Source organism: Nicotiana sylvestris, chromosome 6 (assembly GCF_000393655.2).
Source record: "Nicotiana sylvestris chromosome 6, ASM39365v2, whole genome shotgun sequence".
NCBI lineage: Eukaryota > Viridiplantae > Streptophyta > Magnoliopsida > Solanales > Solanaceae > Nicotiana > Nicotiana sylvestris.
In genome coordinates this window covers 15,311,620-15,383,708 of record NC_091062.1, presented here as the reverse complement: position 1 = coordinate 15,383,708, position 72,089 = coordinate 15,311,620, and the positions used below count along the sequence as shown (strand labels likewise).

General features: G+C 40.0%; 1 pseudogene; it reads right to left on the bottom strand.

Annotated features, from left to right (window-relative positions):
* Positions 1-42,169: 42,169 nt before the first annotated feature.
* LOC104222691 (uncharacterized) lies at positions 42,170-48,645 on the bottom strand (annotated as a pseudogene).
* Positions 48,646-72,089: the final 23,444 nt, after the last annotated feature.

Genomic DNA, 72,089 nt, shown 5'->3' with positions numbered 1-72,089 from the left:
CGGGTTGGTCATTGGCTTTTGTGGCACGCGTCCGATAACCACTGGCTCATTCAGCCGAGGTGGTTGAATCGTCCCCCGGACCACATAGGCCCCTTTTGGCACATACATAGGTTTTGTCTTTTTGATCCCGAAGTTCTGCGTCTTCTTGGCTTGACCTCGCGGTATGTAAAGAACTCCACCCTTTGCCGGTACTACTTTCTTCTCCACCTTCTTTTCGGGCTTGCTTTCTGCAGCCTTGGCCTCCTCCCCCCTTTCTGATTTCTGGTCTGTTTCAGGCCTCCTCGCTGTGTCGACAATGGCAATTATGGCTTTCAAGGCAGGGTCGAACTCTTTGTCTTCACAAATCATGCCGATCAGCGGCCCATTATTGTGAGCGGGCAATGGATTGTTAGTTACATTTGGGATCTCTTCGTCCCTTAGCACTATCTTCCCCTGCTCTATCAAATTTTCGACCACTCTTTTCAATGACCAGCAGTCGTTTGTATCATGCCCCTCGGCCCCTGAATGATAGGCGCATCTGACTCCGGCTTTGTAAGAAGGAGATGTCGGGTTTTGCCTTGTTTGAGGGATGGGTTGTAGGAAACCCAACTGAACCAACTTTGGGAACAAAGTCGAGTATGGCTCACCGATGGGCGTGAAAGTCCGCCGTCGAGGCGGCTCTTGGGGGCGGTAGTTATTTTGCGGGGGTTGTGGGTTATAGTGGTTGCGGTAAGGAGGCTGATTTCTGGGAGGTGGAGCTGGGCCTCGGTTGGCTTGTTGTGGTGAATGGTTATAAGGTTGGGCATTCATGACCATATAAGGTTGATGAGCATATGCCACATTTGAGTGGGGGTAGTAGTGTTGTGGGGCCCTTTCCGAAAAATGGGGCCTGGGATGACGATACTCCCTTGCTTCAGAGGCTGCCATAGCCGTTTCTTCCTTCTTCTTCCCCCTTGTCGTCCCTCCAGACCCGCTTTGGACGGCCTGGGAGGTTGCCCTTAGGGCTGCTTGACTCAGAATCCGACCCGTTTTCAGCCCATTCTCTACCATCTCTCCTATCTTGATTGCTTCCGCGAATGGCTTACCCATGGCCGACATCATGTTTTGGAAATAGTCAGACTCTTGAGCCTGGAGAAAGGTAGTGACCATTTCCACTTCATCCATGGGAGGCTTCACTCTCGACGCCTGTTCACGCCACTTAATAGCATACTCTCTAAAACTTTCCGAAGGCTTCTTCTTCAAATTCGACAGAGAGTTTCGGTCTGGCGCAATGTCGATGTTATACTGGAATTGCTTTACAAAATCTCTGGCGAGATCATCCCATATATGCCATCGGGACATTTCCTGATCCATATACCACTCCGAAGCTATCCCTACTAAGCTTTCCCCAAAATACGCCATTAGCAGTTCTTCCTTTCCGCCGGCTCCCCGCAATTGGTTGCAGTATTTTTTAAGATGTGCAATGGGGTCACCGTGCCCATCGTATTTCTCGAATTTGGGGGTCTTGAAACCCGTCGGCAGGTGCACGTGAGGGAACATGCACAGGTCGGCGTAAGAGACGCTCTTTTGTCCGCTCAACCCTTGCATATTCTTCAAACTTTGTTCAAGGCTTCTCATTCTCTTAGCAATCTCATTTTGTTCTGCAATCCTGGGGTTCTGATCCTGTCCCGGTGCGAGTTCGCACTGAGGCGGTAGAGGATTATTGTTGGTAGCGAACCTGGTTGGTTCCATTGAGAACGATGGTGCTTGGAATGTAAAAGAGGATGAGTCAAAGCTTGGCTTGTATGTGGCAGGCTGTGCCGTAGCTGGGCAAGGCGATGCAGTAAAGATGTTCATGCTTGCATCAGTGGCCGACATTCGGGGATGAGGCTCAGAAGGTGATCCTGCGGAGAAAACGGAGTTGGCTGGGTACCCGAATGGGGTAGCAGGGTAATTTATGGGGACATTAGAAGTCCCACCTGACCTGGAGAATAATTCAGGGAATCCGGGGACGACACTTGGCGGCTCTTTCCCATTGTTCCAATCATCCAGCATTTCCAACATGCGGAGCCGCAGGATTCTATTTTCTTCTGCAGTTGCGGATTCAGGCGTGAGGACGGCTGAGATTGAGCTCTCCTCAGAGACGGGGACTGTTTGCAATGGAATTTCCGAAGACATTTCCACACTTCCTTTTGACCTGGTGAAGTAGGTGTGAGTACTGTTTCTGGTCCTAAAAATAGGTAATTGAACACCTCTCCTTGACCTCGTGAAGTATGAGTGCGAGGCCAGACTTTCACCAAACCAACCGTCTTTTCAAAAACCCTGGATATTGCTCAATGACAAACGCACGGTTAATTTGCAGCAAATAACAGATAGTTAGTCTCACATAGGGCATGATGCACCGATACAATTAAGTGAATTACTATATGTCTGCTACGAGAGCATGCGTCATTCCGGTATTTTTCCTTTTATTTTCCCCCCCTTTTTTCTTCTTTTATTTATTTTTCTTTTATATTTTTTTTTTGTAGCAAAAATAAAATGCGATCGGATCCGATGAGGATTGCCTACGTATCACGATACTCACGTGAATCAGATCATTACGTAGTTCGAAAACACAAATGAGCATGAAAGAAGCCAATTCTTTATTATTGAAGCAGTCTATTACAAACTACATTTTGCAAAAGGAAAAGCAAACTTTGAAAATAAACCTAGACTCAAAAATAAACTAAAAATCACCCTGATGAAAAAAAAACAGGCAGAAGATGCTAAGATACAGATTTGACCTATGAATGCATTATGGTTTTAAAAATTGGTTTCCGCGGGGCGTCGTTCGGCCTCGCCGCGGTCCTAGGCGTGAGATCCCTCTCAAGTTGCTCTAGCTCGTGCATAGTCTGCTTGACATAAACCATTACTGCCGAGAGGAAGGTAACACTAGACATGTTCTCACATCGTAGACATCGTCTGGTGATGGCGTGGGCAACGGCTTTGATCCTATCTCTGGTTTGCTTCTTCTCTACAAGCAGGTGCTTTATCTGATCGCTGCATATCTTGAAGACTTGAACATCTTGCACGTGTTGATGCTTCAATCGCCGTACTTCCAATTTCATATGGGCTATTGTGTCATACCAGTATCTGCTTTCCATTTGGAAATCCTTGGCCTGACTAGCTGCTTTGATTTCAAGTGCTGCCATCTCTCTCTTTATTTTAGCAATAGTCTTCTCGTGGTCGCCTTCCAATTGATTCAGGTGCCTGCGATGCTTATCCGTTCTTGTATCCCACTGTGCTTTGAGCTCTGCTATGATGTTTTCAGATTTCTCCAAACCATCTCGCCATTCCCTGATTTCACCTTTTAGCCCTTTTATCAGCTGCTCGTCCGATCGACGCCTTGGTTGTCTATCTGCATCCAACCTTATCTGTTTGATCTGGGCTCTGAGCATTTCATTTTCTTGAATCAACCTGTTCCGTTCTCCCAGATCGGTAGCAACTTGCACGTTGTGTTCATATTTCAATTTTTCCACTTGTTGCTTTAACCCGCTGATTTCGGTGCAATAGCCTCTTTCTTTTGCTAACCAATCCCACTGCTTTTGTGATGATTCGGTAAAATTCCGGATGTGGGGTCTCTTAGCTGGCCTTTCGTGCTCGAGTTCCCTTCTGTACCATGCAAGGTAACCTGGCGCCGTTTCTCCTTTGGCTTGATCCCGCACGCAAGTATCTGATTTCAAATATTGACCCTCATTCCAGATTTGGCGAATCTTTGCTTCTGGGAACTGTCCGTTAGGACTTATCTCGATTGCTTGAGTGCTTAGATCTTCCTCATGAGGTACTGTCTGGCATTTTCCGAACTGTCTTAAAACTCGGCCGGGTGCGTAAGGTTGAATGCTCTTAAGCCCCATTAGCAAGAAATGAGTTTTAGTCGCTGACATATATAAGACCTCATCAACGGGCAACCATCCCAACTTCCATTGTATTTGGCTGGCAGTAAGAGCTTGAAAGAACGAGGTCCAAGCCAGGACTCCTTCGGGCAAACTGATCTCTTTGGCTCTTGCGTAAGATTCTTCTATGCGGGTCTTATCCGGGGAACCACGGCTCAAAATCTCGGAATGATGGCAAAGGTGCTCGGTCATCCATATCTGCAGGAGCAAGTTACAACCTTCGAAGAAATTTCCCCCAGCTTTACAAGCTGTGAGAGCTCGAAAGATGTCGGATACCACCATAGGCGCGAGAGTACTGTCACTTTGCGTGAGTAAAGTGCTGACGACCCCCGATATCTTCAAATCAATGTTTCCATCTTTCCTGGGAAATACCAGAAGTCCCAGAAACGTTATCATGAACGCCACCCGTCTGTGCTCGTCCCACTTCTGACGAACTCCTTTGCTGCACAGTTTGTTGATTGGATTATTGAATCCCCCCTCGTGACCGTATCTATCATATATGAAGCATGGAGTACAGAATCCGGCTGCTAGATCCGGGTTGTGGACTGTTCTAGGTATTTTCAATGAATCCAGGAACCGATGTACTGTGACGACTCTTGGGGCGACCAAGTATTTTTCCCTCAGCGGAAGTTCAGTATTCCCGATGTATCCGGCCATTTCTTCTAAAGTTGGGGTGAGCTCAAAATCAGAGAAATGGAAAACATTGTGCGCCGGGTCCCAATAGGTAACCAAAGCTCTTATGATATCTCCCCGAGGCTGGATTTCCAACAGACCCACAAGACCTTTCAGATTTTTCTTAACCTCATTTTGCCCTTCAACACCTAGATCATTCCACCATAGCCGTAACTTGATAGGGATTTTGGTCATTATTGAAAAATGTTCATTTTGCATCGTGCTCATCCTGCACATTTATTAAGGTGATTTTAACAAAAATGACTGACTCAAAATATTTTACAGAGGGGACCAAGCTTTGAACACGGCCTTTAAGCACTTCGGGGAAGAAGATTTTAAGGCTGTGTGGGTCTAAAAATGCTAATGAAAACCCAAAAGTGGCTATTTATGCAAAGTCAACCTTCCGGCGTCCCTTTCGAGAACATTCGGCTATTCATGTCACCTGACTTATTTATGACTCTTTAAAAAAAAATTTGAAACATATTTTTTTTGATTTTGGCTATTTTAGCAAAATGGGGGTTGAACCCGACGAGGGTTGCCTACGTATCTCACACCCGGTGAGAATCAAACCGGCGTAGTTCGGGGATACCGCGAATAGAGAAAAATTAAATAAACCTAAAAATCAGAAATAAGTATTTTTTTTTATTATTCTTGAAAAAAGATAAAGACTAAAGAAAAAATAAAAAATTTTTTTTCAATATTTGGACTATCAGTCTGAATTTATAAAAAGGGTATTACAAGAGAAAATTTTTTTGAATTATGAGTTTTCATTTTTTTTTACTTTTAAAAATAAATACCATTTCTTTTTTTTTTTATTTTGAAAGCGAAAGAATTTTTTTTTTTATTTTATATATACCCCCTTTTTTTAATAATTCAAACTAAGAAGACAAATTTTGTTTTTATTCCTTCTTTTTCTTTTTTTTTTAGAACAATTCCGGTGAGGTTTTGACAATACTTGAACATTGGTTTTATTTTTCCAAAATAAGTAATTATCCTTCCACGTTGCTATTTTCCTCTTTTTTTTTTTAGAAACCGGTCAGCATGCGGAACCGAAGCAAATAAATGCACAAAACAAATAGGATGCAGCAGGGTGGTCTTTTCAATTCAGGTTGCCTGTCCTAGACGGACCCAACCCCTGTGTTGAGCCCCCTAAGTCAAGTGCATCATGATGCAAATAAACGTTCCTACTAGGGATCCGGCATGAAGTTTCGTTATACTAGGTTTAAACCTTGGTATTTGTTCTAGACTGTGTACCCGAGCGGACCAACTCGAGTCGAGGAGGGGCTACGTACCGGGGACCCGCGAGATCGTCCGGCTTTGTAACTTGTCCGTCCTCTTTCTTATTTTAGGTATTGACATTAACAGAATAGGGAGTCTCGACCAGCGAGCTTCTCCCCGGAGGTAAGAAGAGAAGGGTTTCGGCACAGTTTATATACAGTTCAGATAATATCAAAGCGGTAAAAGACAGCATTTAGCACATTATGCAAAAACATGTAATAAAGATCAGATAATAAAGCCAAATATAACAATTATTCTAAGCTCGAATTCTTGAACCCTGAACCAGTGGTTCTGAGTCTACAAATCCCCAGCAGAGTCGCCAGAGCTGTCACACCTCCTTTTTGCGCGCCCGCCCCGAAGGGTTAAATGCGCGAGGGGAGTTTTTCCAATTTAAGTGACAATATTCGAAATGGGATTATTTATTTAATTCAGAGTCGCCACTTGGGAAAGGTTTGGCTTTTGGTGTCCCAAGTCACCGGTTTATCTTGAATCCCAAATCGAGGAAATTTTCGACTTTTCCAAATGAAGTCTGCGAACCAGAAATTCTAAGTAAGGAATTCTGTTGACCCGAGGGAAGGTGTTAGGCACCCTCGAATCCCGTGGTTCTAGCACGGTCGCTTAAATTGTTATAATGGCTAAATATCTGATTTAAATACATGTTGTGACTTATGTGCTTTTATTAAGTTTAAACCGCTTTTATTATTATCATTTATTTTTATAGAATTGCAACGTCGTGAAAATGCATCTCGAACCACGTCACAATCAATGCACCCGTGGTCGTCGACACATTTTGACTCCGTTGAGATTTGGATTTGGGTCACATCAATGTGCACCCGAGTTTTAAGAATGTAATTTAATTAAGCCGTGCCTAAAGGGTCTAACGCGTTATTATTTTGTAGAAGGCCATGAAATTCACTAAACGGCCTATCCTGAATTCTAAATAATTATTATGGGTATTTATTGAGGGCCCCGCAATCTTGCATTTTTATTTGGCGAGGCTCATCTTTATTTTAGGAAGGATATCCTAAAGTGGCTACATTTCTAATGCATTTGTCTCTAAAAAAGAAAGGATTACGTGCTAATTACATGCTTGACCAGCTTCGGATCCTTACTTGATTATCTGATTTTTATGAGGCGTGAATCGTTTAGTGCCTTATTTCATAGATGAGCATGTTGCTAAATTGTCAAGGGAAAATTAACATACAAGATTAATAAAACTGTTAAAAGCTTATGATAAATGTTCTTCAGATCTAAGTTTGAAACTTGCTTATTTAAACCAAATCAGTGGAACTAACTTATCAGAAACTACTACTAGATAGAGTTCGAATGGGATCCTGTGAACTATCTACAAAGATTCAATAAATCTAAGCATCAGATTTGGCAAGCTTAAAGCAATCTTTTCTATACACGCGGAATGTTAGTTTAAAATTACCTAATTATCTATGTGTTAAAGAACATTCATGCAGTCCTCATTAGACAACCCCTTAAACACATGAAATCACGATTTAGGACGAACTAAGCTACGGTTAAGTACAAGGCTATCTAACGTGTTTCTTTATTGAATTACAAACTAAACAAATTACACAGATCTTAATAACATTTGTAAAACTGTAACTGCAGCAAACGAATGATTAAACTCCTGCATATCTTTGATTTCATGCTTTCATTGTTACATCAGATGCGAAATCTTAGTATGTACCTGGATGTCGGATACAACAGCAGAAGCAAGGGGTCAGCAGGACAATAGAAGCAACACCAAACAACAGCCGTAACAGCAGGTACGAAATCCCAATGCAAGATGCAGTTATAGCCAATGGGAAAAGGTAACAAAATGAGAGCAACAAGCAGGGGAATGGGCTCAGAACTCAAATAGTCTAACTCCAAAAGAAAACAAACCAAATAGGAACCAAACAGCAGAAACCTGACTGATACTTGAGAGGAAATCAACACTTATTTGAAACAAGTCAAACAAACTGGGAATCGAACAATTAGTAGGAAGAAAAGACAGTTTATGCTTTCTGTATAGCCACCCTCTATCTCCTTTCTTTCTAAAATCCAAAATCAATGTTCAGTTTTGAACTTATGCTTGAATTATCAAAAGAAACCTTTTCCAGTTCCCTCTATCTCCTTTCCTAACATCAGGTGGTATTCTTTTCCTCTCCTCTTTGTATGTGTATCTCTCTGTGTGTGTGTTTCTGATGTCTCTCTGTGTATTCTCTCCTTTTGTGTTCCTCTCCCTATCTTTGTGTGTGTAATATCAGATGGATCCCCTTCCCCAATGTTTCTATCTCCCCCTTTTATAAGTCCCTATCCTACTCTTTTTTAAACAGCCTGTTTTCAGAAATCCAGTACCCTTCCCATGTGCCTTCTATTTTCAATTCCAAACTTTAGCTAATTAAATATTAAACCCCATCAACATTCCCTGGCAGATTCCACTTTTAAAAGGTTTAAACACTTCTTTAAACTAAAGCCAAGTATGGGCAGTAGGATATGTTGACAGCATATGCTGTCAAAACATTTTAAAATCAAACAAGGACCTTTATGCAGGCCACAGGTTGTGCACAAAGCACATGAGGAGCACCAATGCACATGAGGTGCACCAATGCAAATGTTGTGCAAGAGTGCACGTGCCCTCCAATTCAGCATTTTAACCAAACATCCCTTTTACATTACTGATCTAAATCAACAGCTATAAGTAAACAAAATTGTTTCTCAATTGATTCAAAAAAAAAAAAAAAAATGTTCGACAGGAACAAATCGCTTTGCTATGCTCAGATAGTTGAAACTAATTGACGACTCATGTCGACTCGACTATATTAGCATTAACGTACACAATCGTAGCCGAAAATCAAACATTCAGAAGTATGGGACACATGACTCGACTTATACTGATTAAAATAGAATGGTGCATTCGAGGAATCAGTTAGTTAGTACAAATTGGAATACAACCAATACGCATGCCGTATCAGAATAGGAGGAGAAGGATTCAGACAAACACAGATGTTCAAACAGAGTGGACGAACAAAAGTTGATAAAAATTCAAAACACAAATTGACACAAAACATGAACAGACATCTAATCCCTCACATGGACCAAACAAATAAGGGAAGAAGGCAGACTCACCTCAAATCTTGAAAAATCGGAAACCTTGAACCGGACTTGGACAGACTTTCTTAAGGCTGAACGGACTTTAATCGAAGTGTTTCTCAGATGAGAAACACTTCGATTAAGGTCCCTTGGACCTTAATTTCTTTGGCTCGAACGGGTATGAACTAGTGACGAGGAACTACAAAGTTCCAAAACTCACAGATCCGGGATTCATGTTTCCCTGGTTAGATTCGGACCAAACCAAGTATGGTTTGGTCACGAGGGGGGTCTGGGGAGTGTCTGGTGTGAAGCTGGGGTTGGTTGGTGTAAGCCGAGTTTTAACTCGAATCTTCAAATGAAGATTCGAGGACCTAGGGGATGATTCGAACTACATGGTTAGCAGATCCATGTTCAGGATGGCAAGGGGGTTCTAGGGTGTTAAGGGGAAGGTCACCGGCGTTCAGGCCGCCGGGTTTCTGGTGAAAGTGTGCAGGGGCGGCTAGGGTTTGAAGGGGATGGGTTTGGGTGAAGACGACGAAGCCGGGGTATTGGATAGGGGGGGTAGGGTAAGGATTTGGGCTTATATAGTTGGTGGGTGGGTCGATCTCAACCGTTAGATCAATCTGAATCTACGGTTTGGATCTGATGGTCTTAAGTGAAACGGTGTCGTTTCAAATGTTGAGGGTTTGGGTTTGGTCCGGGTGTAAACGGGTCGGGTTTGTTGATGGGTTATGGGAATTGATCTTGGCCGTCGATCACTCTGAGATCAACGGCCCAGATCAGGCACGACTCAAACGACGTCGTTTGGACGTCCTGGGCATCAGGTGACCTGGGCTGGGCAGGCCTGGGTCTTGGGCTGTTTGTTTGGGCCAATTTTGTTAAAATTGGCCCAAGTCCGGAAGGGGTCTTTTCTTTATATTTTTTTTTTATTATTTTTTTTTTCTTCTTTTCTTATTTATTTTAAAACAAAGCTAAGCCAAAAAATCAAATTAAAATTAAATACACACTCAAATACAATTATTTGCACACATACTAAAATATTTCAAAACCGGTAAAGTCAAACCAAATAAAATCACGGACGAAAATGCCTATTCACGATTTTCTATTTAACGACCGAATTACGGTTTGAATTACGCAGGACACATATATATTTTTTGAATTTTATTTTAATAAAGTAAATAAATAAGAATGGGCCAAAATCACAAATAAATCCACAAGGTGCCGCACAGAAATCCGAAATTGTACAGCGGGGCCAATTATATATTTTTTTTATTTCTTTTTGGAGCGATTGTCGTGTGAAGCAAAAATCACGTGCTCACAAATATAACATACTAGTTTCGCAAATAAAATACAAAACGATATGAAAACACATTCAATAGCTAGTGATATACATTATTATACAAGTTTGGACATAAAATAAATCGAAATACCTCGATGTAATGAGTGTTTTGTGTGAAAATTTGAAGATGAATGAGTTAAACCACAACAATACAATGCTCTACTACGATGTGGGACCTACATTCTTAACCTTTTGTGTGGCGGGAGGGGACCACAATTTTTTTTTTATAATAACGGGCAGTGGGGGGGGACCAGAAAGGGTTTTAAAAAAATGAGGGAAAGGGTGGTCGGGGAAGAAGACGAAGGGCAATATTTAAATTGGGGTATACCGTATGAAAAGAAAAAGCTATATATAGCGTATAATAACAAGACGCTATATGTGGCAGTCAAATCGTCAGACCATATAGCGTATGAATAAAAGACGTTATACCTTAACGGCAGACGTTACCGTTAATGTATAGCGTCTTGTTTTTGCACGCTATATATAGAAATGTATTTTTTTAAAACACCTGTTAAGGTAATTTGAGTCCAAAAAAATAATATTTAGGTTCCGGACTCCTCGATTGTCCAACACAAGAATTAACTGGATTAGGTATGTGTACACAAAAAGTTCACAATATCAGTGAAATTCTAAGAATCACCCTATCAGTCGATGATCTCCAAAGGATTTACCAACCTTGAAAATATTCCCTCATAATTAAGCTCATGGGGAAAAGTATACTCCATCAATATCTCAAAATAAAAATATATCAATTGTGGAAGCCTACTGAAAACTTCAATCTCATTGACCTTGGAGCAGACTATTTTATTGTGAAATTTAATAAAGAGGAGAATATGTCAAGAGCATTGAATAATGGTCCTTGGTTCATTTATGGCTTCTTTCTATCTGTACAAAAATGGGAACCTCAGTTTGTAGCCAGTGAAGCCAAACAATTAATATCAGCAGTATGGATACGTCTACCTCAACTTCCAACAGAATTTTACGACTCCACTATACTACAAAGAAATTGTAACAAAATTGGAAAACTACTTAGAATTGATGCATGTACATCATCAACTCTAAGAGGACGTTATGCAAGATTGTGTGTGAAAGTTCCTATGGACACGCCAGTTAAACCTTTTGTTTATATTGGCAACTACACACAACAAATTCAATACGAAGGGAAAAATTTCTTATGCAAAAATTGTGGTAGATTAGGCAATAGCCAAATCAAGTGCCAATTTGTTAATTTGCAGTCTACATATTCCAATAAGCAACAGGAAGGCTGATCACGCCCAACTATGTCTTATAAAAAGGACACACGAACGTTGTAAATATAATCTGAGTATTTCGCCCATAGTCGAACCCACAAGGAATTAACCTATCAATTACTCTCGTTAGACTTACGAAATTCTACGTAATCAACTTCCCAAACGTTTTGAATAACAATTGAGGATATTTCTACTAACTAAGACTGACTGTAAATAAGCAAATAAAGACTAACTATCATTAAGTTGTAAACAATTAAGAGAAAGATCTAAGATTATGATTTCCCCTGTTGATGGAATCCCTTCCGGTTATATTTCACATAAATTCGCCTATTCGTCTCTATCAATCATGAGCACTCTTATTACCGTAAATCTCTCCCGAGTAATCATGATAATTTACTAGACGCACTCTCCCGAGTTACGCTAGCTGGCTTTGTTTATTATAGCTCACTTTAGATTGCACCCAAGGCTTCTTTATCCCTAAGCCCGCCTTTAAACCCTCGGTTATTGATCCCTCATATACTTTGGGAGTGGTGTTGTCCAACAATTACCTAAATATGCACTCTCCCCCGAGTTATGCACACTAAATAGGCACAGCTAATTGAGGATCCTATCAATTAACTACAACAAGAACGTCGTTGAACAAATAGAGATTAAACTGGGCAAACTATATTAACATAACAAGAAGTTCATCCTTCAATAGGTTTCATCAAAACTCTAGACTAAGGAATTAGCTATTCATAACAAAATAAGATAAAACTACTAAATTGTTCATAATGTGTAATTGCAATAATAAATAGAAGATAGAAAAACTCTAATGTTTGGTTAATCTTCTCACACTTGTTCTTGCCTCCAAAGTAGTCTAAAAACAAGCTTGATACTTTCTTGGGCGAGCTTCTCGAGTTTATAAGGGTTTGGAATAAGTTTTTTCAGAGTTACACTTTGGTCCCAAAAGTTCTGGGCAACTGCACAATTCACCGCGGCCGCTGCAGAACACGGCACGACCGCGGTGAGAGACAAACATTCTGCCTCGCATCTTTGGGTTGCCGCGGTCCACCACGGTCGCGGTGGATTCCAACCCAGTCCACTTTTTTCTTCTTTCTGCACGGGTGCTTCTTGATTGGACGTTTTCTTCACATTATTGACTCCAAAATACTCCACAGTTCTTCCTAACTTGGATTAGTCTCTACGAAGCAAAAGAACACCAATTAGAGTATTTTGTTATCATTTAGCCTATAAAACAACAATAAAGTGTGGTATAATTAGGGTGTAAATATCATTTATGTAGCCTATTATCATCACCACACACTTAAATCATTGCTAGCCCTCGAGCAATCCACCACACTCTACCAGAATTCCTTCCCTAAGCTTTTCCCTTAACGTATCACACCAAGAACAATTCACCAAAGTTGCACCTACTAGTGAACGACCTTTGCTTCAAAAGCCGAATCTCACGTGCCGTGCAATATTCGTACTTACTCAAACCACTCTATACAGAAGTCAAGATTTGCCTCTCCTTCGTGAATCACATGGCCCACATCACACAAGAGAGTAGTTCCACAATTAATATTATTAAAAACAATTAGGAACTCAGATGGACAAAATTCGCTCACTCTCAAAAAGAACATTCACATGCCACAGAGATGCACCCTAGGCTTTCCCGCAGTGTACTACTCTACTAATCGAGCCTATTCAGTCTAAGATCAATTAGGACTTCACTTGGTTGTAATGTAGGCTAAGGGATGGGTAAGATATATTTGGGTATAGTGACTAACCTCCCTAAGCACTTTTAATACAATCACATTAACTTTCAAGATCACACTTATGTCATCCAGATGTTCCACCACATTTTTATTTATAACATCTCATTCCTTTAGGTGCATTTGCATCAAGACACCACTTTATCAACTACTACATTTATTCATTCTCATTTTTTTTCCTTTCTTTTAAGTGGTGCTTCTTTTTTTACTTTTCCAAAAAAAACTGCACTTTTCCTCTATTTCATTGGTTCCACTCAAAAACCAAACCACCACCCCACACTTTTAACTTTTGCATAATTCAATACCATTCAAGTGCTCATGGGAGGTATAGGGGTTCAAACAGATAGGCCATTCAAATAATTAGGTATGGTTCGCAATGTGGTTGCCAAAAAATAGACTTATAGACTCAACGGGGTTAACTACGATGTATTACATTTATGTGGGTTTACTTTATATATCTGGCTTAACAAAGAAATGCCTATATCACTTCTAAGACTGAATGAAGCTACTATTTTGCTTTGCAGACACACGGGGCAAGTTCTAGGCATCAAATGTAAAGCATAGAATACAGTACAACTCACACACACATGGCACATGACTCACTCCAGATTGGTTCATCAAGACACTCTCTTTTGAGTGTTCAAGTCAGTTACAAACATACAAATTTGGCACTTTAGCAAGAGTCAAACCCTAAGACTAAGCGTTACACTCTAGTGTCGACTATGTTCAGGTGTCTTAACACCAAAGGTTTCACTTTCTATTTCAGCTCATAGCCCATAAATACTAACTAAAAACTAAAAACAAAATAAACAAAAACTACCTACAACCGATTCAAGCTAAACCCTTGGAAAAGAACCATGGCCCAAAGAAAAACCAAGGGGGAGTTACTACACTACCTAAAATAAAAAAATAAAAAAATCTTTTTGGTCTTTTCTCTAGACTTACTTCCCTCAAGAAATTATCTAAAGGATCCGTCATCAGGAAGAGTCCTTATATTCCCTTTTTTCCGACTAATGTCCCTCAAGAGACCTGTCAAAGGTGTTCGTCTTTAATCCAAGTCAAAGTTAACTAACATGACCCTACAATACCAAACAATCAAAAAGAAAACTACAATACAAAGTTATACAATCTTTTTACAACAACAGTCATCCCCCACCCCACACTTAAAAGTTTGGCATGTCCCCATGTCAACAAATATAAAGCATAGTAAGGTAAGGGGACTTCCTTGAAGATCAATCCTGATTAGAGACGGTGTCAGGATCGAGATGACATGCTCATCCTAGCGCTCGAAACCATCCCATAATTTTCTTCTCCGACTTGGCCTATTGAGTGGTCAGAGTGTCAACTCTGGTGCCCAGGTCATCGATAGAAGTGCGGAGACCAGCTATTTCTTGTTCCAGGGTTATTATGCGGGTACTTCGGCGGGGCTGTGATGGGCCTGCCTCATCAGTTCTCAGAGGTGGTGGGACCGCAGCAACCACAACCTCCTCATCAGCTTCATCATCATCCTCAACCATTACCGCTGGCTCTCTCCCAATTCCGATCTTGCTCGTCTAGAACAGGGCTTTCAATGGCAATTTCCCATCAACTCTAAGGTTTTCAGGGACTCTAGCAACACGGCACAACTTGGTGACCAGAGAAGGGAAGTAAAAAACTTTGAGTATCTCAGGTGAGCGAATGAACATCTCATCATGGAGGAGCCGGGAAACATCAAAATCCTGGTGGGTCATAAGATTGTAGATAGTCGCTGCTCGTGGCCCATTAACATCAATCGTGTTGCTGGAGGGCAGCAAGAGGCTATTGATAATTGTGAGCCAACACTTTGCCTCCCAATTATGAGACTGTGAGTTCAATGTTATCAGAAGCTTTATCCATATAAAATCCCTGTCAGGCACACATATGACATCAAGAATTTGTGCCCTATTGACCCTCGGGCGATGATAAGCAATATAAGCATCCATCTCCCCCGTGAATACTGGTAGCCGGTACACCCGGCAAATGGCCTCGAGGGATGCATTTACCTGGGTATTGCGTACTGTGACAACCCCATTCTCATGTTCCGGGCAGTTGGCATAAAATTCCCTCACCATCTGTACATTTGCCTCCTCCGGTTCCTCAAAGAAGATGTCCAACTGACACCTCATCAACCCAGCAAAGATATTTGGGCATTCCACTTGCAAAGCTGCCCGGTCAATATGCACCTCCGGTAACAACTTCTTTGATGCCTTGGCATTATACCTGTCCTTAGCCGATTTGGAGACAAACCTAGTGCGTTCAAACTGTTCCGCACTAGGTTGACCCCGAGCTCGCGAAGAACTGGCGAGACCACTAGAATAGGACCCTGTTGTGCGTCTCTTCCTAGGTGATTGCATTGTACCTTTCAAACACAGAATCTCCTATCAGTGAGGGTTTGAGTTGTGTGAACCTTGGGTGGTTACTCAGAATTCACCACTACCGTGGTCTCATTAGCCCTTAGAACTCCATTAGGGTAATTCCACAAACACCTTGTGAGCAAAGCACTATCCTAATACATTTAGCTCATGGATACATCAATTCATCCCCCAAATCAACAATTTGGACTACACCATTTCACCCCAGAACAATTAGTCTAACACCCACAAGCATACACTTCTATAGAACATTGTGCACACACCAATCTACAACATTGTGCACATCACCCATGAACAAGTACGAAAAAAAACAAAAATCAAAAGAAAAAGAAACAAAAATCTACTAGAAATACTACACAATTACCACATGGAACTAACATAAAAAAAAACTCAAAACAAAAATACAATAGAAGAGATGGAGAAGCATGGCATACCTGGGATGAGTATAGAGTGAGAGGAATAGAGGTTGGGGGAGATGGATTGGTTGTGAGAGAAGTGAAGAAGAAGAAGAGAGGAGAGGATATGGTGATTTAGGGTTTAGAGAGAGAGAGAGATGGGGAAAGTGAGGGGATGGGCGGGTGGTTTATTTGATATTATTAAGGGAGGGGTTAAATAATTAGAAAATAAAAGAAGAAGAATAAGAAAAAGTATTGAAATTACTTACCTGGGCGTCGAAATAGTGTTCTACCGTGGTTGACCGCGGTCTTGTCGCGGCCGCGGTATGTTAGATAAATCGAGGCAGAATGTTCTCGTCTCACCGTGGTCCTACCATAGTCCCATCGCAGTCGCGATGATCGAGCAAATTCAAGGCAGACTACTCGTCATTGACCACGGTCGATCCACGGTCGCGGTGCGAGGATATATATATATATATAGGAAGTTATAGAAGAAAACAAAAAAAACCACATTCGTGAGTTGCCTCCCACGCAGCGCCTGATTTAACGTTGCGGCACGACGTAGATAAGCGTATTTACGGTTCGCTCGACCTCTGAGGTTCCGTCAGGTGGATCTCTGTCACTTCTTTTGGTTCATTCATGCCTACATATAGCTTCAATCTCTGCCCATTTACTCTAAAAGTGTGAGAGTCTTTCTCTAAGGTAATCTCTATAGCCCTTGAAGGGAATACTTCGACCACTCGAAATGGACCAGACCATCATGACTTGAGCTTACCCGGGAATAGCCTTAATCTTGAGTTATAGAGCAATACCTTGTCCCAGGGGTTGAAATGTCGCCCAACAATGTTCTGGTCGTGCAACCTCTTCATTCTTTCCTTGTACAACCTTGTGCTCTCAAAAGCCAGATATCGGAACTCGTCAAGTTCATGCAATTCTGTGATTCTCGTTGTGCCCGCAGCCTCAATATCTAGGTTTAGCTGTTTCAGTGCCCACCAAGCTTTATGTTCAAGTTCCACTGGCAAGTGGCAGGCCTTCCTGAACACCAACTTATATGGTGACATACCAATTGGTGTTTTAAAAGCAGTTTTATACACCCAGAGTGCATCATCTAGCTTTTTCGCCCAATCAGTTCTTGTGGCGTTTACCGTCTTGGTCAATACACTCTTTATCTCTCATTAGACACTTCCACATGTCCATTGGTCTGCGGATGATATGGTGTTGCCACCTTAAGGCGGACATCATACTTCGCTAGCAACTTCTCGAAGGCTTGATTATAGAAGTGGGTGCCTCTGTCACTGATAATCGCTCTTGGGGTCCCAAAATGGGTGAATATGTTCTTCTTCAAAAACCTCACCACCACTCTTGCATCATTAGTGGGCAAGACTGCAACTTCTACCCATTTGGACACGTAATCTACAGCAACAAGTATGTACTTATTGCCAAAAGAGCTGACGAAGGGTCCCATGAAGTCAATCCCCCAGACGTCAAACACTTCCACCTCTTAAATCGGGTTCATGGGCATCTCATGGAAACGGAAAATGTTCCCGGTCTGACATTAATTGCAACCCTTCACCCATTGATGTGCATATTTAAACATTGTTGTCCAAAAGAAACCAGCCTCTAGCACTTTCGCGGTTGTCCTGACTCCTCCAAAATGCCCTCCATACGCCGATGCGTGACATGCCTACAAAACAGAAGATTGTTCTATCTCGAGGACACACCTCCGGATCATATTGTCAACACATATTCGAAACAGGTAAGGTTCATCCTAATAATGCATGCGGCAGTCACGATAAAACTTTTTCTTTTGTACAGAGGAAAGGTCATAGGGAACTATACCGCTAGCCAGGTAATTTGGAAAGTCTGCATACCATGGCACTTCTTCAAGACTTGTAGCGAGAAGTTGCTCGTCTAGAAATGTTTCCAGAATATCCTCAACCTCAACTGAGTTTTAAGCTCCCTCAAGTCGTGATAGATGGTCAGCGACTTGGTTTTTTATGCCCTTACGGTCAAGAATTTCGAGGTCGAACTCTTGCAGTAATAGCACCCAACAAATCAGGCGCAGTTTAGACTCCTTCCTCTCAATCAAGTACTTGAGAGCTGCATGATAAGTGTATACAACTACCTTAGAGCCAATTAGGTATGATCTGAATTTGTCGAAAGCAAACACTATAGCCAACATCTCCTTCTCAGTCATAGTATAGTTTAGCTGGCTCCACTCAGCTTTCTACTGGCATAGTAGATTGGATGCATTAGCTTGCCTTTCTGCTGTCCCAACACTTCCCCCACTGCGTAGTCACTGGCGTCACACATGAGTTGGAATGGTTGCTCCCGGTCGCGGGCAACAATGATGGGTGCTGTGACCAGCCTCTTTTTCAACTCCTCGAATGCTACCCTGTAATCATTAGAAAACATGAAGGGGTGATCTTTTTCTAACAACTTACAGAGAGGGTTGGCAATTTTTAAAAGTCTCTTATGAATCTCCGGTAAAAATCGGCATGCCCGAGGATGCTCCTAATTGCCTTGACTGAAGTTGGATGTGGCAGCTTTGCTATCATGTCAACTTTAGCACAATCCACCTCGATTCCTTTACTTGATACTTGGTGCCCCAAGGCTATTCCCTCTTGTACCATGAAATGGCACTTCTCCCAATTAAGAACCAGGTTAGTCTCAATATACCATTTCATCACACGGGTCAGATTTATAAGGCACTCATTGAATGAGTTCCCCACCACTGAAAAATCATCCATGAATACCTCCATTATGTCCTCTACCATTACAGTGAATATGGCCATCATGCACCTTTGGAATGTGGCGGGTGCATTGCATAGGCCAAACGACATCCTCCAAAAAGCATAAATGCCATATAGGCAAGTGAAGGAGGTCTTTTCTATGTCCTCTGGTCCAATGGAGATTTGATTGTACCCTAAGTACCCATCCAGAAAACAGAAGTGAGACCTCCCTGCCAATCTGTCTAGCATCTGATCAATGAAGGGAAGTGGGAAGTGGTCTTTCCGGGTGGCCAGATTTAACTTTCTGTAGTCCATGCAAATTCTCCAGCCCGTGATGGTTCTCGTAGAGATTAGTTCATTGTTATCATTTTTGACCACCGTCATGCTACCCTTCTTAGGCACATATTGAACCAGGCTAACCCAGCTGTTGTTAGAGATTGGGAAAATGATTCTCGCATCCAACCACTTTATCACTTCTTTCTTCACCACTTCTTTCATGTTGGGGTTCAGCCTTCTTTGGTGTTCCCTGGAAGGTTTGTGTCCCTCTTCCAGCAGAAATTTATGCATACAATAGGCTGGGCTGATCCCCTTATTCTCTGCCATGGTCTACCCAATGGCAGTCTTACACTCCTTGAGTACCTTTAAAAGTTGTTATGCATGCACATCTAACAAACAAGATGAGATAATAACAAGTAATGTGGAGTTAGGTCCGAGGAACTCATACCTGAGATGAGCGGGCAGTGGCTTCAATTCCAGCTTTGGTGGTTCTTCAATGGATGGCTTGGCTGGAGGAGTTTCTCTGTTTTCTAAGTGCAGGGGCTCAAATTCAAGAGTTTTATCCCAGAAACCTCTGCCCTCTAAAGCCAATACACATTTCACCAGTTCTTCCTCGTTCACCTCATCTAAATTTACCAGACATGCAGCACGAGGGTCCTCAATAGTCAGTATCTCATCATCAGCTTCTACTATTATATCCACGACATCAGTAAGAGAACAATTGCCGAATTCACTTGGTCGCCTTATAGATTTCTGCACATTGACTGTTATCTCTTCATCGTTCAACCTCATCTTGAGCTCCCCAGTCACACAATCAATGAGAGCTCTCCCAGTGCCCAAGAACGGCCTTCCCAAAATTATGGGAATCTCTTCATCCACCTTGAAGTCTAGAATTACAAAATCTGCAAGGAACACAAATTTCCCTACCTGAATCAACACATCATTCAGGATACCAGAGGGACTTTTCACGGTCATGTCAGCCAACTACAACAACATTGAAGTGGGTCTAGCTCTTCCAATCCCCAACCTCTTGTAGATCACTAGGGGCATAAGATTTATGCTAGCCCCCAAATCACAAAGTGCTTTGGCAAAAGCAAAGTTACCAATAGTATAGGGAATTATGAAACTCCCTGGGTCAGACAGCTTTTCCGCAATTGGTCTAGTTACCACCGCACTGCAAGTCTGAGTAAGAGTCATCGTGGCCAAGTCTTGGAAATCAAACTTTCGGGACATCAAGTCCTTCATCGTTTTTGTATAACCAGACATCCCCTTCAAAGCATCAATCAATGGAATATTTACCTAGATTTGTTTCAGCATCTCCAAGAATTTCTTGTATTGTTCCTCTTTTTGGTACTTGGCCAGCCTCTGTGGGAATGGTGCGGGGGGTCTTTTCTTCGCAATGATTTGGGTATTTTCTTTGTCAGCTACCACCTCAACTACCGGTTCCTGGGCTATCTTAGCTTCTCTCTAACCTCAATCTATGTGTTATGTTCTTCCTGGGCAGGCTGTACTGTCACCTCGGTTAGTTTCGTTGACTCATCTAGTTCAATAGGCACTGGTATAAGTGTCTCAGCCTGTCTGATTTCTCGAGCCCTCTCTTGCTCAAAGTCTAAGTCTCTGCCATTACGTAGACTTACTGCCATCAGCTGCTTCGGTCCTTGCTCTTTTGGATTTATTTGAGTGTCTGCAGGTAATGTCCCATGAGGATGATTATTTAAAGACATCGAAATTTGGCCCATTTGCACTTCAATATTCTTAATAGCTAAGTCATGTGCATCTACTCTTTCACTAATTTTTGCATTTGACCCAATAACCTACTGCATCATTGCCTCGAGTCTAGCAAACCCATCTTCCTGCCGTCCTCCATGCTGCTGCCGAGGAAGATGATATCCCTGCTACTGATTTTAATTATTGTATCCATGTGGCCTTTGATAAGGCGCCATATTGTTGTGAGGTCTCATACCTCCCATGTTTCCATTGTTGAGCTGTGGTTGGACTGGCCTATATGGCTGATTTTGTTGGCCCCAATTTTGACCACCTTGTCTCTGGCCTCCATAATTAGACACATAATTCATGTCCGAAGGGTAGTGATGATGATCACTTTATGCATTCCACTAGTTACCAATTAGCTAACTAATGCAAGATGTGCATAAGCCCCCATTGGTAGTATCTACAATGTGTACCTGCTACTTCTGCCCTAACTCTTCCACTTTTTTGGTGAGTATACTCATTTGTGTCATTAACGTGGCCATGTTTTTAGTAAGAGTGTTGGATGGATCTACGGGCACTGAGTGAACTACTGGAATGATAGGTGCATTCCTAGTTGTCTACCTCGAATTATGTGCCATCTTGTCAAGCAGACTCTGGCCTTCTCTCCATGTTTTGCTCAAGAATGCTCCACCAGCTGAAGCATCAACATTACCTTTCATGCTATCTGACAATCCCATGTAAAACTGCTGCCCCAACATCAGATTTGGAATAACGTGGTGCGGACATATAACCAGCATCCCTTTGAATCGTTCCCATATTTCATGTAGTGTCTCCATTGGTCTCTATTTGAAACTCAAAATTTCATCAATTTGTTGAGCAGTCTTGTTGGGTGGGTGGAACTTGTTCATAAATTGCTTGACTAAATCCTCCCAAGTTTTTATGGAATTAATGGGGAGTGAGTTTAGCTAGGTTTGGGCAGCTCATGTCACTGAGAATGGAAACAATAACAACTTGATTGCTTCCTGAGTTACGTTGGGCTGCCTTTGAGTTTTGCAGATTGACAGGAAATTCTTCAAGTGTTGTTGAGGATCTTCGACTTGTGACCCCGAAAATAGTCCCTTGTTTTGCAACAAGTGCAGCATGTTGTTCGTGATTTGAAACGATTCAGCCTGCATCTACGGGACTAAAATTGTTGTGGCCAAGTTCTCTGCTGTGGGTTATGCCCAGTCATATAGCATAGCCTCTGGCACAAGAGGTGCCACTAGCGCTACCGGCACAGCTGGGTCTACTATGTGATCCCCCATGTCTGGTTCGAATTGTTCAGTTGTTTGTTTTTCCAGTTGGCCCAATTCAAGGCCTTGAAAACTTTTTCGGGATCTGATAATGCTTCAAATACTTCACCAGTTCTCGATGAGTTTTTAGGCATGCACCTGTACAACCAAGTCAACAAACGTTAAAATTTCAATGTATAGATTTGGTATAGACCAAACTGACTATACTAAGAAATTTTGTACTTCTTTTAATTGTAATTGATAACACCGTTAAGTCCCGGGCAACATCGCCAAAATTTGATCACGCCCAACTATGCCTTATAAAAAGGACACGCAGATGTTGCAAATATAATCTGAATATTTCGCCCAAAGTCGAACCCATAAGGAATTAACCTATCAATTACTCTCGTTAGACTTACGGAATTCTACGTAATCAACTTTTCAAACATTTTGAATAACAATTGAGGATGTTTCTACTAACTAAGATTGACTGTAAATAAGCAAATAAAGACTAACTATGATTAAGTTATGAACAATTAAGAGAAAGATCTAAGGTTATGATTTCCCCTATTGATGGAATCCCTTCCGGTTATGTTTCACATAAATCTGCCTATTCGTCTCTATCAATCATGAGCCTTCTTATTACCGTAAATCTCTCCCGAGTAATCACGACAATTTACTAGACACACTCTCCCGAGTTATGCTAGTTGGCTTTGTTTATTACAGCTCACTTTAGATTGCACCCAAGGCTTCGTTATCCCTAAGCCCGCCTTTAAACCCTCGGTTATTGATCCCTCATATACTTTGGGAGTGGTGTTGTCCAACAATTACCTAAATATGCAGTCTCTCCCAAGTTATGCACACTAAAAAGGTACAACTAATTGAGGATCCTATCAATTAACTACAACAAGAACGTAGTTGAATAAATAGAGAGTAAACTGGGCAAACTATATTAACATAACAAGAAGTTCATCCTTCAATAGGTTCCATCAAAACTCTGGACTAAGGAATTAGCTACTCATAACAAAACAAGGTAAAACTACTAAATTGTTCATAATGTGTAATTGCAATAATAAAGAAAAGATAGAAAAATTCTAATGTTTGGTTGCTCTTCTCACACTTGTTCTTGCCTCCAAAGTAGTCTAAAAACAAGCTTGATACTTTCTTGGGCGAGCTTTTTGAGTTTATAAGGGTTTGGAATAAGTTTTCCCCGAGTTACACTTTGGTCCCAAAAGTTCTGGGCAACTACATAGTTCACCGCGGCCACGGCGCGACCGCGGTGAGATACAAATATTCTGCCTCACGTCTTTAGCTTGCCACGGTCCAACCGCGGTCCACCGCAGTGGACTCCTACCCAGTCTACTTTTTTCTTCTTTCCACTTGGGTGCTTCTTGATTGGACATTTTCTTCACATTATTGACTCCAAAACACTCCATAGTTCTTCCTAACTTGGATTAGTCTCTGCAAAGCAAAAGAACACCAATTAGAGCATTTTGTTATCATTTAGCCTATAAAACAACAATAAAGCATGGTATAATTAGGGTGTAAATATCGTCTTTGTAGCCTATTATCAAAGGCCAAGCTGCAACTACACGGCATATTAATCAAGGTGATTGGATAACAGTTTCATTCTCCAAGAACAAGTCTACCAGTACACGAACAAATTCACCACCAAAGCTAGTAACTTTAGGTGTAAAGGCAAATTTTTTTGATGCTGACACATGTAAGTTTCTTAATACGCAAAAGCTTAGATATATGAAAAAAGAGTCTTTAATTACATCACATCCTGACAATAAAGTCAGGCAATCTACTGGAAATGGTATTAATTCCTCTCCCAAACATGTGATTCAATCAATTTGATCTTCTAGAAACTATGCCCATGGTTTGTGAAAACAACATCACACAAAACCCGACCACAAAATATTCCAACCAATGCATGCAAATGGGTAACAACACCTCTAACTCTTTCTCCCTACACGTGGAAGAGGAAGGGGGAACTTTGGTAACTCCACCCTAATCATAAGAACTAAATTCCACTAAAGACAAAAATAGCAATTATCCGATTAACTTTAACAACTTCGAATTAGTTAACTCTTTCACACAAACTAGCCCTAGGCAGTGCACCTTCCCCCCTGACCCTAATACATCCAAAATATACTTGGTATTGCATGCAAAAGAAGACTTCCAAATGGTAGAAAGTTTAGAACACTTGTCATCAAACAAATCCACCCAAATTTTTATTAAAACTCATACGACATTCCAAACATCATCCAGGCAGAAGGTAGCTATAATAGGGATTATTAACCCTATTAAGACACTTCCTCCTAATACTACTACTAAAGAAAATAGTATTATAAAAAAGCTCACTAAAGAAGAAAATGCCAAGGCTTCCATTCACTGCAAGGAGGAGCTTCATGTTAGTCCATGTTCCTCACCAACAAAGGATCACAAACATGGATAACTTGCCACCACTGCCACCCCACTTCCCCAACTAACCTCTATTCTTCACGTCCCCCTCCCCCTCCCCATAACCACAAAACTACCAACCAAACTCTTGGCTAGAAGAGGTCTTACTGGGCCTTGCCATAACCTTCAATATACAAATCAATGGGCATGAAATGATGATAATAATCCAAAAAACATGATATCTAGCCAGATAATCTCGAAAGGGATGCACATAGTCATGAGCAACTACACAAACCAAGTTTGGATCAACAACATTCTCCATCCTCTAACGCCCAACATGAATCGCTCTTTAATTCTTGTCATGCAAGAATAGTGGAACTTACCACAAACTCCAAATCAGTTCATAAACCTTCTAATGAATCTCCCATTCTTCCCATTGGAGGAGAACATGAACCTCAATCCCATCTTCATGCCTTGGAACCACCATGCAGCTCAAGAACAAGTCAACCAACCAAGCCAAAATCTAGTCAACTTGGAACCCAATATCCAAGCCAATGTTCAAGAACAAAATTTGAACCCAGATCAACATCCAGTAGGGGAGAAGAAGAACCCCTTCAACAAGGTATGGAGCCGAGTGTGGAATTTTCAATCCTAAATGAAGTAAAAATGCTACTCTTCCCATATCTGTGGAGCAAGTAGTACATCTTTATCTTCCCCAAAACAATATACAAATGCTCAATGCACATTCATAACCACAAGATCCAATTGTGGAAAAGCAAGTAGTGATACTTATGCTATCAAGGAGGATGAGACACAACACTATGGACATGGAAGTCAATGTCAACCAACAACAAACAACACAAATGAATAGAGCTACTTCAATCATCTTTTGGAATGTTAGAGGAGCAAACAATGATGACTTTCGTAGGAATTTTAGGGAACTAATTGACACACATAAGCAATGCATGGTGGCACTTATAGAAACCAGAATGATGGTGCATGGTCCACTACTCAATGAGTTCAATTTTTCTGAACTTATAGAAGTGCCAGCGGACGGAAAATCTGGAGGCATGGTCATCCTATATAACCATACTATTATCATTGTCCAACATTTCACTAGGAGAGGTCAAGAAATCCATGCCCTTATTAAGGTACGTCCTTTTAAATCCCAATATCTATTTACGACAATTCATGCTGGCACAAAATGTTACAATAGAGACCTTATGTGAGAAACCTTAAATTCTTATCTAGCACCTACAATGGACCTTGGTTGATAGGAGGGGATTTTAATGACATTATATGTAGTAATGAAAATCTTGGAGGAAGGCCTATGAAATTGTCTAGGTCATCAAAATTATGCAATAATATCAATGATTGTAATCTAATTGACCTTATTTTTAAAGGTTGTAAATTTACGTGGTCTAATCATAAGAAAAAGAAATAATTAATAATGGAGAGACTAGACCGTATTTTAGCCAACGAGGAATGGCTAAAAATCTTTCCCAATGCCACAATCACCCATTTACCAAAACTATACTCGGATCATAATCTGATTTTAGTAAAGCTAAACAATTGTCCTAATTACTCCCATAAGCCTTTTAGGGTAGAAAATATTTGGTACACCCACCCCGATTTTATTAATATAGTAGCTTTGAACTGGATTAATAAGGAATTATTAGAAGCAAAAAAATCCTTCACAGAGAATATTAAAGTTTGGGGTAAAAATACTTTTGGAAGTATTTCTAGAAATAAGCAAAAGTTACTGGCTAGATTAAAAGGGATTCAAAATTCTCCACACTATAGCCAAAGTTCTTTGTTTACCGTGAAAATAGTAATAACAATTAAATTTGATTATGGGACTCTAAAAATACGTGATCTATTTGTATGCTAGTTGTTAAGCAGTTGATGCTATATGCGAGACTTAGAAACGAGAGAAGAATTAGGAACAAGATGATAACCAAACCGATAAGTTAACAATCAGGGCCTCGAGCTTGTCGATTCGGGGGCCTCGAGGTTGATTTCGGGGCTCGGTTGGGAGCTATCGTAGGCAATCGAAGTATGACTTACAGTTACGAATAAATCAACGAAGGCTCTTTATGGCCAATGATAAGCAATAAATGAAGATCAATGATAAAGACAATAAATGGAAGCAATAATATCAAGAGAATATGTTAGAGAGCAAATAGAATATTCTTGTATATTTCATGTGGATCAACTAAAGTAACAGGCCCCTACAAAATGGCAAGAGCTCTCTTTTTATAGAAAAAGGGGAATCCCAACATAGTACAAGCACATTTATTACAAAGAAATGAGGATAGGACAGCTAGCTGATGTCATGATGCGGGCTCAGACTAGCCTGACAAACTTTATCGGCTCTGGTTGTACCCCTTGGGAACTTCCCTCTTTTTCAATATAGTCGTTGGTCTGCATTGCCCCGAGGCCGAGCCTCGACAGCCCTCGAAGGCGAAACTCGACCCCAGCCTCGTGCGTTGGGAAGTATGATCGCGGGGCATCATAATGATGAGGAAATGGGATCCTCCAATTTCACCGTGCACATTCTTTCTTTCAAAAGTAAGAAGAATCTCTCATCAAGGACAACAACAATATCTTAAAACTAGAAGAAGACTATTGGAAGATTAGGTCCTGGATAAATTGCTATATAAGGGTGATGCCAATACAAGATTTTTTTCATATATCAGGTTCCAATAGGAAAAGACAAAACCATATTAGTTTTTTTAAAGATAATGAAGATAAATGGATTAATAATCAACAAGATATATTACAACACACCTTTGGCTATTTTATCTCTATATTCACTACTAACCATGAAGTTACAAATTGGTCAAATGTAATACAAAGCTCCTTTAGCTTTGATAATATTAACCTTTTGGATTTAGATAAACAATTACTTGATAGTGAAATAAATTCAGTTGTACAATCCTTTAAACCCTTCAAATCACCTAGGCCTGATGGATTGCACCCTTTTTTCTATCAAAAATATTGAAATATTATAAGGAATTCTGTAAGGAAATTCTGCCATAAACGTTTTGAGGAAAATACAATTCCTCCATAAATCAATTCTACTTATCTTTGCTTAATTCCTAAATTTTTCAATGCCAATAACCTCAACAAGTTTTGATATATAAGCTTATGCAATACCATTTATACAATAATAACTAAGATAATAGCTAATAGACTCAAACCCTTCCTCGACAAGCTTATAAATCCCACTCAATCTAGTTTTATAAAAAACAGAAGGGCTAGTGATAATACCATCATTATCCAAGAACTTATCCACCAGTTCAAAAAGTACAAAGGAAAGTCTGATAATATGTTAATCAAGATTGGTTTAGAAAAAGCCTTTGACAAATTGGAATGGTCTTTCATCTATAAAACTCTTCTTTACTTTAAGTTTCCTTCCAAAATTTCCAAACTAATCATGTCATGTATAACTACTACCTCAACGCCAGTACTAGCTAGTTAATGGTACGAAAACTAAATTCTTTTATCCAAGTAGGGGAATCAGGCAAGGTGACCCAATGTCCCCATACATTTTTATCTTACGCATGGAGATGTTATCAAGATATATTAACCATCAAGTGGACATTAGAAAATGAGATTCCATCAACATTGGCTATAATTGTCCCCCTTTGTCCAACTTATTTTTCGCCGATGACCTATTCCTAATTGGTAAAGCAAATACCAAAACTAGCTCCACTATTCAAAAAGCTCTTAAACACTTCCGTAAAATTTTGAGCCAATCTATAAATTATAAGAAGTCTAGAATCATTTTTTCAAAAAATTGTAACTCCACCACTGATGTGTGGCTATAATTCCATATTGTAATACATTATTTACCTCATATTTTATATGAATGATAAACTACACTTTATTTGTGTGTAATGGAATCTATTTTAATTTTTATATGTAGGTGAACTGTAGATGAAAGTAGAGCAAAATGAATAATTAATGTTTAAAGCGTGCTTGAAAATAGTTGAAAAGAAGAAACAAAGAAGTGAACAACCTACAAATGAGAAAGCTGGCAAAGCCAGGCATTAGAGCTAGTTGGGCGAGCCCTTTAGCTCGTGTGGGAGCAAGCTAGGCGAGGCAGGAGGTGAGCTCCACCTCACGTTGAAGCTGGCGACCCAGGTCTGGGGCGAGCTCCAGCTCGCGTGAAGCCTTGTGAGGCAAGGTCTGAGGCATGCACATTCTGAACTTTGAAAGTATATTTCGTCTCCTAGTTTGAATAGGACTTGGCCAATGCATTTAGGTCTTTTCCTACACATATAAATAGACCTAAAACGCCACTTTTGAAGAAGTTTTTTTGCAATCGGAGGCAAGGAGAGCTCGTGGAACAACCGTTGGGAGTTAGAATTATTGATTTCTACATCCTTTTATCTTTACTTTGTAATTTAATTATGCAAAACATTTGGGATATTGTTACTATAAGTATGAGTAGCTAAACATCCTAATCTAGGGTTTTGATAGAACCTATTGGAGGATGATTTTCCTGTTATGTTAATATAGATTTGTCGTAGTATTCTCTCTATTTGTTCAACTATATTATTATTGTTGTTGATTGAAGGGCCCTCAATCGACTGTGCCTATTTAGTGTGTATTACTTGGAAGAGAGTGCATATTTAGTTAGTTGTTGAATAACATCACTCCTAATGTATATGAGGGATCAATACAGAGGGTTTAAAGGTGGGATTGGGGATAACAAAACCTAGGTGTGATCCGAGTGAGACTTACTTAATGCCAGCTAGCGTAATTTGAGAGAATATGTCTAGTAAATTGTGGTAATTACTCAGGAGAGAATTAAAACAGTCAGAGCACTCATGATCGATAGATAAGACTTAGGCAAATTTATAAAAAACATAGCGGAAAGGATTCCGATAATAGGAAAAATCATAACCTTAGATCATTTCAATTCTTATCTACTGCTCGTCTGTATGAGGAACTAAGGAACAAAGGTGGGGAGAAGAAGTTATTCCGACTCGCTAAGGCGAGAGAGAGGACAACTCGGGATCTGGACCAAGTGAGGTGCATAAAAGATGATGACGGCAAAGTTTTGATGGGAGATGACCAGATTAAGAGGAGGTGGCAGACCTACTTTCATAAACTTCTAAGTGAAGAAGGGGATCAGGATATTATACTTGGGGAATCGAGGAATGCCGACAGTCACCATGAAGTAAGTAATTGTAGGGACATTGAGATCGATGAAGTCATGGAGGCAATGCGTAAGATGAGAAGGGGCAGAGCTACCGGGCCAGACGAAATTCCGGTTGAACTGTGGAGGTGTGTGGGTAGAGCAGGCTTGGAATGGCTTACTGCATTGTTTAGTGTTATATTCAAGACTAATAGGATGCCTGAAGAGTGGAGGTGGAGTACAATGGTCCCGTTGTATAAGAACAAAGGTGATGTCCAGAGCTGTAACAACTATAGGGGCATCAAATTACTAAGTCATACCATGAAAGTTTGGGAGAGAGTGGTAGAAATGAGAGTGCGAAGGACGGTGTCTATTTCAGACAACCAGTTCGGGTTCATGCCGGGGCGATCTACCACAGAAGCTATCCACCTTATTAGGAGGATGGTGGAACAGTACAGGGATAGGAAGAAGGATCTCCACATGGTGTTTATTGATCTGGAGAAAGCTTACGATAGGGTTCCTAGGGAGGTCTTATGGAGCTGCTTAGAGGATAAAGGGGTCCCGATTGACTATATTAGGGTGATTAAAGACATGTATGTTGGAGCTAAGACTCGGGTTAGGACAGTAGGAGGCGACTCTGAACACTTTCCAGTTGTTACGGGGTTGCACCAAGGGTCTGCGCTCAGCCCATTCCTATTTGCCCTGGTGATGGATGCACTGACTCATCATATTCAAGGGGAGGTGCCATGGTGCATGCTATTTGCTGATGACATTATTCTAATTGACGAGACACGAGGCGGCGTCAACGAGAGGCTAGAGATTTGGAGACATGCTCTTGAGTCTAAAGGTTTCAAGTTGAGCAGGACGAAGACGGAATACCTCGAGTGCAAATTTGGAGTTGAGCCGACGGAAGCGGGAGTTGAAGTGAGGCTTGACTCTCAAGTCATTCCCAAGAGGGGTAGTTTCAAGTACCTTGGATCGGTTATTCAGGGGATCGGGGAGATTGACGAGGATGTCACACACCGTATAGGGGTGGGGTGGATGAAGTGGAGGTTAGCGTCGGGAGTCTTGTGTGACAAGAAAGTGCCACCGTTACTAAAAGGTAAGTTTTATAGAGCAGTGGTTAGGCCTGCCATGTTATATGGAACTGAATGTTGGCCGGTAAAGAACTCACACATCCAGAAGATGAAAGTAGCAGAGATGAGGATGTTGAGGTGGATGTGCGGGCATACAAGGATGGATAATATTAGGAATGAAGATATTCGAGAGAAGGTGGGCGTGGCCCCCATGGAGGACAAGATGCGGGAAGTAAGACTCAGATGGTTCGGGCACATTCAGAGGAGGAGCTCTGATGCACCAGTGAGGAGGTGTGAGCGACTGGCTGTAGTGGGCACGCGAAGAGGTAGAGGGAGACCTAAGAAGTATTGGGGAGAGGTGATCAGACAGGACATGGCGCGACTTAGGATTACTGAGGACATGGCCCTTGACAGGGAATTATGGAGGTCGAGCATTAAGGTTGTAGGTTAGGGGAAAGTTGTGAATATTTCTACAGCACAATAGAGTGAGACTAGCCAGTTAGGAGTTAGACTAAGAATGTCATTGGTCGTCTATTGATGCAGGGCTTTACCTGCTAGTTTTACTATACCAGCCATCTATTTCGTATTTCGTATTCTGTATTTCATATCTCTTATATTGCTGTTATTTTATTATGCATTTTTATGGTACTAATATATCGGCTCCTGTTGCTTTTTTGAGCCGAGGGTCTCCTGGAAACAGCCTCTCTACCCTTCGGGGTAGGGGTAAGGTCTGCGTACATATTACCCTCCCCAGACCCCACTTGTGAGATTATACTGGGTCGTTGTTGTTGTTGTTGTTGTTGATTGCGTGGATTTGTGTGAGTCTAGTAGCGGTGATTAATAGGTTAATTCCCTGTGGGATTCGACTCCGGACTTGTTAACCAGAATATATTTGCAATGACCGCTTAGCCCTTTTTATAAGGCATAGTTGGGCGTGATAAAATTTTAGCGCCATTGCCAGGTGATGTGCCGTAGAATTTCGGCACAATTGATACCAATTACTTAGATTTTAACTTGTCTTTTAATGCATTTGTAGTTAATTCTGATCAAGTTTGGTTATTTTGTAGTACATGAGCTTGAATACCCGAAAAGATGGAAATGAAGTCAAAAAGTCACAAAAAGACGGATATATTGCAAGTATGCGGTCGCATAACTCACATACGGACTGCATAATTGCCCTGCTGATTGCAAATGGAGACAATCTTTTGGGCAAACTGAAGAAGAAAATAAGCGGTCGCATAACACCTATGCGAACCGCATAATAGTCGCATAACTCAAGTAGAAGACAAACCTCAGCATGATATACAGTGGGATATGCAATCGCATAACATGCATGCAGACCACATAACTGTTATGCGATGGAATCCAGATCTGGAACTCAGCAAGGATGAGATGGAATGTTCAATATGCGGTCCGCATAACTGGTATGTGACCAGTATGCGATCACATAAGTTATCTGAAGGGGTATTTTTATCCGATTTTGACTACAACTTTTGGTCCACTATAAAGAGAATAACTAGGGTTTTGTGGGGCATTCAAGTCCGAAACAAGGTCCTACTTAGAGAGTATTGAATACTTCATTTATTTGGAGGTTTGTGAAGAAGGAATCTTGCACTTTTGTAAGCTTTATGGCTTTATTAAATACTTTGTTCTTGTATTTTAGTATGAGCTAGTTTTAAATACTAAGGTTATGGACCCTAGATGGGTATAATGTTAATGGGTGTTTAACATTGAATATATATATAATGGTTGGTTGATATTTATTCAATTCTTGTTCTTTATTTATGGTTGGTGGTTACAAACATTAATCTATTCCATTTTACTCTTTCTTTACGTGAAAAAGTGAGTTAGGTTTGGTAGAATTGAATATCAAGAACTCAAGACGCTAACTCTTGTTTAATAGAATCGCTTAGGAATAAGTGGGTACTACTTGGCATAGATTGGTTGTTCTTAATTTGCAATTCTCTTATATTTGGAAAAATCATAAAGGGAAAATACTACTCAACTATTGGAAAGTATTGGGTAGTCATTTAGAAATCATTTGCATATCAAAGGACCTTCCATTAGAAATATATCATATTAACACCGATAGCATTACATTCCATTAACGGGGACACAACCTTGGTTTCTTTAATCAAATCATTTACATTCTTAAAGTTACAATTAGTTATCTCTTCAATTCACAATCACATCATTCTCTTGTTACATTAACGGAATATAATTACGACCTAAGTCAAGTAGCACACTACTCGAGTAACCTTTTCACGCCTATTCCCTATGGGATTCGACCCCAACCTTGTTGGGTTACTATATTTGACACAGACCGCCTTACACTATTTAATTAAAGTGTAATTTGAGCATATCACCGGGGAGTTAACGATGTTATTAATTGTAGCTAAAAGAAGTGCTAGAATTCTTGGTGTAGTCAATTTTCTTCATTTTAAACCAAATGCATTGAAATTCTAACGTTTGTAGTCTTGGGTGCTACAAGTGCATGCCTAGAAACTCCTCAAGAACTAGTGAATTGTTCGAAGCATTATTAGATCCTGAGAAAGTTTTCAAGGCACTGAATTGTGCAAACAAAAAGGGCAAACAACAACAGAACAAATTGAACCAGACATGGATGACGGAGTAGAAAATCCAAATAACAGAAACAATGAGAATGACCCGAACAATCAGGGTGTGCTGCCTCTTGTACCAGAAGCAGCATTGTATGATTGGGTACAATCCACCATCGACAATCTGGAAACCGCAATTGTAGTCCCTCAGATACAAGCGGAATCATTTTAAATCACAAACAATATGCTACATTTGTTGCATAACAAGGGACTGTTCTCAAGGTCATATGAGAAAGTTGGAAAAGCCAGGCGACTAGGTTTAGAGCTGGCTAGGCGAACCCTTTAGCTCGTGTGGGAGCAGGCTAGGCGAGGCAGGAGGCGAGCTCCACCTCGCGTTGAAGCTGGCAACTCCAGGTCTAGGGGGAGCTCCAGCTCGCGTGAAGCCTCGCGAGGCGAGGTCTGAGGCGCGCATATTCCGAACTTTGAACGCATATTTCGTCTCCTGATTTGACTAGGAGCCTATACATTTAGTTCTTTTCTTACACATATAAATAAACCTAAAACATCACTTTTGAAGGAGTTTTTTTGAAACCAGAGACAAAGAGAGCTCGTGGAACAACCGTTGGGAGTTAGAATCATTGATTTCTACATCTTTTCATCTTTACTTTATAATTTAATTATGCAAAACAATTGGGATATTGTTACTATGAGTATGAGTAGCTAAACATCCTAATCTAGGGTTTTGATGGAACCTATTGGAGGATGATTTTCTTGTTACGTTAATATAGATTTGCCGTAGTATTCTCTCTATTTGTTCAATTATATTATTATTGTTGTTGATTGAAAGGCCCTCAATCTGTGCCTATTTAGTGTGTATTACTCGGGAGAGAGTGCATATTTAGGTAGTTATTGAACAACATCACTCCTAACGTATATGAGGGATAAATACGGAAGGTTTAAAGGTGGAATTAGGGATAACGAAACCTTGGTGCGATCCGAGTGAACCGTACTTAATGCCAACTAGCGCAATTTTGGAGAATATGTCTAGTAAATTGTTATAATTACTCGGTAGAGAATTACGACACTCAGAGTGCTCATGTTCGGTAGAGAAGACTTAGGCAAATTTATAGAAAAGTCAGCAGAAAGAATTCCGACAATAGGAGAAATCATAACCTTAGATCATTCCAATTCTTGTCCACAACCCGTTCGTAGTTAGTTATTAATTATTGCATTTTCATTACGTGATATTTAGTTAGTAAATATCCAATTTGTTACTTAAATATTTCTGAAGATTGATTGCGTGAATTTGTGCGAGTCTAGTAGTTGTGTTTAATGGGTTAATTCACTGTGAGATTCGACTCCGGACTTGTTAACTGGAATATATTTGCAATGACCACTTAGTCCTTTTTTATAAGGCATAGTTGGGCGTGATCAACCACCATCACTAATATTTCTTCTTACCTGGGCATAAAAAGCTTTAAATCATTTGGTAAATATATGGGATTCCCTATTTACTGATGGTAATCCTAACCACAAAGACTACAAACATATTATTGATAATATGAGAACTAAGCTCTCTGGTTGGAAAACTAATAACTTAAATCTAGCAGGTAGGGCAACCTTAATTTCCTCCATATTGTCTAGTCAACCAGCATACTATATGCAATATACACTGCTACCCTCCAAAACAATCAAAAAAATCGACCAAATTCAAAGGAATTTTTTGTGGGGTACAAACGACTCCAAAAAAAGCTACGTCTTATGAGTTGGGATTTGGTAACAAGGAAGAAGAATCAAGGTGAGTTGGGTCTAAGAAAGGCAAGAACAAAAAATGAAGCACCTTTAGCGAGCCTAGCTTGGAGATTAGCCAATAATCCAATAAATTTATGAACTAAAAATTTAATAACTAAATATTCCTCTAGACCTAGTAATAATGGCTCCTGCATTTGGAAAAACATTATCAAAGGATGGACAATTTGCCAACAAGGAATGTCTTAGTCTGTCCACAACTCTTCTTCTCTCAATATTTGGGAAAATAAGTGGATCCCTAAATCAAACAACCTTAGAAGCTATGTGATAGGACCTCTAACCAAGCAAGAAAATTCCCTCTCCATTAGTAACATTAGAACCAATAACAATTGGAACCTCAATGGAATCTCCTTCAATATCCCACCGGAGATCGAACAAAAAATTAGCTCCACCTTCATACCCTCAGATGGTAAGAAAGACTCCCTAATATGGGACATCAACGAAGACAGGTACTTCTCAACAAAATCATGCTACGACCATATAGAAAATAACCTGCCCACTCTAGTAGACTATAAATGGTTATGGAACTTGCACTGTTCGAATAAAATGAAATATTTTTTTATGGATATGCTTCCATAATAGATTACCCTGTAGAATCTACCTAGCTCACATAGGTATGAATATTAATGAACAGTGCACAATATGTCGAAAAGAGCCAGAAACAATTAACCACACCTTCATTAACTGCTCTATTGCACAAATCCTTTGGAACCAATTAGGTATTAACACAAGTAATTTCCAACCAAACAAGAACAATTGGCTACTTTACCTACAAGAAAAAAAAACCTCCTCTAGACAATAAACATCTATCGTGGAATAATTTATTTCCCTTCATTATATGGAATTTTTGGTTAAATAGAAATTATAATAATATTAACAATAACTCCAATACCATCTCCCTAAAATGGACCATGAACCAAGCCATAGAGTATAAATTGCTAACGGAACGTGAATCCAAACTAACCAATGAACCATATCCTGGTTGGTACAAACTAAACATTAACAGAGCCTTCACTGGGAATGATGCTACTGGGGGCCTAGGAGGTATTTTTAGAAATCAAAATGGAGATTAGACCTTAGGTTTCACTTCTAAAATAATTTCAAGAGCACCAATCCACTCTACCAAAGACCATGGCCCTCTACCAAAGACCATGTATTGCAAATGAAAGGAATTTATTACCATTGAAAATAGAGACGGACGTTACACAGGTAATTAAATTCATCAACGAAGGATGCATAACTTATGACTCTATTATTTAGTCATGCGGGTTGTTTCTGTCACAAATGGGCACAGTGGTGATCCAGCATAATTTCAGACAAGGAAATGAAGTAGCCCACCTTTGGCAAAGCATGTAAGATCCCTTTCTACTTTCAATAATATAGAACTTTTGTCTTTGCCTCCACCTTTTGTTATGACCAGGATGCTGGCAGACAAATGTGATAATGTTTATGTAAAGACTGTCTCTATTACTACCTGTAGCCATCTAGCAAAAAATGATAATCATCATGCCATACATGGATTATCAACTACTAGAAATGATCCACATGATCATACCTATTGTAATTCCTAGTTGTGTTTTTTATTAATAAATGTCCAGTTTATAAAATAAAAAAGAGAATCTTTCTGAATGATTCTATATGGTCTTATTGATCCTAACATTTTATGATGAATCTCCTTAGATAATGTTGTTATATTTTTTAAATTTTCTGTTATAAAACAATAAAATAAGAAGAAGAGTATTGCAGAGAAAAGTAGGGAGAGAAAATTCTTATTGATTTTGGGATGAATTACAATGGAATAAAACCCTTGATTTATAGGGAGAGGCTGACTTAGCTACCAAGTATGAACCCTAAAATCTCTCTAAATATAGACATTCACCATAAATAAAATTCTATTTATAACACTCCCCCTTGAATGTCTATTCAACAGATAATGTGTCTCGTTAAAACCTTAACTAAATAAAACCCAATGGGAAAAAAATTCTAGAGAAGGAAAAAGAGTACACATATCTAACAATACGCCTTTTGGTTGCCTCGTTAAAAACCTTGCAAGGAAAACCCAGTGGGACAAAATCTTATAAGGGAAAAAGAGTACAACGCGTATTAACTCCCCCTGATAAGAGCATCAATTCACATCCTTGAGCCTTCGCATCCCAATCTTGTGCACCATCTTCAAAAGATTGTTGGTAGAGATTTGATAAACAAATCAGTCATATTAACTTGAATGAATATATTGCATCTTGAAATCATCATTCTTGATAGAGATTAATGTCTTCATAAACTGCCGTGAAATGGCCTTTTCAATATCTCCATAGAGGTATTCTCGCTATCACATTATCATGCTTATAGTTATAGCAAGATATATTTGTACACAAATTGCACTGAGGAAGTGGTACTTCAAGATCAAGAATTGTATATGATTTAAGCAGTTTAAATCCTTTTGGGGATTGTCATATAAGTATAGTCAAATAAGCCATTTAAAGAGACTTTAGATGCATATCAACTTTTCATGTCATGCTAGACATATAAGATAAATAAAAGTGATTGCACACACCATTGACTTTATACTTTCAAGTGTTTGAACTGCAGTCCAAAACAACATGTCTTTCATATGAAACCAATTCTACTTGAATTGTTTCTCTAGACTTAAGATCCTCGTATATATATTTAGCGCTATTATAGATGTCGTTGACAAATATTTTATATCGGTTCCAACCTCCTTATTTTCATATAAACATAACATAGAGATCTCTCCATTTATATGTTCAGGTACCTGAATCTCTCTTGAGATTTTATGAAGTGTTATGTTATGTGATTTTCTAGATCACTTGCCTCCTTTATTATGATCATTTTGATCATTTGCTCATCTTATTTATCAAGAAGTTTATTTGAAACCGATTTGTCTATACGCTTTAAGAGTACCATAGACTTTGTCCTTCTAGGACTTAATAGGAGCATTTGCAATGAGAATATAGTTACTTTCTTTGGGTCAGCAAATGCGTCTAGCATACTTTGCAATATATTACAGATGAATTATCTTTTTATGAACTTCAAGTTCATATTACCGTATTTGAGGATCTAGATATACAAATGATTATTCATTCCACATAACTTTTTCTCAATTGTTTATCGTCTCTCCCCCTCATGTTGGAAAAACTAACTTGTTTTCCTCAACTTTGAAAATCCATCTTTGTGCGTTATGGTGCTAATCAAAATACACACTGCACATTAATAATAATATGATGGAATCATTTGGTTTCTGACCCTGAAGCACTTGTGATGGGAGAATGTAATATACTTTCGTATATAACCTATATCAAACTGATATAGATAACTTTGTACTCATAAGCAATAGTTAAGCTATTAAGTGGAGGCACTCTATAAATTATTTTGCTAAACCAACTATGATGTAAACCAACTTATCAAGATGAACTTCTTGAATAGAAAATCTGGAAATTATGCTCGAAATTAAATTATTGAGCAAGTTACCTCGCAAAACACCATGTTGTGAGTTAATAATAATCGCACGTGTAACCATCTCATAGATGCATCTTATGTGGTATACATGGCATGTGAATGAGCTCATATTCACCTTTGATATTTCCAGCATTCATGGGATTCAATCCCAATTTTAGTTGGTCAATTAATTAATGAGAACAAGCAATATAAGAGAATTCGTAAAGAACTTTCTAGTTCTTTAATATTTACCCATGTGAATTTTCTATTATTTTTGCACATCATACTTAAATTGATATGGCTAAACCAATTGTGTCAACTGAATAAATTATCAATACTGATTAAGTTGAGATTTATACCATGACATGTGCAATTATCAATAAACTCAAGCTTATAATGATATGAGTTTTTATATCAATAAACTTCTACTTTATTGTGGCATTCTTTTGTTTGTGTAGTACAAACTGGAGAATAAAGCGGGTAGCTTTTCACATACATATTACCCCGCTACAAGTTGTAGAAATAGAAGATATTAAATCTTTCCTTTATTTATAGTCTCAGTATGACCAACCGCTTTTGCGAATACTTTAGAAACTCAATTAAGTTTCTTTGAGACTTACTACAACACAATGCCTTATTGATAATCAATTTTATTCCTCCAAAATAGTAATAATTGGCTCTTCGAGAGCTCTCAAAATAATTTGGTACTACCACATATTCATCAACATCCATATGGTAAATTTTTCTTTTAAAGATAAAGTTATACCATTATGGTTATGGTCAAAATTATATGCAAGATCCGTTTCTTGCATTATCGTTGTCTTTTAATAGTCACATCGCCAAAATATTTTGGCGTACAATAGGTATATGACCAATGACCATTCATGCCATAATATTGACATCATTTTCTTATTTCCCCTCAAACCTCATTCTAGAGGTGAGTGTGGTATATTTACTACCACTAGCACGTTCATATTCTTTCAAGAATGAATATGTATTCACAAATCAGATGTTGTCACATTCACATCATGAATGGACCATAATCATCTATATGTGCTTTACAATATCTCATGTCAAATCGATGACAAAGTTTACTTTCATAGAGTGAAGGATTATTTTGAAAATCCTTATTATTCTCATTATCACAATGATGATGATTATAATTTCGTTTATTGTCACGTCCACATCCATTGATACCTTCACGGTAATAATTTTGTCTTCTTTCAGACATACTGCTATCACATTCTCTTAAGGGAATGAGAATAAAGCAAATTCAATAGGAAGAGTTTTCAGTTCTTTGCCACAATCATACATGAATTTGATCATGGCAAGGCATAGAAATTCTACCACTTTGGGTGGTTATAATTTCTTCAAACTCCATTAGAGTTATACATAAAATTTATTGTCTTTGCTTGTATTTAAAATCAAATCATAGAATAAAAGAGAAAAATACGGTAAAATACATACCTTAAATCCAGAATTTAATCATAAAGGAAGTTCATGGAACAATTGACAATCATTATGCTTAATCCCAAAGCTTCTACCCAAATGGTTAGAGTCTCGTGCTGATAGCGTATTATAAAACAATAAAAGAAGAAGAAGAGTATTGCAGAGAAAAGTAGGGAGAGAGAATTCTTATTGATTTTGGGATGAATTACAATGGAATAGAACCCTCTATTTATAGGGAGAGACTGACTTAGCCACCAAGTATGAACCCTAGAATCTCTCTAAACATAGACATTCACCATAAATAAAATTCTATTTATAACATTTTCGAAATATTCTTTGGAGCAGCAATAAAGTTGTCTCTGTGTGATTTATAGGTCACGAGTTCGAGCTATGGAAACAACAACTAATACTTGCATTAGGGTAGGTTGTGTACATCATATACCCCTTAGAGTACGGCCTTTCCCTTGACCCAGAGGCGGATTTAGAGTTTTAAGCCTATGAGTTTCTACAAAAATCTCAAGTTAATATACATGACAAATAGATCAACAAATTGGGGTCCAAGCTAAATATTTTTATACTTTTAATTAATTTTTTTGTACAAAAACAGGATCTATGCAACAGTTATTGGGTTCACATGAACCGATAATCTTTGCACTAGATTTGCCCCTATCTGAATGATACAAACGTGGAATACTTTATGCACGAGCGGTCCTTTCACGCTCGTTCTACCTACTTAGCCTTTTCTGCAAATAGAATATATGTCTCTTTCTTTTTTCTATGTGACTTTTTCAGGGTGCTAAGTTAAATTATAATATCTTTACGTTTATCAGGTTGGGTTGGGTTATCCAGTCATAACTCATAATATATTATGAATAGGAATAATGCACACGTAATTATGAACATAATTTAGTGAAAGAATATATACAATATAAGTAAAAAAAATAACGGATTGTTGTTAATGTATATACTACTGAAATTCATCACATATAAATGTGTTAAATAAATATATGCACTGTTGGTTCGAAATAAAAATTAAAAAAGAAAAAGAAAAAACTCATGATATAACGATAAGAGATTCTAAGTTCTAACATAGAAGACACTTCACATACAGGGCAATTTCGTATTTAATCAAAAGCATAAAGTACATTTTATTTGGTGAATTGCAAGCATGGATCAAAACATACTCAAAATTTTCCAAAATACATTAAGAAAATTCTATTGGAATGCGAATTTAATTTGACTAAAATTCAGGAAGATTAAAAAGAATTCAAATAATCTTTTTTTATTGCAAATTCTACTTTGGACCTTAAACAAGGAAGCACGACAAAAAATAGACAACCATTTGTTTGGGTTTTTTTTTTTCCATCCGATAACCGTATTGGAACTTGACAAAATTTGAATTCGCGCCAAAAAATTTCAATACTGAAGGAAAAAACGCTTCTTAACAAGTGGAAGGAAAAAGCGCACAACTGATATTAGTTGTGTGAGGCTCCTTTTTATCTCATAAATTTGTAAATCCCAATCTTACACTTCTAGGTCTACAAAAGTTCGGGTCCACAAAACTGTGAGACAAAAAAGATGCCTCATACAACTAGTGTAAGTTGAATGAGATACAAAATAAAAATTTTCTTGGTGACTCGACTAAATATAGCTCAAGCTTGACACCTTTCGTTTAGGGAAAAGAAATAGTAATAAGAGACGAAGGCAAAATTTGAAACTTATGGTTCAGGAGCCCCTTTAAGTTATTGGGTTCTGAATTAATAATTTATATATTTTTATTAAATCGTTTAAGAAAAATACAGAGTTTGGATCAAAATTACTAGACTCGTACCTTGATCTCCAGCTCCGCCACACTTGTCTTATTTTTACCCACCTTTAGTTGTAGAGGGTTAAATCACTTCTGTATTAGTAGTATTTTAACTTGGGTTACTTTTGCCAAAACTGCAACTCTTCTCAAGTTAATGTTCTTGTTAAAAGTTAGTTCCTTTTTAGTTCTACAGAATTTGGACGTCTACAAATGTTATACTCGGACAATACTTAAACAACTTAAAAGTTAAATATCAAGTGCCAACAAAAGTTACCCAAAATTAAAAGAAGCAATGAATTTTGAATTGAAGAATATTTAAACCACAAGCTATGTGCTTAAAACAAGAAGCAATATGCACTCATACAAATATAAATTTGATGGTTGTTATTGCAGAATTGTAAGATTAGGAGGCTCTAAGCAACCATTCAAAGCTCCATTTAGAGATTCAAGAGGGAATCAACGAATGCTTCTCGTCTACACCATACACTTACTGCTATATTAAGCTGTGCAATCAATCGGAGAAGAAGATAAAAAAGAACAAATGAAACCAGAATTATAGAATATACAGGCAATTTTTTTCGGTTTTATAAAGTGTCTTTCTTGCTCGGTGATTAGTCAATGAAGTCATTCTGGATCCCTGACTCGTCTCTTTCTGAGCCTTTGGCCTGTTTGACATTGGGTCAAATCTGTCGTCTAGACATCGTCCCTTCTCTTGATCTACTTCGGTTATGCCCGCGTAGTACAGCCGCGTAGGCCAACTAAGGAGATAAAGACCTCCTTCCGAGAAATTCTCAAACACGAAACCTCTGATTAAGGGTGGAGGAATTCAACTATCCTGCCACACCTCATATAGGTAATATACCGCAATTCAACTACAACAGAACAACACTGTCAAACAGCTTTGATGTCATCAAATCTGTATTCGAGTAAATAATATTAAAACTAAATGGAAGGATCAAAATACAACCAACCAAGAACTACATGGTGAAATGGGTTTATAAACCTTCAGAGAACTTGAGGATTCTGCTTAGTACCAATTAACCCTTATGGCTGGAAAATAGCATACACCGATAAACAAATTTGTGATTCTGAAAGACTATGTTGCTCGGATTCTCCAAAAACGTTGCCGCACCCATGTCGGACCCTTCAAAAATGCACTACTTTTGGAGGATCCGTCACGCACCCGATGGCATTTTTGAAGATTCGAGCAATTTTTTTTTTTTTTTTTTTTTTTTGATAAGGTGAAGAGTCCGAGCAACATCGCTGAAAGATGTTATGTCCACTTATCCTAACATAAAAATGGACATAAAGGGGGAAAATTCTGAACCTAGCAGAGATTGTTACTCCATGACAGCAACTCCACCAGCAGCTTTGATCTTTTCTATTATTTCATTCGCCTCCTCTTTTGTCACTCCTTGTTTAAGTATAGCAGGCACCTTTTCGACCAAATCCTTGGCTTCCTTCAAAATCCTAGACTCGTGAATGCACGTACCTCTTTGATCACCTTGATTTTTGCAGCTGCATCGAATTTCTCCAGCTTGACATCAAATGCTGTTTTCTCTACCTTCTTCTCCTCAGCTTTTGCAGGTCCGCCACCTGCTCCTCCCATTGCACCCAAATCCATGACTTCTACTGAAATTTGTTTCAGCTTTGGATGTCTTAGTTTCTCCTGGAGTAACGGACTAATTTGTCTACGCTCTTCAGGGGGTAGAGCAGCAATTAGTTCAGCAAGCTGAATAATCTTGTCTGAAGGTGGAGCTCGAGGGCCATATGGATCATAGACAGAAGGGTATTTGTATCTTTTGGGCTTGGCATTGGGATCTCTAGGAATAAAATCAGGTTGAAATGAACGAGATTGCAGCGGTCCTGTGATTACATGAAGATCTTTACAGACACGTAAAGATCTAAAACGCACGAGGAGCTTCATGCCTGGCATATCCCAGCAGCTAATGGTTTAGAGGATGACGCTAACGTGAATGCAATTGTTCATTTATTTGTAGTGCTGATACGGGCTGTCCTGCAGCAAGAACTTGGCTTTGAATTAAATACGCGTATATTGTAGACAGGCTAAAGATGTGATACAAGGTCAATCAATCAGTATTATACATATTGACACTTATTATTTACTCGGAAAGGATTAAAGAACCTTATATAAAGATGGACAGTTATAACTGTAAACGCTAAGTTCGTGAAATTTACAATCCTCAAGAGTCAATCTCCCTGAATATCCACATACACCCAAACGGCATCTCTGAATTTCCCTCAATAAAATTATGCCATCAAAAGTTTTAATATCACATTATACTCTTTAAGAAGTAATTTGATCATTAATTCATTAGTTAACCATGAGAAATATCTCCTATTCCTCTCTTTGTATTACTTAAATCGTTCTACCAATGCTGTCACTGTATTTACATATCTAAGAACATTCATAAGCTTCGGCCAAGTTTCAATATGTGCCCCAAGCCAATTCATCTTCCGCATCACAACAAAGTTTAATCTTCTGGATACTGGATTGAACTGTAAAACCAACTTGGTGGAGGATTATTGGTTTAACAAAAAGTGCAATTGAGTAAAAATTCCAATATTACATATTTGAGAAACATTAGCATCAGATAAATTATTGAATTATAAGAGGTCTAACCTAAAAGCTTACATGAAAAGTATCTACTTATTCAACAGAACAGAAACACCAACAATTGAAACCAGAAGAAAACTATGGTAATATCAATCTTTTTAAATGAAGTAAACTATGGTAATTTCCTTTAATTAAAAGAAACAAAGAATGAGCTCATAGAAAATGTATACATTACAAAACCAAGATCTATAATCCAGAAGCGAGCCGGGATTTAAATGCAGTGATTGCACCACTTAGCTAATAAAAAAATTCTTTATTCTATATAGAGATATATACATATATACATACTCCCAGTTCGAGGTAGTGTATATATTCCTAGTTCAAGGTAGTGTCATCACTTATATGTTAGATTCACCTCCATATATCATTATAAAATCATTGTATATGACTGATGCCCCGCTACGGAAAGAGTTGACTTCATCCTCTAGAGAGCAAGATAGCGACCGGCTCTTCCAATTAATTGAAATAGGAAACACCAAGGCATCAATGTAAAGTTAGGTTAATCATAACTAGTTTAAATACCAGAAGCTAGGTCCTAAAACTGACATCACTAATTCGTTGTACAAACAAAGAGTGAAGATTGTCTGGACAATATGCCTAATGAGCAATCTTATTGTTTTATTTATTTTATTATGTGTTAAATAGAGTATTAACTTCTATTATGTAATGGGACTTTAAAGTGCATTCCTTATATTACCTTCTATTATGTAATACAGTACTTTACTACTTTAAATAATGCAGTGGTTGGAGTATTACCTACTGTCATTGAAATGATTGAAACTAACAAAAGACAATGATGACAGCAAACTAAACAACATCAAAAGCATACAAACGATCATAACTCCAAAACAACGGAAATCAATCTATTTCACTCATAGCAACTGCAATACATCAGAAAGATTTAAATTTATAGCCATATAAAAAAACAAAAGCTAATGCCTACTGGTGCTATGCATGCTATAAGGCTTTGGACAATTACGCCTGCCATGCCCTATCTCCCTAAAAATTCCACATGCTTTAACATAAGTTGAACGATCCATGTCCATCTCGTTTTGAATACGTGTAGTTCTCTTTCTTCCTACTCGACGGACAAATGACCTATCATGGACCATCTTAAACGGCTATTCCATTTGATAAGTGTGTCTCCCTATGTATTTTCCTATCATCCTTAGATTTGATGAAGTTTTCCTACCTCAGAGAATCCACTCACATCCAGAATCCCATCACTTACACTTAACAGTCTTTCTTCGCTTCCCAAACACTAAACTCCTTGTTGTGCCGCGAATCCATAATTTAAAAAGCCCACTTCAACTCCTCTTTGCTTGCAAATAGCATTCTGGACTCAAGTTCTGTCTTCTCGTAATCCATCCATAATCAAACACTAATACTCTCCGACAATTCATCGACATGTGATCACTATCCACAAGAGCTTGTATTTGTGATACAGTTGGAACATCTCCCATTTCAGTAGCCTGCTAGTACCCGCACCATCTCCAAAACCAAAGCAAGAAAAAAATTTCTACTGAAAAATTAGTGCTGACATTTGTAAGGCCATGACCATAATTGTTTGATAGCACATCAATTTGTGGTTGTGTATCACCATCTCCAAAACCAAAGCAAGGAAAATTTTTCTACGGAAAAACTAATGCTGACATTTGTAAGGCCATGACCATAGTTGTTTGATGGCACATCAATTTGTGGTTGTGTATTTTGAGTTAGCACCTCAGTATGATACCTAATATACGAAAAACTATTCGTCAGATCAGAAGATGGTTCTGAAACCACCACCACTTCACTTTTAATGTACATTTCAAGCAAACTTATAACAGATCGAACTGTATCAGGTACTACAAGAAAATCTTGCAAAGATTCATCGTCAACGATAGGCATTTCTGTACAAGGAGCACTCTGACCAATCTACATATGAAACCTTCCCGATACAACAAGTTTTCCTTCAATGTTGGGTTCTATTTTGTTGTGCAATAGTCTACCAGCATAGGATAGAGATTGCGAGAGTTTAACAACACCGCGAGGATCACAACTATATTGAACCGTGCATGCATCATAAATTATTTCACCACCCCAGTATAATGCAACTATGACATGTTGTTCTACTTCAGTCAGTTTTACACTTACCAACCAAATCACAACACAGTCAGCACACAAATTGATAAACTGTAAATACTCAATACTGCTTCTTTTTTTTAATAACAATGATGTCCTGGCCAGCTTGCGCGCACCTCGACTAATTTTTAAGGGATACCTGCTACCTCCCACCAGCAACAGATACCAGATAACTCTATCCACCATGACTTGGATAGATGGGAAGAAATCACATAGCATTGTTTAACTGAACTCGAGACCTCATAGTTCTAGCCTACTTCATTGACTACTATTGGGAGGAAAACAACAGAGCTGGAAATGGCCACTATTACCCTATAGGATGAGGATTAGGCCACCCTTGGGTGCAATACTCAATACTGTTAAATCATATATATCTTATTATAATGCAAAAAATAAGTACATGCAGTTATAATGTATAAATAAATATCTGACCTTTTTCAGCAAACATCAGTGCAGCAACAATTGATATAATTACCAAAAATCGCCATCTTCATTTCTCAATATTTCATCGTTTACAAAGTGCATTTTCTAGCTTACAGAAGGTTTGGTTTATATAACAACAAACAACAACAACAACTACCCAGTAAAATCCCATATAGTGGGGTCTGGGGAGGGTAATGTGTACGCAGACCTTACCCTTGCCCCGATCGGGACAGAGAGACTGTTTCCGATAGACCCTCGGCTCGATAAGACGAAAACAGAGTTAAAAAAAAAAGGGAGAGAATTCATTAGTAAATTCAGTAGAAATCGAAATAGTAACAGAAACATAAAAACCGAAAGATGAATGACATGCAATAACAGTAACCATAATCTACGGCCCGGGTCTAAGACAAACAACAAGAATAGTGTGGGGCCAAAATAAACTGCAAGCCATCTAAGACCAACCCTAATCCAACCCCGCCTCACCCCCGGAATGAAGTAAGGAAAACTTTACTACCCCTATCTTACAACCCTAATGCTTGACCTCCAGGCCTTCCTATCAAGGGTCATGTCCTCAGAAATGTGCAATCGTGCCATGTCTTGCCTGATCACCTCTCCCCAATACTTCTTAGGTCTCCCTCTACCTCTTCTCGAACCGCCACGGCCAACCGCTCACACCTCCTCACCGGTGCCTCGAGGCTTCTCCTCTGCACGTGCCCGAACCATCTGAGTATCGCTTCCCGCATCTTGTCATCCACGGGAGCGACGCCCACCTTCTTCCGAATATCTTCATTCCTAATCTTGTCTATCCTAGTGTGCCCGCACATCCACCTTAGCATCCGCATCTCTGCTACTCTGATCCTAGTTTGGTTTATATAAGCATTTCTAAATAGCCATTGGGGATTATTTGACCGCCTAAAGTCACACTAAGCTAGAAAAGTCTCCTAATATACCGGAGAAAATCTAGCCGTAAGAAAAAATTCAAAACCCTGAGTCATGCCATGCTGTAGCGACTCAAAAAAATAGCCATTACATAGTTGCCCTAAGCTGAAGTGAGTTACCTCTTTTCACCATTAACAATCATCTAGTCTCAGCCGTTAGAGCTTTTAGTGAAGTCGTCCATGCTTTGGGCGACAATGCCAGAAAATTCATTTTTTTATGATTATGGTGTCCGGACCAGTTTATGCTCACATCGACTATTCCACGGATACTCAAAGGCTTAGGCACATGGGAAAAGATCATCTAATGTTAGAAAATTCATTTTTTTTTCATCCAATATATTGAAATGGGCACAAAATTGACCCATTTCATTCGGGTAAAAACTCTCGTAACAAACAGGTAAGGAACTAACAGTTTGCATTAATTCAATAAAGCAAGCTGTGGCACACTAGACATTTCAATCTCCGATTAAATAATTTATAAATAGTATAAAGTTCCAGCTTTACAACACTATACTGATAGAAACTTCTAGAACAATTTAATGCTTCAAAATTCAGAAAGAGGACAAAATGAACTGAAACGAAAAAGATGAAACGCACCTCAAAGTCGGTGGTGACGGCGGTAGCGGTGGCAGTAACGGTGGCGACGGTAACGGTGGTAGTAATGGTGGCGGCGGCAGCGATGACAGTAACGGCGGTGGCGGTGGTGAAGGCGAAACGAAAATCACAAAAAGTGATGGGTTTGTTTATTTAGACGGGAATTGACGAATTACTGCGTTAAGTACGTATAAATATAAAATAACCCCCAAACTTTAAAAGAAAGTAGCATCTAGCTACTTGAATTTGTTTTTACGATTGTTTAAGTACTTAAATTTCCTTTTATTTTCTTTTGCCTCATTCTTACCATTTCTACTCTGATCCATATACACAAATTTTACCAAGAAAATAAAAAGAAATGATGAAAGAGAAAGAAACGAGAGGGGGAAACAAGGAAACAGTAAAATAAAAAGAAGAGAAGAGGAAAAAAATATTCCCCAATTTTAATATATAATATAATTTGACTTGACACGAATGTTAACAAATGAAAACTTTGAAAATTGTAGCGTTTGCTTTAAATATGTCATAAAATTTGTGCTATTATAAATTTTTTGAAATTTATGATTTAAATATGATATAATATAAAAATGTCTCATTAAAGATAAAATAAAAAGGCTAGAGTTAAATTAGTTTCAAATCGGGTTAAGTCATTATTCTCCTGGTTTTGTAATGTAGAAACATGCTTCATACGGAGTAGTCCATAGGCAAAAATCGCTCATACACGCTCACTTTATCTTTGCACGAAAACTCTTCGTGTTTCCGAACAAAGAGGGGCAGCTGTGAGCACGTGATTTTTGTTTCGCGCGACAATCGCTCCAAAAGAAATAAAAAATAATAACAATTGGTCCTGCTGTACAATTTTTGGATTTTTACATGGCACTTTGTTAATTATTTATGATTTTTTGCCCATTTTATTTTTATTAAAAACAAAATACAAAAAATGTATGTGTCATGCATAATTTGAACCGTAATCCGGTTGTTAAATAGAAAATCATAAATAGGCATCTTTGTCCGTGATTTTGTTCTTGCTTGATTTTACCTGTTTTAAAATATTTTAAGGTGTGTGCAAACAATTGTATTAAGTGTTTATTTAATTTTAATTTGATTTACTTAGGTTTTTGTTTTTAAAATAGAGAAGAAAATAAAATAATAATATAAAAAAAAAATCTTTTCGGACTTGGGCCAATTTTAAACAAATTGGCCCAAACAAACTCAGCCCAAAACCCCTGTGCAACCCAGTCCAGTCCAGCTGACACCAAGGACGTCCAAACGACGTCGTAATGGTTGAGTCTGATCTGAGCCGTTGATCTCTGAATGATCAACGGCCAAGATCACCCCCCATAACCCACTGATGACCCCGACCCGTTTCCACCCGGACCGACCCAAACCCTCTAAAGATGAAACGACACCGTCCCCTATCAGCCAAGAGATCCTGACCCTTCATCGCACCCCATCCAACGGTTAGGAATCAACCCCTCACTAACTATATAAACCCATAACCTTACCCTGCCCCCTATCCGAACCCCAGCTTTAGGTCGCCTTCGTCCTCATCCCCTTCCCCTTCCAAAAACCCTAGCCGCCCCTGTATCCTTCACCATGAAAACCGGCGGCACGGACGCCGGTGACCTCACCCTTAACACCATAGAACCCCCTTGCCATCCGGAACACGGATCTGTTAACCACGTAACTCGAATCCCTTCCCACCTTCTCGAATCTTCGTTTGAAGATTCGAGTCGGAACTTCACTTACACCGTTTAACCCCAGTTTCACACCAGACACTCCCCAGACCCCCATCGTGACCAAACCATGCTTGGTTTGGTCCGAATCTGATCAGGGAAGCATGAATCCCAGATCTGATTTTTGGAACCTTAGGGTTCCTCGTCACTGGTCCATATCCGTTCAAGCCGAAGAGATTAAGGTCTAATGGACCTTAATCGAAGTGTTTCTTAAAGTCCGTTCAGCCTTAAGAAAGGTCTGTTCGAATCCAAGTAAGATTTTGATTTTTCGGGGTTTAAGGTAAGTTTTGCTTTCTTTTCTTTATTTGTTTTGGTTCATCTGATTGTTTTAAAGGTCTGTTCATGTTTTGTTTGTGTCCCTGAATTTTATCAACTGTGCCTTGTCCACTTTGCCTGAACCTCTGTTGTTTGATTGAGTCTTTCTATTGGTTCTGATAATGTGTATGTAAGTGTTGTGCAATTAGCTGATTTTCAAATTTGAACTGACTAATTGATTCCTCGAATACCACTTTGTTTAGTCAGTATAATTCAAATCATGTGTCGATACTGTTAAATGTCTGATTTTTGGCTACGATTGTGCATGTTATGATTAATATAGTCGAGTCGACATGTGTCGTCAATTAGTTTCAATTGCCTGAACAATAACAAATCGATTTGCTTCTGGACACATTTGTTTGAATCGATTAGGAACTGAGTTTGTTTACTTATAGTTGTTAATTTGAATCAGAAATGTAAAAAGGAATGTTTGTTTAACTTCTGAATTGGAGGGCATGTGCACTTTCTGCACAACATGTGCATTTGTGCACCACAGGTGCATTTGTGCACAGCCTGTGCCCTGCATAAGGGCTTTTGAATAAAATAATCGACAGCACATGCTGTCAGATATATTCTGCTGCCCATTACCCTGCTTTAGTTAAGAAGTATTAAACCTCTTTCAAAAGGGCAAGTCTGCCAGGGAATATGATGGGTTTCTAATACTTAAATAGCTAAGTGGAACTGAAAAGGGGAGCACATGGGAGGGGTATCTGATTAATCTAACAGGCTGTAAAAGGGGTGATGTTAAGGCTTATAAAAGGGAGGCACATTGAGAGATAAGGGGATATACATAGACAGAGGGAATTGTTAAGAAAAAAAAAGATAGAAGACATCTGATAATAGAGAGAGACAGAGGGAAATTGTTAAGGAAAAGATAGAGGAGATCAAGAGAGATCTGAGAAGAGAGGTTTGGAGACATACATAGATACACATATATACAGAAATAGAAAGAGAGCAAGAAAGAGATAAAACAGATTAGGAAATCAGAAACTTGGTTTTGTTTGTCTGAAGTTCATCTGTTGTCAATTTGTTAGGTAGTGTTGCTTCTTCTAAGTTTCAATCGAGATTACTGTTAGTGTTTTGTTGCATTTGGTATATCTCGGAATTGGATTGTCTGGAGTTTTGTTTCCACCACACTGTGTGCTGCTTCATTTGGCTACTTTCTCTTCAACTATAGTTCCACCCCTTGCAATAGAATCTGCTCTGCTGTGTTGTTTTGATTCGCTGTTGTTACTCTGATTCCTGCTGCTACTGATCTTCCCTATTATTCTCTTCTTCCTCTTTGCATTTCGGCATTCCAGGTACACATTTCAAGTCCCATATTGATGTAACTGAAACAGTTTGAAAGCATGAAATGAAAAGGTTGAAGAAGTTCAAGTATTTGTTGTAATATTCATGGTACATTAACGGGTCTGTAAAAAATTGATTAGTTTATAATTCAATAGTGTGAAAGTATGTACTGATACTCGATTGAATTTAGCCCTTTGTGTTAGTTCGTCAGTTGTTTGTTAGTACGGGGTACGTATACTCCGACCTTGTACAATGCTGTTTCTGTTTCATTTTAGTTTTTTTTTTGGGTTCCATTAGGCAGTACATAGGGTCACATTCAAAGTCCCATTGGTAATAATATCTAGTAGCTAAATCCTTTAATCTAGCCTAAATAAGTTTAGTTAAGTTCAACTCAAGAAATGTTCGGATTAAGTGTTATATTTCGTTAGCTCGTATGTGATTTCTGTCAGATTAAAGCATTTTTCCATTAAAGTATAACGTTTTCTTAACTTTGTAAATAATTAATCATAAGAATCCGGATCAGGCCAAAGCATATAATTAAATTAGCATGTACCTTTTCTTCTAATTTTAGGGACAAATGTATTAGAAATGTAGCCACTTTAGGATATCCTTTCTAAAATAGAGACGAGCCTCGCCAAATAAAAAATGCAAAATTGCGGGGCCCTCGATAAATAATCATAATAAATATTTAGAATTCAGGCTAGGCCGTTTAGTGAATCTCATGGCCTTCTCAAAAATAATAATGCGTTAGGCTCTTTAGGCGCGACTTAATTAGATCATATTCTTAAATTCGGGTGCACATTGATGTGACCCAAATCCAAATCTCAACGAAGTCAAAATGTGTTGACAATCACGGGCGCATTGATTGTGACGTGGTTCGAGATGCATTTTCACGACGTTGCAATTCTATAAAATAAGTGATAATGATAAAAGCGGTTTAAACTTAATAAAAGCATGTAAGTCATAACATTGTATTTAAATCAGATATTTAGCCATTATAACAATTTAAGCGACCGTGCTAGAACCACGGGATTCGAGGGTGCCTAACACCTTCTCTCGGGTCAACAGAATTCCTTACTTAGAATTTCTGGTTCGCAGACTTCATTTGGAAAGTCGAAAATTTCCTCGATTTGGGATTCAAGATAAACCGGTGACTTGGGACACCAAAAGCCAAACCTTTCCCAAGTGGCGACTCTGAATTAAATAAATAATCCCATTTCGAATATTGTCACTTAAATTGGAAAAACTCCCTCGCGCATTTAACCCTTCGGGGCGGGCGCGCAAAAAGGAGGTGTGACAGCTCTGGCGACTCCGCTGGGGAGATTTACCCAGAACCACTGGTTCAGGGTTCAAGAATTCGAGCTTAGAATAATTGTTATATTTGGCTTTATTATCTGATCTTTATTACATGTTTTTGCATAACGTGCTAAATGTTGTCTTTTACCGCTTTGATATTATCTGAACTGTATATAAACTGTGCCGAAACCCTTCTCTTCTTACCTCCGGGGAGAAGCTCGCTGGTCGAGACTCCCTATTCTGTTAGTGTCAATACCTGAAATAAGAAAGAGGTCGGACAAGTTACAAAGCCGGACGATCTCGCGGGTCCCCGGTACGTAGCCCCCTCCTCGACTCGAGTTGTCCGCTCGGGTACACAGTCTAGAACAAATACCCAGGTTACGAACCTAGAATAACTTGACTTCATGCCGGATCCCTAGTAGGAACGCTTATCTGCATCATGTTGCATTTGACTTAGGGGACTCAACACAGGGGTTGGGTCCGTCTAGGACAGGCAACCTGAAATGAAAAGACCACCATGCTGCATCCTATTTGTTTTGCGCATTTATTTGCCTCGGTTCCGCATGCTGACCGGTTTTTAAAAAAAAAAAAGAAGAAAAATAGCGGTATAGGGAGATAATTACTTATTTTGGAAAAATAGAACCAATGTCCAAGTAGTGTCAAAACCTCGCCGGAATTTTTTCTAAAAAAGGAATAAAAACAAAATTTGTCTTCTTAGTTTGAGTTATTAAAAAAAAATAATATAAAATTTTTCTTTTTTTTATCACTTCCAAAATCAAAAAAAAAGAAGGTATTTATTTAAAAGTAAAAAAAAAACGGAGATTCATAATTCAAAAAAAAAATATTGTCTCTTTCGTAGTACCCCTTTTATAAATTCAGACTAATGGTCCAAATATTTTCTTTAGTCTTTATCTCTTTGCCAAAAGAAAAAAAAATATAATAAAAATACGTATTCTTGATTTCTAGGTTTATTTGATTTTTTCTATTTACGGTATGCCCGAACTACGCCGGTTTGATTCTCACCGGATGTGAGATACGTAGGCAACCCTCGTCGGGTTCAACCCCCATTTTTGCTAAAATAGCCAAAATCAATGAAAAAAAAATGTGTTTCAAACTTTAAAAAGAGTCGTAAATAAATCGGGTGATGCTGTTTTGTCATAAATAGCCGAATGTTCCCGAAAGGGACGCCGGAAGGCTGACTTTGCATAAATAGCCACCTTTGGGTCTTGTTTAGTATTTTGTCCAGTTGACCCACACGGCCTTAAAATCTTCGTCCTCAAGGTGTTTAAAGGCCGTGTTCAAAACGTAATCCCTTTTGTAAAATATTTTTGAGTCAAAATCATTTTTGTTGAAATCACCTTAATAAATGTGCAGGATGAGCACGATGCAAAATGAACATTTTTCAATAATGACCAAAATCCCTGTCAAGTTACGGCTATGGTGGAATGATCTAGGTGCTGAAGGACAAAATGAGGTCAAGAAACATCTGAAAGGTCTCGTGGGTTTGTTGGAAATCCAGCCTCGGGGAGATATCATAAGAGCTTTGGTTACCTACTGGGACCCGGCGCACAATGTTTTCCATTTCTCTGATTTTGAACTCACCCCCACTTTGGAAGAAATGGCCGGATACATCGGGAATGCTGAACTTCCTTTGAGGCAAAAATACTTGGTCGCCCCAAGAGTCGTCACGGTACATCGGTTCCTAGATTCATTGAAGATACCTAGAACAGTCCACAACCCGGATCTGGCAGCCGGATTTTGTACTCCATGCTTCATATATGATAGGTACGGTCATGAGGGGGGATTCAATAATCCAATCAACAAACTGTGCAGCAAAGGAGTTCGTCAGAAGTGGGACAAGCACAGACGGGTAGCGTTCATGATGATGTTCCTGGGCCTTCTGGTATTTCCAAGGAAAGACGGAAACATTGATTTGAAGATATCCGGGGTCGTCAGCACTTTACTCACGCAAAGTGACAGTACTCTCGCGCCTATGGTGGTATCTGACATCTTTCGAGCTCTTACAGCTTGTAAAGCTGGGGGAAATTTCTTCGAAGGTTGTAACTTGCTCCTACAGATATGGATGACCGAGCACCTCTGCCATCATTCCGAGATTTTGAGCCATGGTTCCCCGGAAAAGACTTGCATAGAAGAATCTTACACGAGAACCAAAGAGATCAGTTTGCCCAAAGGAGTCCTGGCATGGACCTCGTTCTTTCAAGCTCTTACTGCCAGCCAAATACAATGGACGCTAGGATGGTTGCCTGTTGATGAGATCCTATATATGTCGGCAGCTAAAACTTATTTCTTACTGATGGGGCTTAAGAGCATTCAACCTTACGCACCCTGCCGAGTTTTGAGACAGTTCGGAAGATGCCAGACAGTACCTCATGAGGAAGATCTTAGCACTCAAGCAATTGAGATAAGTCCTAACGGACAATTCCCAGAAGCAAAGATTCGCCAAATCTGGAGTGAGTGTCAATATTTGAAATCAGATACTTGCGTGCGGGATCGAGCCAAAGGAGAGACAGCGCCAGGTTACCTTGCATGGTATAGAAGGGAATTTGAGCATGAAAGGCCGGCTAAGAGACCCCACATCCGGAATTTCACTGAATCATCGCAAAGGCAGTGGGATTGGTTAGCAAAGGAAAGAGGCTATTGCGCCGAAATCAGTAGGTTAAAGCAACAAGTAGAAGGTTTGAAATATGAGCACAACGTGCAAGCTGCCACCAGTCTGGGAGAGCGGAACAGGTTAATTCAGGAAAATGAAATGCTCAGAGCCCAGATCAAACAGATAAGGGTGGATGCGGATAAACAACCAAGGCGTCGATCAGACGAGCAACTGATAAAAAGGCTAAAAAGTGAAATCAGAGAATGGCAAGATGGTCTGGAGAAATCTGAAAGCGTCATAGCCGAGTTCAGGGCACAGTGGGATACAAGAGCAGATAAACATCGCCGATACCTGAATCAATTGGAAGGCGACCACGAGAAAACTGTTGCTAAAATAAAGGGAGAGATGGCTGCACTTGAGATCAAAGCAGTTAATCAGGCCAAGGATTTCCAAATTGAGAGCAGATACTGGTACGACTCAATAGCCCAGATGAAGTTGGAAGTACGGTGACTGAAACATCAGCATATACAAGATACTCAAGTATTCAAGATATGTAGCGATCAGATAAAACGCCTACTCGTAGAGAAGAAGCAAACCAGAGATAGGATCAAGGCCATTGCCCATGCCATCACCAGACGATGTCTACAATGTGAGAACATGTCCAGCGTTACCGTCCTCTCGGCAGTGATGGGTTATGTCAAGCAGACTATGCATGAGCTGGAGCAACTTGAGAGGGATCTCACGCCTAGGACCGCGGCGAGGCCGAACGATGCCCCGCGGACACCAATTTTCAAAACCATAATGCACTCATAAGTCAAGCCTGTATTTTAGCATCTTCTGCCTGTTTTTCCATCAGGGTGATTTTTAGTCTATTTTAAGTCTAGGTTTATTTTCAAAGTTTGCTCTTTCTTTTGCAAAATGTAGTTTGTAATAGACCATTTCAACAATAAAGAGGTTGCTTCTTTTACGCTCATTTGTATTTTTCGAACTACGTAATGATCTGATTCACGTAGGCATCGTGATACGTAGGCAATCCTCATCGGATCCGGTCGCATTTCTTTTATTACAAAATAATAAAAAAAAAAAAAAAAAAAGGGAAAACAAATAAGAGGAAAAATTCCGGAATGATGCATGCTATCGTAGCAAACATATAGTAATCCACTTAACTGTATAGGTGCATCATGTCCAACGTGAGATTGACTATCTGTTATTTGCTGCAAATTAACCGTGCATTTGTCGTTGAGTTTCCTCAGGGTTTTTGAAAAGACGGTTGGTTTGGTGAAAGTCTGGCCTCGCACTCATACTTCACGAGGTCAAGGAGAAGTGTTCAACTACCTGTCGTTAGGACCAGAAGCAGTACTCACACTTACTTCACCCGGTCAAAAGGAAGTGTGGAAATGTCTTCAGAAATTCCATTGCAAACAATCCCTGTTTCCGAGGAAAGCTCGATCTCGGTCGTCCTCACACCTGAATCCGCAACTGCGGAGGAAAATAGAATCCTACGGCTCCGCATGCTGGAAATGCTGGACGACTGGAATAATGGGAAAGAGCCGCCAAGTGTCATCCCCGAATTCCCTGAATTATTCTCCAGGTTAAGTGGGACTTCTAACGTTCCCATAAATTATCCTGCTACCCCATTCGGGTACCCAGCCACCTCAGCCTTCTCTGATGGATCGCCTTCTGAGCCTCATCCCCGAATGTCAGCCACTGATGCAAGCATGAACATCTTTACTGCATCACCTTGCCCGATTACGGCACAGCCGGCCACGTACAAGCCAAGCTTTGACTCATCCTCTTTTACATTCCAAGCACCATTGTTCTCAATGGAACCAACTAGGTTCGCTACCAGCACTAATCCTCTACCGCCTCAGTGCGAGCTTGCACCCGGGCAGGATCAGAACCCCAGAATTGCAGAACAAAATGAGATTGCCAAGAGAATGAGAAGCCTTGAACAAAGTTTGAAGAATATGCAAGGATTGAGCGGACAAAAGAGCGTCTCTTACGCCGACCTGTGCATGTTCCCTCACGTGCACCTGCCAACGGGTTTCAAGACCCCAAAGTTCGAGAAATACGATGGGCACGGTGACCCCATTGCACATCTTAAGAAATACTGCAACCAATTGCGGGGAGCCGGCGGAAAAGAAGAACTGCTAATGGCATATTTTGGGGAAAGTCTAGTAGGGATAGCCTCGGAATGGTATATGGACCAGGAAATGTCCCGATGGCATATATGGGATGATCTCGCCAGAGATTTTGTGAAACAATTCCAGTATAACATCGACATTGCGCCAGACCGAAATTCTCTGTCGAATTTGAAGAAGAAACCTTCAGAAAGCTTCAGAGAATATGCTATTAAGTGGCGTGAACAGGCGTCAAGAGTGAAGCCTCCCATGGATGAAGTGGAGATGGTCACTACCTTTCTCCAGGCTCAAGAGTCTGATTATTTCCAAAACATGATGTCAGCCATGGGTAAGCCATTCGCAGAAGCGATCAAGATTGGAGAGATGGTGGAAAATGGCTTGAAGACAGGTAGGATTCTGAGTCAAGCAGCCATAAAGGCGACTTCCCAGGCCGTCCAAAGCGGGTCCGGAGGAACAATAAGAGGGAAAAAGAAAGAAGAAACGACTATGGCAGCCTCGGAAGCAAGGGAGTATCGTCATCCCAGGCCCCATTTTTCGGAAAGAACCCTACAACACTACTACCCCCACTCAAATTTGGCATATGCTCATCAACCTTATATGGTCATGAATGTCCAACCTTATACCCATCCGCCACAACAAGCCAACCGAGGCCCAGCTCCACCTCCCAGAAATCAGCCTCCTTACCGCAACCACTATAACCCACAACCCCCGCAGAATAACTTCCGCCCTCAGGAGCCACCCAGAAGGCGGACTTTCACGCCCATCGGTGAGCCATACTCAACTTTGTTCCCAAAGCTGGTCCAGTTGGGTTTCTTGCAACCAATCCCTCAAACAAGGCAAAACCCGACGTCACCTTCTTACAAAGCTGGAGTCAGATGCGCCTATCATTCAGGGGCCGAGGGACATGATACAAATGACTGCTGGTCGTTGAAAAGAGTGGTCGAAAATTTGATAGAGCAAGGGAAAATAGTGCTAAGGGACGAGGAGATCCCGAATGTAACTAACAATCCATTACCTGCTCACAATAATGGGCCGCTGATCGGAATGATTTGTGAAGACAAAGAGTTCGACCCTGCTCTGAAAGCCATAATTGCCATTGTCGACACGGAAAAGAGGCCCGAAACGGACCAAAAACCAGAAAAAGGGGAAGAGGCCAAAGCTATAAAGAAAGTGCCTGAAAAGAAGGTGGAGAAGAAAGTGGTACCGGTAAAGGGTGGAGTTCTTTACATACCACGAGGTCAAGCTGAGAAGACGCAGAACTTCGGAATCAAAAAGACAAAACCTATGTACGTGCCAAAAGGGGCCTATGTGGTCCGGGGGACGATTCAACCACCTCGGCCGAATGAGCCAGTGGTTATCGGACGCGTGCCACAAAAGCCAATGACCAACCCGTCCACAGTGCCGTGGAATTATCAAAAGACTTTGGTGATGTACAAAGGTAAAGAGGTCATGGGAGAACTTCCAGAAAATACTTTCATTGGAAGGTATTCAAATACTCAAGAACTGAACAACGCCACACAAAGGCGCTTCCCGCCAAAGAAGCCCGTGAGTGTTGAAGAAGCGGAAATGTTCTTCCAACAAATGAAAATGCCGGATTACGAAGTGATAGATCAACTGCGCAAGTACCCCGAGCAAGTGTCCATGCTGTCATTGTTAATGAGGTCGACCGAGCATCAAGAGATCTTACTGAAGACCCTGAATGAAGCATATGTGCCAGTTGAAACCTCGGTAGAACAATTAGAGCGGATGACAGAAAGATTCTTCGCCGTCAACCAAATCTCTTTCAGCAAGAACGATCTACCCCCGGAAGGAGCGGCACACAACAAGGCTTTGCATCTAACAGTTAAATGCGAAGACTATTATGTCAAGCGGGTAATGTTGGATGGGGGCTCAGGCGTTGACATTTGCCCGCTCTCCACGCTACAAAGAATGGAAATTGGGACCGGAAGAATCCGACCCAACAAGGTCTGCGTAAGGGCTTTCGACGGCATCAAGAGGGATACCATGGGAGAAATAGACCTGTTGTTGGTCATAGGACCGGTCGAATTTCAAGTAACCTTCCAGGTGCTCGACATGGATACATCCTACAATTTTCTCCTTGGCAGACCTTGGATCCATGCGGCAGGAGCTGTGCCTTCCACTCTTCACCAGATGGTGAAGTTCGAGTACAAAGACCGAGAGATCATGGTCCATGGGGAAGATGAGCATGCTATCTATCGGGACCCATCGATCCCATATCTGGAACCAACAGAAGGGAGCGAACATACGGTCTATCAAGCTTTTGAGATTGTACTGGCAGAGCAGCACGAAGAGGGAATACCCTACCCCAGCCTTTCTTGTCTAACGCCTCGGTTATGGTGGCCAAAGAGATGATCCGGCACAGATTTAGGCCAGGGAAGGGGCTTGGACGAACCCTTCAGGGAATAACAGAACCCATTACCTTGCCAGTCACCAAGAAACCTTTTGGACTAGGTTTCAAGCCTACTCCAGCAGACGAAGAGTGGGCAAAGAAAAGGAAAAATGAGGGTTGGAAGTTACCTCGACCACTGCCAGATTTATATGCAACTTTCATCAGGCCAAGGTACGCCGAAGAAGAAGATGATGAGGTCTTCACAGCTGAGGAAATTGAGGAGATATGTGGGGCAATGAGAGAGATGCTCTACGAGATCCATATGGTTCAACCAGGTGAAGGCACAAGCGCTGCTGAGATGATGTACGTGGGGCCGAATGCCGAACTTCAAAACTGGGAGGCCACGCCATTCCCGACTAGACGGAAGTCCGGGTAGACCTGTCCTGCCACCTTTCCTGTGTCACAAGTTATCTTCAGGACATAACTTGAACGTTTTCTTCCTTTCCGTTGTTGTTTTGTATTCCTGAGTTGTAAACATTGTTGTCCTCCAACTTTCCAAAGAAAATAAAAAAAAATCATCAATGCTTTCCCATTCTTTCTTTTGTTCTGATTTTTGTTATTTTTCCTTTTACCTTTCTTTTCAGTTATAATAATGCGACTTTAAATATGACATGCTTGCGGACTTCACGCCCAGATCACAATGAGCTATTTAGCTGCGAATTAATGAACCCAGAACCAGAATATGATGCGGAAGAAGCTTTTAGGGAGATAAACCGAGAGTTGGAATATTTCGAGAATAAACCTAAGCCAAATCTGAATGACACCGAACCGGTTAATTTAGGAACTCCTGAAGAAATCCGGGAGACCAAAATAAGCATTCACACGGACAAGAAAACGCGAGAGGCGATAATTCAACTTCTTTTTGAATTTAAAGACGTGTTTGCTTGGTCATATGATGACATGCCGGGTCTAGGTGTTGATCTAGTGGTTCATAAATTGCCGATTCATCCTGATTGTCCTCCAGTTCAACAAAAGCAACGAAAGTTCAAAACTGAGGTCAGTGACAAGATCAAGGAAGAGATCACCAAACAACTGAAAACGGGAGTGATTCGGGTAGTCCAGTATACAACCTGGTTGGCAAATGTGGTTCCAGTACCGAAAAAGGACGGTAAAACTCGGGTATGTGTAGATTACCGAGATCTGAATAGAGCAAGTCCTAAAGACAATTTCCCACTACCCAACATCCACATCCTCGTTGATAATTGCGCCAAACACGAGATACAGTCTTTCGTAGATTGTTACGCTGGATATCATCAGGTATTGATGGATGAAGAAGATGCCGAGAAAACTGCTTTCACCACGCCTTGGGGCACCTACTGTTATCGGGTCATGCCATTTGGTTTGAAGATTGCCGGGGCTACTTACATAAGGGCCATGACTGCCATTTTTCATGACATGATGCATCAGGAAATAGAGGTATACATGGATGACGTGATAGTCAAGTCCAGGATGCAGGATAATCACATCCAAGACTTGAGGAAATTCTTCGAGAGACTAAGGAAATATGACTTGAAGCTAAACCCAGCCAAGTGTGCTTTCGGAGTTCCGTCGGGCAAACTTTTGGGCTTCATCGTAAGCAGGAGAGGTATCGAGCTAGATCCAACTAAGATAAAATCCATCAGAGATCTGCCTCCCCCGAGAACAAAGAAAGACGTGATGAGTCTGTTGGGCAGGTTGAACTACATCAGTCGGTTTATTGCCCAGCTGACAAGCACGTGTGAGCCCATATTCAAGCTGTTAAGGAAAGATGCGGCGATTAAATGGACAACTGAGTGTCAAGAAGCCTTTGATAAAGTCAAAGAATACCTTTCGAATCCCCCGGTCTTGGTCCCTCCAGAACCAGGGAGGCCACTTTTCTTGTATCTAACAGTCTTGGAGAACTCTTTCGGTTGCGTCCTCGGGCAACACGACATAACCGGGAAAAAGGAGCAAGCAATCTACTACTTGAGCAAGAAATTCACCGGCTACGAGGCCAAATACACTCTGCTGGAAAGGACATGCTGCGCTCTCACATGGGTTGCTCAAAAGCTGAGACATTATCTCCAAGCCCACACTACATTCCTCATAAGCAGGTTGGATCCTTTGAAGTATATATTTCAGAAACCAATGCCTACTGGGAGACTGGCTAAATGGCAAATCTTGCTTACGGAATTCGACATAGTTTATGTCACTCGCACGGCAATGAAAGCCCAGGCGTTAGCAGATCATTTGGCCGAAAACCCGGTCGATGAGGAATACCAGCCATTGGATACCTACTTTCCAGATGAAGAGGTAAACACCGTAGAAGTGATCTCAGAGGAAGCTCATGTTTGGAAGATGTTCTTTGACGGAGCCGTGAATGCCAAGGGTATAGGGATTGGGGCAATTTTGATCTCACCTGCCGGTCAGCATTATCCCGCCACAGCTAGACTGTGTTTCTTCTGCACAAATAATACAGCTGAGTATGAAGCCTGCATCATGGGCATACACATGGCAATCGATCAGGATGTCGAAGACTTACTGATTATGGGAGATTCTGACCTGATTATCCGGCAAGCTCAAGGCGAATGGGAAACTCGGGATGTCAAACTTATCCCACACCGAAAGCATGTGGAGGACCTCAGCAAGCGCTTTACGTCAATAGAGTTCAGGTATATCCCGAGGTGTCACAATGAACTGGCAGATGCACTTGCTACTTTGGCTTCAATGCTACCCTACCCGGGCAACGCCCACGTCGATCCATTGGAAATCCAAATCAAGGAAAGACACGGTTACTGCAGTGTAATCGAGGCGGGATCAAATACGCAGCCTTGGTACCATGACATCAAGAGGTTCCTGAAGACACAAGAATACCCCGAGCACGCTACTGGAGATCAAAAGAGGACCATTAGGCGACATGCAAGTGGTTTCTTTCTGAGCGGTGAATTGTTATATAAGAGGACCCCGGACCTCAATCTCCTAAGATGTGTCGATATCGAGGAAGCGAGGAAGATCATGCACGAAGTACACGCAGGTGTGTGCGGACCTCACATGAACGGGTATGTCTTAGCGAAGAAAATCCTTCGAGCAGGTTATTACTGGATAACCATGGAAAAGGATTGCTTTAGCTTCGTTCGGAAGTGTCATCAGTGTCAGGTGCACGGTGATCTGATTCATGCACCTCCCACAGAACTGCATCCCATGTCTGCGCCTTGGCCATTTGTCGCCTGGGGCATGGACGTCATTCGACCAATCGAACCAAAGGCTTCGAATGGACACAGGTTTATACTGGTTGCCATAGACTACTTCACAAAATGGGTAGAGGCTGTCACTCTCAAGTCGGTCACTAAGAAAGCTGTGGTGGATTTTGTACACTCAAATCTTATCTGTCGTTTCGGTATTCCTGCGACTATCATTACAGATAACGCAGCAAACTTGAACAGTCACTTGATGGGAGATGTATGCGAGCAATTCAAGATAACGCATAAGAATTCTACTCCTTATCGGCCAAAGGCCAATGGTGCTGTGGAAGCGGCAAACAAAAACATCAAGAAGATTTTGAGGAAGACCATCCAAAGTTCCCGACAGTGGCATGAGCAGTTACCATTTGCATTGTTGGGGTACCGCACTACGGTACGCACATCAGTAGGAGCGACTCCTTACCTTTTGGTTTATGGGACCGAGGCTGTAATACCGGCAGAGGTAGAAATTCCTTCGCTTCGAACCATTGTCGAAGCGGAAATTGAAGACAGCGAGTGGGTCAAGACTCGGCTAGAGCAATTGACTTTGATTGATGAAAAGCGAATGGCCGCGGTTTGTCACGGACAGTTGTACCAACAAAGAATGGCCCGTGCTTACAACAAGAAAGTCCGGCCCAGGAATTTCGAAGTAGGTCAATTGGTACTGAGGCGTATTCTGCCGCATCATGAGGAAACAAAAGGGAAGTTTGCTCCAAATTGGAAAGGCCCATACATCATAAGGAAGATATTGCCAAGAGGAGCGTTGTATTTAGGTGATATCGAAGGAAATGACCCCGCCACAGCAGTAAATGCAGATGCAGTCAAGAGGTACTACGTCTAAATCATACTCCAGTGGTCCTGACACATTTGAAAATGACGAAGGTCTTATTCCCCACTACTCCCAAACACTACCCAATTCTCTCTACAAACCTTTGAGCCGCTTACAAAAAAAAAAACATTGATTGAGGCCTGAACTACGTTTGACTTGATTCCGAAAGGATACATAGGCAGCCTCTCCCTGAGGTTCAGTCACACCAACAATAAAATCCCATTCACCCTGAAATTGAAACCGGGGCACGTCGAGCAGTTTGGAAGTTAGTATCATTTGCCTCTCTTTACCAAGCACAAGCTTTCAGATCAATTGCCAAAGATAGTGGGAAACCAATAAGCGTCGCAAATGGAGACCGGCACACTCTGAATCGAGAAAGAAAAATGAGAGAGTCTCGTCGGTGAAAACCTTCGGGCACCACGAGGCGACGGGAGTAGAGAAACCAAAATGAGAGAGAGCTTGTTTAGTAAAAACTCGCAAAGAGTGCTATCAAGCGAGGACAGGAAGAGAAATGAGAGAGGTCAGCTGGCCAAAACCCGCAAAGGGCGCTGTTGGCCGAAAAAGAATGACTCCACCCCAAGAAGGTCTCGGCAAAGATCCACCGGTTGGGAATCACAGATCCGTTCTGGTTCAGGGAAACGCAAGTTCATGGAAGGTCAGGCGTCCAGTCCAAAGAGCATGTCATGTCATTTAAAGCCAGCGTTATCTTCCTCAGATAAGTCTTTCTCGTCCCAAAAGGGACACTCCCTTCCTGAAATTTGTTTTATCTTTTCTTTGTTTTTCTTCGAATCTCTTTTATGTTTAAGCCCAAGTTCTAGAAGTACCGGAAAGGACAGGTGGCAGGTTTGGTCGCACGGAATTCCGTTTCATGAAGGAAAACGCCTCATTTCGTTGGTACGATTACCCAAGCCTGATGAATCATGATGTTTGATGGTGTTTAAAGTAAAGAGGAAAGAGAGAAATCTCCCCCAGCAAGTCCGCCTTCGGACGAATCCCCACAGAGTCTCTCCTTGTACAATCTCCCACAGAGTCTCCCAAAAAAAAAAAAATCCCCGTTGGAATTTCCCCAGCACATCCCCAGCGAGTCCCTTTGTAAAAATTCCCCAACAAGCTTACCCCAACAAATCCTAGAAAGCCCGCTTTGAAACAAATCCCCAACATGCCCCGTTGTACAAAAATCCACACAAAGAATCCACTTTGTAAATATTCCCCCACAGAGCTTCCTTTTGTACAAATCCCCACAGAGTATCCCCAATAAAATCCCCGTTGAGAATCTCCAAGCAAGATGGGACACAAAAGAAAAAAAAAATGCCTTACGAGGCAAATCATCCGAGAATCTGGAAATACCAAGCCTAAGCAGTCAAAAGAGTTTCGCCATCTGAATCCAATCAACAACGGGACTTCGCGACAGAAATAAGGACGCAACAAAGCAACAGGAACGATCAAGGTCACCAAACCGACCGTCATTTCCGAACTAACAGTTGTTGTTTGTCTGAAAAGTTGAAACAGGTTTAATCCAAGACAACCATGCAAAAAGCAGGTGTCGCCCAAAGAAGAAGGTACATGGGTACAAGAAATATTTTGGCAATAAGGAATTCACTCGAAAGGTAAGTTCCACGAAACTCCCTTTTATCTTTTACTAAAACAAGAAAATTCAAAAAAAAAGAGGTCAGTTGTTGTTCTCGAATTTTGTCCCCAGCCATCAGCATTAGGGTTTTAAATCTTAAACTGAATTTTTCCTTTAGTCAGCATTAGGGTTTTAAAACCCTAAACTGAACTTTTTTCCTTTCAGCCAGCATTAGGGTTTTAAACCCTAAACTGAGCTTTCCCATGCAATCAGCATTAGGGTTTTAAACCCTAAACTGAATTTTTCCTTTAATCAGCATTAGGGTTTTAAACCCTAAACTGAATTTTTCCTTTAGTCAGCATTAGGGTTTTAAACCCTAAACTGAACTTTTTTCCTTTAGTCAGCATTAGGGTTTTAAACCCTAAACTGAACTTTTTTCCATTCAGCCAGCATTAGGGTTTTAAACCCTAAACTGAGCTTTTCCATGCAATTAGCATTAGGGTTTTAAACCCTAAACTGAATTTTTCCTTTAGTCAGCATTAGGGTTTTAAACCCTAAACTGAACTTTTTCCTTCAGCCAGCATTAGGGTTTTAAACCCTAAACTGAGCTTTTCCATGCAGTCAGCATTAGGGTTTTAAACCCTAAACTGAATTTTTCCTTTAGTCAGCATTAGGGTTTTAAACCCTAAACTGAACTTTTTTCCATTCAGCCAGCATTAGGGTTTTAAACCCTAAACTGAGCTTTTCCATGCAATCAGCATTAGGGTTTTAAACCCTAAACTGAACTTTTTTCCATTCAGCCAGCATTAGGGTTTTAAACCCTAAACTGAGCTTTTCCATGCAATCAGCATTAGGGTTTTAAACCCTAAACTGAGCTTTTCCATGCAATCAGCATTAGGGTTTTAAACCCTAAACTGAACTTTTTTCCATTCAGCCAGCATTAGGGTTTTAAACTCTAAACTAAGCTTTCCCATGCAGTCAGCATTAGGGTTTTAAACCCTAAACTGAATTTTTCCTTTAGTCAGCATTAGGGTTTTAAACCCTAAACTGAACTTTTTTCCATTCAGCCAGCATTAGGGTTTTAAACCCTAAACTGAGCTTTTCCATGCAATCAACATTAGGGTTTTAAACCCTAAACTGAATTTTTCCTTTAGTCAGCATTAGGGTTTTAAACCCTAAACTGAACTTTTTTCCATTCAGCCAGCATTAGGGTTTTAAACCCTAAACTGAGCTTTTCCATGCAATCAGCATTAGGGTTTTAAACCCTAAACTGAATTTTTCCTTTAGTCAGCATTAGGGTTTTAAACCCTAAACTGAACTTTTTCCATTCAGCCAGCATTAGGGTTTTAAACCCTAAACTGAGCTTTTCCATGCAATCAGCATTAGGGTTTTAAACTCTAAACTGAATTTTTCCTTTAGTCAGCATTAGGGTTTTAAACCCTAAACTGAACTTTTTTCCATTCAGCCAGCATTAGGGTTTTAAACCCTAAACTGAGCTTTTCCATGCAATCAACATTAGGGTTTTAAACCCTAAACTGAATTTTTCCTTTAGTCAGCATTAGGGTTTTAAACCCTAAACTGAACTTTTTCCATTCAGCCAGCATTAGGGTTTTAAACCCTAAACTGAATTTTTCCTTTAGTCAGCATTAGGGTTTTAAACCCTAAACTGAACTCTTTCCCTTCAGCCAGCATTAGGGTTTTAAACCCTAAACTGAGCTTTTCCTTGCAGTCAGCATTAGGGTTTTAAACCCTAAACTGAATTTTTCCTTTAGTCAGCACTAGGGTTTTAAACCCTAAACTGAGTTTTTCCCTTTAGTCAGCATTAGGGTTTTAAACCCTAAACTGAATTTTTCTTCAGTCAGCATTAGGGTTTTAAACCCTAAGCTGAACTTTTCCCCAGTTGGTCAGTATTAGAGTTTCAACTCTAAAACTGAACTTCTCCTCAGCCAGTCAGTATTAGGGCTCCAACCCTGAACTGAGCATTTTTATCTTCCTTCATCAATTTTATGAACTTCCTGGCGAATAATTCACGAAATTTTCCTAGTGAAATTGGGGCAGAAAATTTCGTTTGTTTGTTTGTTTTCTCCCGCAGGTCTAACCTCGAGCCACACAGATCGAAATGACCCACGAGATGAGTCTCAACTCAGAATCAAAGAAGAAAAAGACAAAAAGAAGATGTCCCGAGATATCAGAGTAAATGAAAGGCGTATCGACTCCAACATTTGATTAAGGTCCTGAACTCTGCCAGTCGCGTTTCACTCAGTATCCCAGAGATTAAACAAGTCGCCGCAACTCGCAAGCATCAAGATTCAGATCGGAGTCTACAAGCAGAATCAGCTAAGACCCAAGATCAAGTCGTAAAAGAATCATAGATAGGAATCTTGTAACTAGCAGTTGACATGCATATAAGTAGTTAGTTCAGTTTCCAATTTTCGTTTGGTTGTAATAAGGCGGTCAGTGACGCAGCAGTGACAACAGCAACAGCAGTAGCAGCAAGCATTGCAATCCCATGGTAGTCCCAGCTACCAAAACTTCCCGAACTACATTGACCTGATTCCTGTTTAGCCCAGGATATGTAGGAAATCTTTGAAGCAAGATTCGGTCAGATCTTTCAAAAACATGCTTCATACGGAGTAGTCCATAGGCAAAAATCGCTCATACACGCTCACTTTATCTTTGCACGAAAACTCTTCGTGTTTCCGAACAAAGAGGGGCAGCTGTGAGCACGTGATTTTTGTTTCGCGCGACAATCGCTCCAAAAGAAATAAAAAATAATAACAATTGGTCCTGCTGTACAATTTTTGGATTTTTACATGGCACTTTGTTAATTATTTATGATTTTTTGCCCATTTTATTTTTATTAAAAACAAAATACAAAAAATGTATGTGTCATGCATAATTTGAACCGTAATCCGGTTGTTAAATAGAAAATCATAAATAGGCATCTTTGTCCGTGATTTTGTTCTTGCTTGATTTTACCTGTTTTAAAATATTTTAAGGTGTGTGCAAACAATTGTATTAAGTGTTTATTTAATTTTAATTTGATTTACTTAGGTTTTTGTTTTTAAAATAGAGAAGAAAATAAAATAATAATATAAAAAAAAAAGAAATATTTTCGGACTTGGGCCAATTTTAAACAAATTGGCCCAAACAAACTCAGCCCAAAACCCCTGTGCAACCCAGTCCAGTCCAGCTGACACCAAGGACGTCCAAACGACGTCGTAATGGTTGAGTCTGATCTGAGCCGTTGATCTCTGAATGATCAACGGCCAAGATCACCCCCATAACCCACTGATGACCCCGACCCGTTTCCACCCGGACCGACCCAAACCCTCTAAAGATGAAACGACACCGTCCCCTATCAGCCAAGAGATCCTGACCCTTCATCGCACCCCATCCAACGGTTAGGAATCAACCCCTCACTAACTATATAAACCCATAACCGTACCCTGCCCCCCTCTATCCGAACCCCAGCTTTAGGTCGCCTTCGTCCTCATCCCCTTCCCCTTCCAAAAACCCTAGCCGCCCCTGTATCCTTCACCATGAAAACCGGCGGCACGGACGCAGGTGACCTCACCCTTAACACCATAGAACCCCCTTGCCATCCGGAACACGGATCTGTTAACCACGTAACTCGAATCCCTTCCCACCTTCTCGAATCTTCGTTTGAAGATTCGAGTCGGAACTTCACTTACACCATTTAACCCCAGTTTCACACCAGACACTCCCCAGACCCCCTCGTGACCAAACCATGCTTGGTTTGGTCCGAATCTGATTAGGGAAGCATGAATCCCAGATCTGATTTTTGGAACCTTAGGGTTCCTCGTCACTGGTCCATATCCGTTCAAGCCGAAGAGATTAAGGTCTAATGGACCTTAATCGAAGTGTTTCTTAAAGTCCGTTCAGCCTTAAGAAAAGTCTGTTCGAATCCAAGTAAGATTTTGATTTTTCGGGGTTTAAGGTAAGTTTTGCTTTCTTTTTTTATTTGTTTTGGTTCATCTGATTGTTTTAAAGGTCTGTTCATGTTTTGTTTGTGTCCCTGAATTTTATCAACTGTGCCCTGTCCACTTTGCCTGAACCTCTGTTGTTTGATTGAGTCTTTCTATTGGTTCTGATAATGTGTATGTAAGTGTTGTGCAATTAGCTGATTTTCAAATTTGAACTGACTAATTGATTCCTCGAATACCACTTTGTTTAGTCAGTATAATTCAAATCATGTGTCGATACTGTTAAATGTCTGATTTTTGGCTACGATTGTGCATGTTATGATTAATATAGTCGAGTCGACATGTGTCGTCAATTAGTTTCAATTGCCTGAACAATAACAAATCGATTTGCTTCTGGACACATTTGTTTGAATCGATTAGGAGCTGAGTTTGTTTACTTATAATTGTTAATTTGAATCAGAAATGTAAAAAGGAATGTTTGTTTAACTTCTGAATTAGAGGGCATGTGCACTTTCTGCACAACATGTGCATTTGTGCACCACAGGTGCATTTGTGCACAGCCTGTGCCCTGCATAAGGGCTTTTGAATAAAATAATCGACAGCACATGCTGTCAGATATATTCTGCTGCCCATTACCTTGTTTTAGTTAAGAAGTATTAAACCTCTTTCAAAAGGGCAAGTCTGCCAGGGAATATGATGGGTTTCTAATACTTAAATAGCTAAGTGGAACTGAAAAGGGGAGCACATGGGAGGGGTATCTGATTAATCTAACAGGCTGTAAAAGGGGTGATGTTAAGGCTTATAAAAGGGAGGCACATTGAGAGATAAGGGGATATACATAGACAGAGGGAATTGTTAAGAAAAAAAAGATAGAAGACATCTGATAATAGAAAGAGACAGAGGGAAATTGTTAAGGAAAAGATAGAGGAGATCAAGAGAGATCTGAGAAGAGAGGTTTGGAGACATACATAGATACACATATATACAAAAATAGAAAGAGAGCAAGAAAGAGATAAAACAGATTAGGAAATCAGAAACTTGGTTTTGTTTGTCTGAAGTTCATCTGTTGTCAATTTGTTAGGTAGTGTTGCTTCTTCTAAGTTTCAATCGAGATTACTATTAGTGTTTTGTTACATTTGGTATATCTCGGAATTGGATTGTCTGGAGTTTTGTTTCCACCACACTGTGTGCTGCTTCATTTGGCTACTTTCTCTTCAACTATAGTTCCACCCCTTGCAATAGAATCTGCTCTGCTGTGTTGTTTTGATTCGCTGCTGTTACTCTGATTCCTGCTGCTGCTGATCTTCCCTGTTATTCTCTTCTTCCTCTTTGCATTTCAGCATTCCAGGTACACATTTCAAGTCCCATATTGATGTAACTGAAACAGTTTGAAAGCATGAAATGAAAAGGTTGAAGAAGTTCAAGTATTTGTTGTAATATTCATGGTACATTAACGGGTCTGTAAAAAATTGATTAGTTTATAATTCAATAGTGTGAAAGTATGTACTGATACTCGATTGAATTTAGCCCTTTGTGTTAGTTCGTCAGTTGTTTGTTAGTACGGGGTACGTATACTCCGACCTTGTACAATGCTGTTTCTGTTTCATTTTAGTTTTTTTTTGGGTTCCATTAGGCAGTACATAGGGTCACATTCAAAGTCCCATTGGTAATAATATCTAGTAGCTAAATCCTTTAATCTAGCCTAAATAAGTTTAGTTAAGTTCAACTCAAGAAATGTTCGGATTAAGTGTTATATTTCGTTAGCTCGTATGTGATTTCTTGTCAGATTAAAGCATTTTTCCATTAAAGTATAACGTTTTCTTAACTTTGTAAATAATTAATCATAAGAATCCGGATCAGGCCAAAGCATATAATTAAATTAGCATGTACCTTTTCTTCTAATTTTAGGGACAAATGTATTAGAAATGTAGCCACTTTAGGATATCCTTTCTAAAATAGAGACGAGCCTCGCCAAATAAAAAATGCAAAATTGCGGGGCCCTCGATAAATAATCATAATAAATATTTAGAATTCAGGCTAGGCCGTTTAGTGAATCTCATGGCCTTCTCAAAAATAATAATGCGTTAGGCTCTTTAGGCGCGACTTAATTAAATCATATTCTTAAATTCGGGTGCACATTGATGTGACCCAAATCCAAATCTCAACGAAGTCAAAATGTGTTGACAATCACGGGCGCATTGATTGTGACGTGGTTCGAGATGCATTTTCACGACGTTGCAATTCTATAAAATAAGTGATAATGATAAAAGCGGTTT